This window comes from Corapipo altera, unplaced genomic scaffold, assembly GCF_003945725.1.
Source record: "Corapipo altera isolate COAL_440 unplaced genomic scaffold, ASM394572v1 61286, whole genome shotgun sequence".
NCBI lineage: Eukaryota > Metazoa > Chordata > Aves > Passeriformes > Pipridae > Corapipo > Corapipo altera.
In genome coordinates, this window is record NW_020884907.1 from 5,141,242 (window position 1) to 5,213,330 (window position 72,089).

General features: G+C 37.7%; 1 pseudogene; it reads right to left on the reverse strand.

The window, feature by feature from the left end:
• Positions 1 to 44,906: 44,906 nt before the first annotated feature.
• Positions 44,907 to 51,790, reverse strand: LOC113951561 (annotated as a pseudogene).
• Between the last annotated feature and the right edge of the window lie 20,299 nt (positions 51,791 to 72,089).

The window sequence follows — 72,089 nt, forward strand, 5'->3', positions numbered from 1 at the left end:
CAAGTTGGTAAAGAAATTCAGAATGTCCATAGGTTTTTGCAATTTGAAAAAATAGTCCTAAAGTCAGTAGAAGGTGGGAATAAAAGAAAAAAATTACTACCAAATCACCCTTGTGCTCATTCTCTTTTGATTCCCCTGAAATGACATTGTATTTCCCACTATGAACTGGAGTGCCTGGGAAGAGTTATGGGATGATAGGTGTACCTGTTGTAGCAATGCTAGAGAAAGGTTTTGCTGCAGAGGTCCTGCTCAGAAGAATCATTCAACAGGCTGTTGTGACTCCACAGAGTTTCTTTCTGAGCTATAAGAGATTCCCAGCTAGGAACTAACAATCCAGCTCTTTCCTTATTCCTATTTCATAACAACCTTAAGGTTTAAGCTTAAGAACTTTTTAAGCAGCCTTAGAATTTCCTTATAGTCCGAGAGATTTGGGAGGACCTTCCCCCCCTCAACACAAACAACAAACAAATAAACAAACAAATACCCCATACTAGATTTTTTATAGAAATTCAAACATATGTTGAGGTCCATCCAGCTGATGCTAAAATTTTACTGCCCTTTGTTACTCTTCTACAGCTAAAGAATGGCAGATCTGTGCTAGCAGTTAGCGTTCCTCTTTGGAAGAGCACTATCTTTTTTTTCTTCTTCTGCAAAAGCTGGACCCTTGTTAGCTATTCTTTCACCATGTGTATCTTTCTTGCTCCAGAAGCACGCTCCCTCAATCAGCTTCTCCACTGACAGAACAGCCTTGTTATGCAGACTCCAAGGCACTGTAGGAACTGTCATCATGAGAAGAGTAGATGAACCGAATAAAGTGGCACAAGCTCCATCATTCTTCTGCAATAAATTCCCTATGAAGCTAGTGAACCCTTTCACCCCTTCAGAAATGATCATTTGAAGAAGAGATTGCTTCTGAGTTGTCATCACCCAACTCCCCTGACCCCACCCTCACAATTTGCAAAGTCACTGTATGTTTAGCATAAGCTATAGTTTTAGGAAATTCCGAAATTCCAAGGCAGATTTGAATAACTTTTGATTTTGGATTGTAGATATTTAAAAGATGAAAAAATGTATGACTTGATTTTTAGAAAAACAAAAGACTGTCAGTTGTTGGATGATGAGAAAATTTATTGGTAATGTTTTTTACTGTTTAAATGTAGAATGACCCAACTGTGAGTAAGACAGTAGTGCTTTGTATTGTCACTTCGTAAGTGCTATTTGTTGTAAAAGTAAGTAACTACTCCAGACTTGAAATCTTGAAACACATAGTAATGCTTCAATTAGTTCACCCTGCATGAGTCATTACCCAGAGCTGTTATCAGCAATTCCTAGGAATCTTAAGACGAGTGTCTCTCTGGTTTTGCCTCAAGTGTTCTACTGAAATTACCTGTGCCCTGATAATTTTGATCAGGTACTGTTTTCTAAAATGCACTGCTGAGTACCTCAGCCTGTTTTTGCTCCCCAGTTTTACTGGCATTCCAGTATGATGATAAACTGTTTTCCTTTCTGCTTAAGATTTTCATCCTTCAATACGTTTTTAGACCATAGATTTGGCCTTCTAGTCTGTCATTACTAACAGACATTTATCCAACTATTTCCAAATGCATTACATTTTCTGAAAAAGATTGGCATAAATATTCTTTGCTGTAGCAAAATGTAAAGGAAGGAAACAGACTTAATTACCCAAACTAAATTGCTGGCTCAGGCTTCTGCTGTCTTATAGAAATTCAGAGGAAACACTTAAATTAAAATCAAATTACATTCTGTGTTCTTTTTTTTTTTCTTATGCTTCCTTGTTGTTTTGCTTGACAAATTCCTTTCTTTTTCTGCATACCTATCAGGATAAAAAATTTTCAAAAGATTTTTTTAAAAATAAATCTGATTTTGAATTATCTATGGCAAAGTTATCTAATGTTTTTTTCCACTGCCTGTTTTGTGTTTTTTTAAGTCTAGAGGATTTCAATATTTTGGACTGATACTTTCTGGTTAGGTCTCTTCTTCAAGCTGGTTACCTGAGGAGTTTGACATGAGAGAATGACAATCAAAATAGGGCCTTTAAAGAGAGGGAGTTGGAAATGTTAAGACATAGTACTTGAATCTTACTGCGTACTGGGCATTGTAGCTTTCTGTTTGTAAAGGACTTGCTCTTCATATCAGAAATATATTTTTCCTACTCCTATATTTTGCCAGGTTTGCAATCCTTTGGAAAAAAACTACTGTCAGCAGAAGGCACAGTAGAGAATTTTAGTGAGTTTTAGTGTATAGTATCTCAGAATTTTTCTCAGGCTTGAGCATGCTCTAAGTAAGGGAGTGATCAGAGTTTACTTTGCAGTTCCAAGTATGAGCTGTTCTACTCTTTGGTGGTGAACTAGCATCTTGAGTACAGTCCACATTTCAGGAACAAGTAGATCAGTCTGCATCTAGAGGACAGCAAAACTGAGGAAGCTGAAAAAATACAACTTGTCTACATTAGTATGGGGAAGACTAAAGCAATGTATTAGGATAGGACAACACAGATTTAAAATTAAGAAGGAAGGCTGAGGTTAGATATTAACTACATCTTACTAGCAGCATAGCAAAGCAAAGGCATCTGCTACTTAAGAAAACTGTAGAATCTCCACCACTGAAATTTTTTCCAGAATTGCAAAGAAAAGCATTGTTTTCATTGGTTGTTCCTGTCTTGAAGCAGATAATGGATTTAGAAGATTTCCTCCAGTCCTACACTTCTAAAACCATTATTGCAATCATAAATATTCAAAATTTTCCACTTTCCAACCTGCACATGATAAAGGTGATAAAAGCAGCAGACAAACTCTACAGTGATTATGAACTGGGGCTTGTCTTCATTGCAAAAATGAATGCAATTCACGCATTGTATAAATAAACATCTCTGAATTTCAAGGCAGTCTCTTCCCAGGGATAGAAGAATGGTTTCATGATGCAGAACAGCATTAGAGCAGTAGAAGGTGGTTTCTTAGCAGGGTAATTGCAGAAGAAGCTGAAAGGCTGCATACACAATGCCTTTTGCAATGTTGAAACTTGAGCTGCTTTATCCCTCTTACATTACCAGTTCAGGTATCAGCAGCACTTTAGTTTAAAGCCCATTTCACCAAATGACTATCAAGCTCCCTATTAAAGCACCATTTAAGTCAAGATGGTGCACCAAGGAGCTACTCTCAACATCTGCATGCACAGTTGTGTGGATTATAGTTACCAGACCATGCTAATGAGTCAGAAAGAAACTTGAGACAAGGCGTTAGGAGCTTTAGTTCACAGGAACATAGGAACTATAAGGTCCTCACCACCTGCATCAAAATTTGTTTACTCTTAGTGTAAACTGAGTGTTCCAGCAATAGTTCAATTTTGTCACAAAAATGATTCATATCTACACATGGCAGATGTAGTTTGGATCACCTGACAGAGTGCCAAGTGTGCAATGAACACAAGTTCTTGGTGGCAAACTATCTAATTCTACAAGAAACTGCTTAGTAATTACAGTGTCATGTCTGCACTTTCAATTTAGAGAGTCATCTTGAGAAACTTCTTCACATTACTGAAGTTAATGCTAAATATGCATTCTTGACACCCCACAAGCACTGGTGTTTAATGATTTTAATTATTGACAGTGGTTGACAAGTGAATAACTTTGTAGCTAAACTGTCTCTCGGTGCTCTGCTTTCTATATGTTCAGTGTAACAGCAGTCTTTTTGTAATACAGTTTTTGGTAGGCAGTAGCCAGTAATGAGCTGTTACTGCTATTACAGCCCCACATTTTTTTGTCTGTGTTTCCCATAATTTTGACTTAATCAGAAGAAATTATAGGTGAAAATAACTTTTTGATCTTAAAGTTGAGAAAAAGCACAGAAAAGAAATGAGTATCCACACGAAAAGAAAGTGGGACACAGGGAAATATGAGCAACTGTGTTGCTGTCTGCTTCTTGCAGTTTGCAACTTATTTTAATTCATAATATTCATAAGACCATTCAGAAGACTGGGAAAAGAACTACAAAATGATAGATCTCAGTGAGATATCATTTCTTAGACACAAATAGGTGCAAGTTTTGTAAACTAATTGTTAGCAAGCATGCAAGGCATAAAGAACACAAGATGAATGGTCTCAAGGAACCCTTACTTGGCCAGCAAATGATATAGAAAAGGCAATAGCAAAAGAAAAAGGCAGCAAATCTAAGTCATTAGTGTTTAAGCCTTAACTCCTTTTCCCATTCATGAGGCAGAAACTTATCAAGAAAATGGTGTTCATTTTGGTGTGGATTGAATTTCCACCATTGGACATTTCTGTTTCTGCTTTGCAAAGACAAAGATGCAGGGGAAACTTTTGTCTTTCAAATAAAGACAAAGGGATTTGGGTTTTCAGTCTTATACCATTCTGTCTAGTCAATATGACTTTGAGACCATCCAGCGTATCACCTTATCAGATTGCAGGGTCTGGGGAGAGAGACTAAATACTGTCTTAATCCAAACAGGAAGAACTTAGCACTTTGGTGCTAATGAAACAGGAAAAACATTTTTGGCTATATTGGCCATAAGAGATATAAATTGTTCTAAGTCTCTTATGATTTTGGTTGATGTCCACTGTAGAAGTAAGGCTAGAAGGCAGGCTGTGTGTCTATGGAGTAATAAAATAGTAGAGTTTGATAACATCACGGAAGGAAAGGAAGGAAACTGGTCAAATAAAATAACTAGAAGTTAGAAGGTTATGAACTATTCTTCTCTCACTGAAGTTATGAATGTTTGTATTGAGCACCTGTTGGTTATTTATATAGAAGTTACAGCTTTCTCCCATATTTTGTCACAGAAACTATAAAAGGATATGACAGGAGCATATTTTTCAGTCCTTATTAAAGTTAATTATAAAGACACATATGGTAAAATTGGTGGTGAGAGCTGAATTTACATCGTTAACTGGAGATTATCAAAACAAAAATGAAACTTGCTACTTCTTTTTATTTAAGTGGAAAGTGAAAAATCTGAACATTAACCCAGAAGTACTACTGTTATTTCACTGAACCACTGTATCTGGAATTACCCTGTAAATACAATTTCATCTGTCCTTCCTCAGATTTCTGGGAAATGTCCCCTGAACCAGCTGTCATGGGGTGAAGTCTATGCCATGGCAATGCTCAGAGGATTGAGACCTTGGCTTTTCCTTGCATACCTTTATCCAGCTAAAACAATCTGAAATATGCTGGAAAACCGAAGCAATAGAAGCATATTGTTAGGCAAATGCTGACAATTTTCCAGTCATATAATACATTCAGAGTGGAAGACTGGATAAATAAAAAGGCCCTGGTTGACAGAAGAAGGTCAAGCAGATTGTCCTGGAACTACATCATTTGCAAGGCCACTGGCAGTTTATGCCAACATATGCCAACATATACCGAGTAGTAAAATAGTTAAGACAGCAGGCCACGGTTGAGAGGAAAACCTCCATGGGCATCCAACACTGCGTCAAAAGCTAAGGGAGGTGGAAGTGGTTCATGCACAGGTTCTGAGTGGCCATCCAGAACCTGTCCTGCCAAGTGGTGGGAATGAGTGCCCAGACGGACAGGGCATGTGCATGTTTCAAGAGAGAAGTCTTAAAGCAGAAACTCCTATCTACCCACTATGTCCATCCTGATGAGTGAACAATTTTACATTATATGTCACTAAGAGAGTAGGTCAGTTCTTGTGACTATCCCACCTAAATTCATGTGACAACTGAGGAAACAGCTGCAGCAAGTTTAGAAGTTTCCCTTTTGTTCATTACAGTTTTTTAAGGGGAGATTCTTGAATCCTTAGAGAACAGGTAGGGTGGGAAACATGCCCCTGCCACAGCCACTCACTCTGATGTTCTGGTATCTTAATTTAAAATCGCTTTTTAGTTAGAAATACAAGTGGCTTTAATGCACTCTGGCATTTATAAGTTGGCAGAAGCATTTCCCAGGTATTCCCCAAAATCTTGAATTAAGTACATTTGACAAGAACTTTTCAATTTCCATTACTGTCAGGAATTGCCTGCATATGCATTTTTAAGTAAATATCTTCCCCAATATGGATCATACCACAGAGTATCAGAAGGACTATTTTATTGGCAAAACAGCTCAGAATGTTTTATTGAAACCTTTTTGCACTGAAACACTATCAAAATCCCATTTTTTTTTTTTTTTAAAATCACGTTTTATCAGAAATTTATTTCAAGCATTCTGAAGAATGTCTCTAAGGTAAATGGTACTGAAAAATTACTTTTCCATTTTCAAATGTATTTTGAAAGGACTGTTCTTTAAAAGAAGTCTTTTATAACCCCTAGAAACACTGCTGAAAAAGTACCTCACAAAAAAAAAGGTGGTTTTTTAATTAATAATCTCAAACCAGAATATTTTTTCTCCTGAATCTTCAGATTTTTTTCCATGAAGATAAAGAAAATAAAGATAAAGCAAAATTTTCTGACCAAATCTATTAATTTATTTGTGGGGTATTTGTAGCATAATCTTGCGAAGTACTTTAACTGATTATTTAAAGTTTTTAAGTTGGAACATGTCTTACCATCTGGTTAAAAAAAAAAAAAGAAAAGTAAAAACCCAACCAACTAAACAACAAGCAAACAACAAACAACAAAACCCCCAAAAATATCAGCACCAAAACAACCCCCTAAGTCCTACCTCTTTTAAAGTGACACTGAAGACCTCTTTGGAGGCAATGTAACACTTACTGTCTATCTAGATGTTCCAAACTGATTAAAAGCTCCCTCAGCCCTGAAAGACGTTTGCTGATATTTGAGGACTCTCTTTCAGTGAAAAACCATCCTCTGTGTCCTCTGTGCTTTCTACAGCTTGTCAATCTCAGGTGAAGATGAACATGTTAATTGACTGTCTTGTTAATTTATTAATGAGTAATGACAGAAAGAGTAGTGCTCAATGCTTATAAAATTTGTCTTTCAATGAAGAACTATCTGTGTTTTAAGGTAATACTTTTAACTACCTTTCATTACTAATTTAGTCATCATTGTGCATTACACTTAAAGATCAACAACAGCCAGCAAACTGCTACGTTATTATGGAGGCCAATGTATTGAGAGGAAAGAATTACATGTACCAGGCAACAGTTGGAGCTTTCGTCTGTATTGTGTTACAAGGAGAGGTGAAATTGCATTAGCATTTGAAAGTAGGATGCAGAATAATTATATTCAATTAACTAAGGACTCCTTGGGCAGCAGCCCAACAGAGAGCTACACATGACAAGACCAGGCAGAAAGGGAAGGAAGCAAACTGGTTTGAACTCTTTACTCCCTAAGTGCTAATAAATATGCTGTTAAATATGCAGTTACTGGGAATTAATGGTTGGTTTAATACCAGTAGAGGTGGCATTGTTTACTGCTTTATAACAGTTCTGTAAACCCCACTGAGGCACACAGGTGGTATTTGACTTTGCAAGAATATGCACATGCTAAATACCTGTTTCCATACTTCACATTCTACCTTACTTTGAAATGAAAGGAGTTTGCATTCATCAGCAGGTATTCATGCTTCTTTAAAGCTGCAGTAGTAGCAACAAAGCTTCTTATTCATGAGCTTATCCCACCACGAGCAGGACAGTCATGTGTTCTGGAGGACTTCACTACCTGGTATAAGCAAGAGCAAATGGTGTCAGCCTCTGAACTGAGCAATAAGCATGCACAATACAAGTGGACACACAGAAGTTAAGCAGCTGCTTTCAACGCCCTACCAGGAGGCACTCAAGCAAAACAGAGTATTTTCTTCAGAGTTGCTTTCTAACCTCTGCTTCTAAAAAAAGCAGAGTTTCTCCACCGATGCCATGACTTTCACTGGGGAACATGTGTATAAAGAGGCCTCCTCCAGAAGAAAACCCTAATGTGGCTTTTCTGCGAGAGAAGTCTGTGGATGCAGCTAGTCAAATGCCAGATGGGAGCATGTAACTTCTGTAGGATGACATCCTCGAAACATGATCTCTTGTTAAAAGTACTAGTATATCTTAAAATGCTTTGATTTTTGTGAAACTTAGCAACAGGTGTTGCAAAGACATATTCTCATGAAACATTTCCTCCTGTCTTATTGGTCTTCTTCCATATGCCTTCTATTTCAACTTGGTCATTTAAAAGGCAGTGTGTTTGATTTTTACCCAGTTGGCCAGCATAGTCTTTTAATTTTACCTGCAAGAATGATGTAGGTGTCCTTCCTAGAGTGTGTCCTTTGCTTGAATTCATTTATATTACTACTCCGTTTGTTTATCTCATGAGTGTAAACATATGGAGGGATGGCAATTAGCAGAGGTACTATAAATGTTACAGCTTTGGCAAAGGCACTTTGCACTTCTACTTCCTCCCTAGGTCTTATGTCTCAAGCAGCTTTTTGTATGCCCTAGTTTAGATGCCAAGGCTGATGGATAAAATTTCCTGCAAGAAGTTAATCCGCGCAGTCTTCTCCGTCTTTGGTTACCTCAGGAGATCAGTAGGGTTCCTGCAAAGATTTTTGCATGCTATCAGTTGTTACTATAAATTTAGTTGTAACCCAGATGAAGACTACTGGAAACCCAATGTCAAAACAATCTTCTATGAAAATGTTTAGTATTATCATAAATAATGTTTTAATCTGGAGTTTCGTCTCAGTCAATTACTTTCTGTGGCAGTGAATAGCTTGCAATATTTTCCTTTCATGAAAATATTAGGAAAAAAATGGAAAATTAGGCTTGTGTTCATTAATACTTTCTTATAAACTGCAGGCTTGGGGGTGTTCTCTCAAGATTGCTTTTCCTACATACATTAATGATTTATGCAACATACAAATAAGCAGTGACAGGAGAACTGGAGTAATGGTTTTGAAAGAAAGGACTGAGAGATGGGCAGCCAAGAATTGAATGATTTTTTTAATCAGACATTTGAATGCTTTGGTAGTTTCTCTTCTGTTTATCCCAAAGCTCTTACTGTCACTTCGGTGCAAAGATGGCTTTGGCAACATTTCAGCAATGTCCTCTCAATCCAGATATTGAAAACACCTCTTTGAAAATTCTGATGAATCCAGCAGAATCAAGGAGGAGAAAATCTGCATTCATTTTATACCTTGAAACACACGTAAGTGTAGTCAGTGCTGGAGGAAAACAGAGGTCCTTGAGTTTCCAGAAGGCTAATTCTTTAAACTTTAGGTATATTTAAGGCAGAAGGGAAAAACCTCAGAAAGATCTCTAGAAAATAAAGGAGAGAAGTACACCAGTGTCTTAAATATACCACATTAATCTCCACACCTTCTAGGACTTAGATCTAATAATTTGCATGGCAAAAATAGTTAAGTGTTATCTGGAATTGATTTTAAAATGTAGTCTAAGATATGTTAATGATACATTTATTAGTAGTATCCATGAAGCTTAGAAGGGAAAAGAATTTTGAAGAGGATTTTTACAGTGACTGATTTTTTTACTCTTTACTAATCTTTTCTCTTGGAGTTTCAATCAAGGTTGGGATTTTTTGGGATTTTTTTTTTTTCAAAATAATTACTCTGATGATCCAGAAGTCCATAGGAATATTCTATTTAGCTTCAGAGGACTTTTGAGAATGTTTAGTAAGAGTAAGAATTACTATCTCTTTAAGTAATGTAATATCACATGCTTCTATGATTTATTGAACTGTTTTCTCTGTTTGGCAAATTCTGTAGAACATTTCAGCTCTGAATTGCTGTTGCCATAGGGAATGAATCTTTTTTTTTAAGAAACAGAGACCTCTGATTATTCAAATGAGCTGCATTGCTAAGTTAGGCTGTCTGTTGTTCTCGCAGGATATCCAAAGTGACATCTTCCTTGGCTGCAAGTCAGGGATCTTATCTGGAAGGTACATGGCCAGGCAAGCACATTTTTTTCTGAGGCAACCCTTACAGAAACCAAGGGAAGTCTGCTACTGCTATGAATTATGGAGAAGAGAATTCACTCTTTTTCCTGTTTGGAAAGTTGTCCTTCTAAAATGGGAAATCTACTGATTTTAATCTCAAACACATTCTCCTCTATTTGGGAAAAATCAGTATTATAAACTTATCAAAATTTGTATAGATTTTAGGTAATAACACTAAAGTTAGGTAGGAAGGTATCACTGGAAGAATGGTACATAATCTTTTCCTGGAAGTTAGCTTCAAATGAATGGGAAAAATATGTTTCTGAAATCTCATATCTCAGAACAAACTTAGACCAAGGATTCTTTTGAAGTAAATTTTTGGTGTTTTTCTAGTCAGAGAGTTCCTTTTCTAGATCAGACCATGACAGTAACATTTACAAAATACACTTAATTTTTTAATAAATACTTTCCAAAGTCACATTTGTTTTGTCTTTCCAAAGTTCATTTTTCTTTTTATTTTTTAAAATCCCATTACTGATGAATAATATCTATAGATTAATACTCCCCTACCGTTCTCATCCATGAATGCATGTTTTACTCCCATATGAGCTAGTGCTATAAATCCCAAGAATAAGGGTTTGTCCTCCCCAGAAGATCCATGCTGTTCTCTCTCCTTTTATGGCTCCTTTTCATGGAAATTATGTCAGCCAAGTAAAGCAACCTAGAATCATGTCAGTGTGCACAGTGTGTCTGAAAGCTTTTTATAAATTAATCCTCTATAGTACATGTTTTCTCTATGCAGTATGTAAATGCTAAATAAATATTTTTGGGATATTTCTTCTTTTCAACAAATTCCTAATGTGCTGCAGACCTCTGTGAATAGCATTTTAAATATAAGAAATCCTGCAATTGTTGTTACCTTCTGTAGTTGTATGATTATATATTTCTCTGTGTGACATCTTAATTTGCACCAGTATTTGGCCTGTCTTTAACAAGCCCAAAAGAAAATGATTACATTTTTTCTTCCCTTAAGCTTCACAGGAGCAAGAGGTAATATCTAAACTTCATGCACATTACCCCAAGAATGTCTTTTTTTTTTCATTTTAACAGTGTCCTAAATCTTTTATATCTGGTTAGAGAGACTAAAATAAAGAACAGTGTGTGGTAGATGTAGTTTGTATTGATTAGAGTGCTCTCAGAAGAATCTCATGTATGACTGAGATGAAGGTAAGAATAAGAAGAGGTTAGAGTAGAAGAGAAGAATTTAATGAGTGTAACAATGCCTTTCCTAGTTGTTTCCAGAAGCAATATGGTCTCCTATCTGTTCTAGGAAAGGATCTTGCAAGATCAGCTTAGAATCTTCTCAAACAGGTGTGATGGTCCCAGGTTTTTGAAACCTGTGGAAAGCAGGGTAGTCTCAACTTTTTTTTTTTTTTCTTGCAATATTTGCAGTAGTTTTTTCTTGTTCTATGTAAATTCAATTTATGCAGCTCTTATACTGCACATGCAAACTAAGACATGCTTCTTCTTAAGGTCCCTAAGGTAGTTTAGAGGCTGAAGCAGGTATTCACTTCCTTCAATGGAATTTTTGCACCTGACTGTAGGCTTGGCATATTCTAACTAAGTAACTATCCTGAAAATTGAGTATCTAGATCAAAGGGGAAGTCAAAAGCACATATTTGGTGCAGATTAAGAGGGTTTTACATGTACAATATTCAACTTCAAAGCTAAATATAGCTGCACTGCAGGAACTTGTGTATTCATCAGTGCTGAGGTAAAATAAGAATAGATAGTGGTTATGTTATTATATGACTTTTAATAGGAATAGAGATTTGTAGGTGGAAATGATATCTTCAGTAGAAGAAATCCAATCTCATTCTCCTCTGAGAGATGACAGAGCAACCATTATATTTTCCATAAAGATGAAATGGTCTAATTGGTAAATATGACTGTGCTTTCCTCTGCCAGTTTTATGCTAAGTAAGTTCTACTGCTTTCATTAGTTCTGTACTGGTATAAAACTAGAGTAATATGGAGAAAAATAGAGACTATTTCCCCTGAATAACAACTAATTATACCACTATTTTTCATAGCAGAAATTTGAATTATGTAACATAGACAGTGTAAATAAAGTGGAGTAGTACTTTTAGCCAGTTTTGTCTTTACATGAGTCTTTAAATTTGGCCAAGAAATATGTCTGGGAAGCATGTACAGCAGTTGGTGAGTAACTGGAAAGGGGAAAATGAACACTGGAGTAGGACTACTGTAAACTTGCAGTTAGTTTTTGTCTCTTATGCTGCATAAGAAATATGTGCCTACTTGCTTTCATGGCTCTCTGCCCGTTTTAGCAAGCTACCAGTATTTCATCTATGCCTCATCCCCTTGCAATGAGCTATTTTTGTAAAGAGATCTTATCCACTGTGTCATACTCACCAATGTAGGAAACAATTTAGAGTTCAAACATGGAGTCATGAAATCCCTAAGATCTTCTACTATTCTATACCTACTTAAGCATCTAAATAGATTCTAATCTGAATTTTATTTTAAACATCAGTCTTTGGGGTCTCCTTCTAATTGCTAAGATACAAAACCAAAAGTGTTATTGAGTAATTGGACATTAGTCCACTTGAGTATGTCTGTTCTATTGTCTTTATGGGCACCAAGTTTAAATCAAAGCCATCCAGAGTTAGAGTGAGTTGTGGCTGTTCGATATCCCTTGTCTCTATAGCAAACTTGGAGGGCAGCGAATGAAGAGGAACACAGTACACAATAATGAGTAATTAGTAACTGGTGAAGGTGGGCAGTTCTCTCTGAGCCTGAAAGGTTTTCATCCCTGGGCTTGGATTGTTTGTTGCCATCAGCTATGTTTGAGGACTGCCATTGTCCCGCTGGACACTGCAGACAGGTCAAAGAGATCCGGGGAACTGAAAGTGTACCTTAGCCACTTGAAACAAATAGAGAGAATGGTCATTATGAGCCAGCTGTGGCAAAGAACTCATGAAATGCATGGACTAGTGAGTTATGTTCATCTCAAATGGAAAACACTTTTTAAAAGTTGCTTTGTTTCAAGGGGACAAAGCATTCTTTAGAATTCCTGTTTTTTTCTGATATTTTGCATAGTTCAATGAAAATTTCACATTATGAAGGTAGCGGAGAATTTTTAAAATGGCCTCAAGGATCAGAAGGGAAAAATATTCTAAAATGGACCTCTAGGAGTAAAAACTTCTGGTGTTTTTTTTGTTTGTTTCTTTCCTTCTTTCCCCAGGGTAAACGTATCTTGTGTACAATTTACTGTAATTATTTTCCCGGTAAAAAATACTAACCACATTCTGAAGATTTTAAATTGTGAATTAAGAGTCTCAGTGAATTATTTGTTTAATACAACATTGACTTTTAGTTGCAACTGTACTGTAAAGGACACAAAATAAGGAAAATTCTAGGCAACAACTTAGTCAGTTTGTGAGGACAGAAGGAAATGTAGTGCAGATAGGGTAGGAGTAAAGGGTTTGTTTTCATACGGAGTTCCATGACTTTTCATCAGAATATCATCCCATAGACATTACAGAGTCAAGACTTATCTTTTTGTCCAAGGTCAGGAAAGCAAGTAGTAAAGAAAACAAATAGCTAAAACACTTGCTACTGAACCCCTGTATATGTATGCTATTGATAGAGCCCATAAGGGTAGTTTTTCTTCATAAAATATACAATACATTTGCAATTACTATCAGATTAAAACAAAGCATCATAAGTTTATTTCTTTTCCCTATAACGCTGCTTTAGTAATTAGAAACAAAACTTTAGGACCATTGTATCAGGCATTGGAAAACTGTTTGGCCTCTTCTACCACAAAACAAAAGCTGTCAGTATTACCAACCTGCATTTTCAAAACAACTGCAGACACTTCACTATCATCTAGAAATAACTGCAAAACTCACACATGTATTGATTTGGGCAGGACAATATACAGGACAGCTAGAGCACAGCATGCAAGTTGTGAAAAGTGAACATGCAAGGACAACAGAGAATGCATTGCATTCCAGTTAACTCATTGTAAATTAGACTATCTCTGTGGCTTATTGGTCAGACCTTACTGATGCAATGACATGGCAGAATAAGAAATATAAGAGGTTGATTTGAAAGATAAATACCTGGTATTCATAACTTCCATTTTCATATTACAACAGATTTTTGTATTAGTTAATTGCTTTGGGGAAGTTGTCTGAAAGACTTTGGCTTCTGAGTTCACAGGTTGAAGTTTTGAGTTTTGATGTGCTTCATATATATATTTTCAAATTTGAGACCACTTTTGTGTGTGAGGAAGTACATTTTCCCTAATCCTCTGGAAAGGGCAGTTCTGACTTTAGATCTGGTAATGATATGTTCCTCCTCTGCCTTCTGTTTCACTGAAATGGATATTTACTGTATATACCACTTATCCTGGTAGCCTTCTAGAGTATACAGCACTGAAATCATCACTCAACAATTTCACACTGAACTGAAACGATTCTCATAACATTGTAACAGCAAACATTCAGAACATGATACTGTCAGTTTTGCATAAGTGTGACTCCATGGATTCTCCTGGAGATGTTCTCGGTCTAGCCTGGTATAACAAAAAGATGAGATTTTCTCCTTCTCTTATCTTTCATTGTTCAGTGAAAGCAAATATTTGGAGTTGAAGTGATTTCTATTAGATGGTATTTTGTAGAGCTGCTTGATCTCTGAGTTTTTCCAGAGCCTGCTTCTTATATAAAGCATAACAAAAAAAGCTGTATCACCTTCGTCTGATTTTCATGAGCAGAGGTATGCAATTACACACAGAATTATATGAAAAAGATGCACCTCTTCATTTTCTAAAATTTGCTTAATTTCTGGAAAGGAGTACCATATTTTCTCTTTCTCCTTTCTCTGACTGAGCTTAACAGTCTTACTAAATAACTCTTGCTACTGTCTGGCTGCTCTTTCCATCACTTTTTGTCCATTTCTGTCTGACTCCAATAGTCCAAAACCTGTGTTGTTTCCCCGTTGGAATAAATTCTTATCGAAATTTTCTGCCAATCAAAATTTTCACAAATATTCTTCTGCAGCCCAGTATCATCCCTTCATGTCTGATTCTCCTTCTTTTACTATTCTTATCCTTTTTCAGATCTTGTTATATGAACACCTACCACAGAGTTCTTAATAATTTTTTTTTTGTAAAAGTAAATGATTAAGCAAATAAGTAAGCAAATCTGTAACTGTTTGATATACTGTCCATAGCACAGGGGGTTGCAGCTAGATCATCTTTAAGGTCGCTTCCAACCCAAACCATTCAGTGATTCTATGATTGTCACTGATTTGCCCATTGTTTTCTATGAGAAGAAGGTGATTATTTTTAAAATTGATTTAATCTGTAGAGTTTATTAAGCATTAATAAAGTGAATAGAAAGGAATGTCCCTTACACATTTTTGTGTAGGTTATACTCAGGAGGCAATGCATGAGAAAATATGTGTTTATAGATAGAGGCTATTAGCTCCTCAGGAGCTATCATGCATCAGCAAATCCTGTGAACTCATCAGACTTTAAACAAATGCCAGGGACAGTCATGGCCAAAGTAGCTGGGGTGATACAGCACATCATGGCATCAGAAAAAAACCCTCTAAGAAGACAGAGCAGTGACAGTGGGGATGGTGTGAATGAAATGTTTTTGGCTTTCTCTTACAAATTACATACCTTTATCCTACATGAAAACACTGTTAGGTCACCTGAAAGCTGCTCTGATGGACTAAGCAACTACTTTTGACTACTTCATGTGCTTGAAATTTCACAAGACAAGAGATTAAAAGACCCCTTTTAAGAAAGGGGAGGACTGTGCACATCCCTCCTATGAAGGACAGCAGTAGATGTCATGGGACCCCTGCCCCTCAGGCTGTAAGGAGGCAGGCCAGTGCAGGAGGGTAACCTGGCACTGGTTGCTAAGGTGGTCTTGAACTATTCTGGTTCTTCTCATGTAATAACAGATTAAAAAAACCCCACATAATTTCAGATACTTCTTGCTCACGATAAATTCTGAAAGTGTAAAACAAGTGGGAAGTTATGTAGCGATCTCAGCTGTCAGAAGGGGTGCCAAGAGAGATAATCTTATGTACGTGCTGCAAGCCACAGGAAGATGTGGACCTATGGTTATTACACTGACCACCCACCCACCCCCCAACTGAAGCAATCCATTCCGTGTTTTACTTATACTTTGTAGTACTCCATTACAATAAATATTATTAAAACCACTAACTTCCTAACTGTCTTAGGATGTTCCTCAGATAAAGTTATCAGTCTTGGGAAGCACTGTACCCGTTATTAATATAATAGGTCTGACATGCCACTTGGCAAACAAACCATTATGCAATCTCTGAAGCTCTTATACAGCAGAGTCTCAAAGGGCTCTTCTTGGAGTTTTATGAAGGTCACAGAGCTTAAACACTTAGGGACACTGAACTGGGAAAGATTTCCTGCACTACTGACTTGGCTCAACCTCCTATTTTGGGCAATCAGGTCATACAAACTCTTGAAGGAAGTTAGCAAGCTCCTTATATATAAGTATTCAGACTCTCTCAAGCAGTGAGGAAATCACAACTAATGAGTCAATTTAGAGTAAAGAAATACACCAGTATCAAGTAGAGGCTTCTAAATATGATCGTATATTTGGAGTACATGGCGAATGTACTTGTAGCTTAGGTATGGAACTGTATGCATATTTTGGATTTACAGGAGTGTGACTGAACAGAAAAATCTCTGCTATTTTTGGGGTAGGCACAGAGTTTGTAAGTTTTTATTGATTATATTTATCTTCTTCCTTCTTTATACCTAACTTAACATTCTAAAGCACAACATTTGAAATTAAAGCTCAGAAAACCAATGCAGATCGAAAGAAAGTGCTTCAACAATATTAATATGCTAATGTTCTAAGCAACCCAGGTGAGTAAACCTTTCCCCTAATATTTTTGATCAATGCTAAAAAGGCCTTCTCAGTTCAAAAAACAATATATTATTTTTGCATTCCACTTGCAAAGAGAAATAAATAGATAAGAATCCCTTTCAGACTTTGGGGTTATAGAAGCTGATTCAAGCCTGTCATCCCATAGAAGCTCTGCAGATGAAGAGGCACTGTCAGGGCTGCATGATACTATATGTTTATACTGGAGACATAGTCTGGAGGTTTCTAGCAAGTGGATTACTGAGGTGAAATATAGAAATGTAGCAGCTCTTGTGGTTATAATTTTAATGAAATAATTACATATAAGAACAGTAAGATTTTTCAGTGTTCTTTCATTTTCAGTATCTTTGATCAATTTTATGAGTATCCAGGTTGAAGCCATTGAAAATTTTCCTATAATTTTTTATTAATTGACTGGTTTAATATTAGCCTGGCATTAGATCCCAGGTAGACATTAAGGCCCCCTTGTGTTGGGGACCACATTCTTTGCTCTGCCTTAGGGAAAAGTTGTCTGTAGTTTAAGGAGATAGAAGAATCTGTTATAAGAAAATAGTCTGTAATAGGAAACATAACATATAATATGTAATATTTAATATATATATAATAAACTGTAATAAGAATATTTGAGGTTCACTAGCAAAAAGGAGAAATGTGGTGGCAATGGAAAATTAAACCATGCACTCATACTGTGCCTTAACTGTTACACAACTAGAGAGCCCCAAATTGTTTGAATTTTAAGACTGCATAGACATACACAAAATTAACCTCAGCTGCTGTTCAGGCTGGCCTTCACTGTTTGAAACTTGGCTAGCATTGCTCAGAACTTGTAGCGTTTTTAGCTATAGAGCATGTTCTGCACTAATAAATCACAGGAACCTGCACTAGTAAATCCACCACATCCTGTCCTGTATTGCCTTTTCTTGGTAGTGGGAGTCTTCCTCTGCCCTTCTGATACCAACAGAACATATACCTACTTACTGATTTAGGCTTATTTTAAATAAAAATTCAACTTCTTCTTGATAAAGACAATCAAAATAACAACAAAATCAGTGCTCAGAATAAGTGAAGATGAAACAGTTATTGCAATGATTACAAAACCACCTGAAGCATTTCTCCAAATTTTCTGCTTTGGAGAAAATCTCTAGGAGGTATGAAACAGTCTATTTTCCAGCAGAAAGCAGAAGCACACATATTTTCTGAATTTCATTGATAGCTTCTGCATATATAAATGTAGGAGATTTTGCTTATTTCTAAATAGTTCATGTCACACTGTTCTGAAATGAAACTGTAAATTAGGGTGAGGTTAGATAATATAGATTAAGACTATTCCCCTCATATAGATTGAAAGGAGACAGAGATGAAGGCTTCTCAGTCTTGCATTCTTCCATCTTTATCCTTTGTCTGTTTAATCTTTTGGGTTCACCAGGAATTACATATTTTTTCATTCTAGTTTGTTCTATGTGAATCTCTACCTAAGTGTAATGTTCTCATATGTCCTTCTCTACCACTATGTATCAATCTCAATGCAGTTTTACAAAAAACTTGCTGTAGTATCAAGTAGTATCCAACTGATTCTGTGATATATTATTATAAGAACTTTGTTTACTGTTTCTTAAAGATGTGGTGGAACAGATTCATCCACTCTAAGGTATAAAAACAAAACAATATTCTAAAGAGAAGGATTCATGATATTATTCCATGATCATAGTCCTTAATATTATGAAAGTAATAGAGATCTGTTGCAAATTCATACCTGTTATTGAACATTGATATCACTGTACATCAAAGCAGTGTGTTCCAAATTTCATCAGGTTTTTGTTGGAACGGTGTAGCAGATCTACACATAGATCTGACTGTCACTTATTTTACATAATAAAAACATTTGAGTCTCGGTGCTTCTATATTGGGTTTTGTGCAAACTTGACTATGCTGTAGCACAATAGAGAAATCACCTGGAAAAAGATCAGCAATCCCCAAAGAGTATCATTGCCAGAGTTCTCATCTGGAACTCATTTGAAACATTAGGACACATATTTATGCACAGATTCCATTAATTTTACTTTAATACACAGACACTTTACAACACAATTTACCCAGACAGCAGAGCCAAGTGTCTAATTCAAAGAAAATAAAAAACAGTACTAATTTTGTGTGGAGAGAAGAATGAAACAAACTTAAACCAGAATTCCCATATTCTAGTGAAAGAGCACTGAGATATAAATTTAGACTATATCTGATAGATTGCTCTGGAAAAGAGATCCAAGCAAAGGAAATGCAGTATAAATATTCAAAGGAATTTTGATTACATGCCTTCAGTTTCAACAAGCCTGAAATAGAAGTTGATCTTCAAATCCCAGCCATCTACTAATGGTATATAATAATCCATTACAGCAGTTTTCAGTTCTAGTCCAATTTTCATATGGAAATTGTGACCTGAAATAAACTTTCTTATGGACTCCTCCCAGAGTCTAGGGTGGAAAATCCATGTAAAGTATTCATTGCTATAAAATGTTTCTTGATAATGTTTCAAAATGGTACATTCATGCATCATGGAATTTAAGATGCTTGTTATTTAATTTTTTTTAATGTATTTCAGTAAAGTTTTGATGTCCAACTATGTTATTCTCAAAGGCCATGATCTTCCCAAGATTCAGCTTTATATGGTGAGACTACTCCCCTGGAAACAGATTAGGATCTTTGGATGGATCTGAACTGCTACTACATAGAACCATTAAGCCTGAACTACAGGGTGTTAACAAGAAAAGGATTAGAAAACTGTCAAGTGTCCACATCTGTATCTGCAGTTAATTTTTGATTCACACTAAGAGCAATTTCTTATTTTATGGTGATCCACAGTTACTTTTGTGTCTCGGTTCACACAAATCACCACACCTTAAGCTTGTTTTAGTGCTTGCTGCCTGGGTTCTGCAAATCTCTCTTTTTCAAGGTCATTTTCATTTACACCCATGACCTAATCTCTTCCTTTTCAGTTAAATTCCATTACTGTATGTACTTACATCAGGGGGTTTGAGTTCTCAACACCTTTGACAGTCTTTCCTCCCATCAAGACAAACATTTTTCGGGTGCAGTAAGTCTTTGTGCTTCCGCCCACAGAATAGGACAAGAGGACAGAGTGCAGAACAGGATACTCCAAATGCCTAAATCAAACAAGATATATCTCTTAATAGTAGTAATACTGGTAATTTATCCAGTTGTAATTGATGGACCTTTAGTGGTAGCTGATGGAAAATGAAGCATTTCCAGAAGACAGCATTTCAACTATCCGGTGGACTTGCAGACAGAGACAAGACATCTAAAACAAGAACATTTTTGTTAGAGGACAGCATTCTGCTCTTTCTAACACACAATTTTATGCATAAGTTCTGTATCTTTTTCCTCAAAATTACTAATGTTCAGCCTTTTCATTTTTCAGGGACCAAATAAGTTATAAAGAAATGTAAGAGGGCTTAGCAAATGATGTTGCAAAACCAAACATAATCAGGAAGTCTGAATCATTTGATAATGGACAATTTGATGAGCCTGGATTAATAGAAGAAGTTTGCCCTAATAGATACTGATACGCTCTTAACAACAATAATCATATCCCGTCAGTACTACCATAATGCATTGGCTTTTCAGACTGGAGCCATAGAGCTGTAGAGCGGTGTCATGGTTTGAGATCCCCAAAATCTAATTCCCTAGTCCAAGCCCCCTTCCACATCTCAATATGAGCTGGGTTTTTCCAGACAAAACACGAGACTCAAAATGGGGGAAAGGGAATGTATTACAATGACTGTACAAATAAATACTACAATACATTATATACAATCTTAATTATCTCTACCATGGCATAAGTATTTACAGTGGATCAAATCTCTTCTCCCCTCCAAATAAAACTCCAGGAGGGAAGAAGGAAAGATCCTTTCCACTCTCAGAGCAACAGTTGCTCTAGGGCAGCAGTCATCCATCCTCTTCTCATGCATGCAGCAGCCATGACTGGATCTCTGCCAGCACAAACGAGGGGGTTATCCAAGCCCCCTCGGCCCCATCGTCTCCATGCAAGGGGTCTTCCGTGGTCTGTGTTTCCCAGGACAAAGGGGCGCTATCACCACGTCATATCACGAAGCTCAGGGGTCTTCGCGACAGTCCTTATCTTCAGGGCATTCAAATTCCCCTTTGCAGAGCTCCTGTGCTCTGCCTCAGGCTACCACCTTGGCAGCAGTGGCGAGGGGAGGGTGGCCAAGGTCACCCCCCTCTGCATTCCTCTCGGAGCTCTTCAGCTGCTTTCTGCAAGTGCTGTAGCACTCCAAGGCTCTTTCAAGGAGTCCATCATCCTCCTCCTTTCCAGGAGGGGTCTCAAAGGAGTCTGGGGTCTTTATTCAGTTCTTACCCCAACTCTGTCTCTCTGCTGCTATCTCTCTCTCGGCTCTCCTTCCAGGAGTTCTCTCTGCTGTGCTGCATGCCTTCGTTCCTGCTTGGTCTTATCTGTTGGCTCTTAGCCACAATCTCTGGACGCTGCTTCTGCTGCTGCTCTGTCTCTGCTCACTCACGGTGGAGAAAACTTCCTTAGCTTTCAGCCACAGGCACCTAGCCCAGCTTTATGCTGTTCCAGGTCCCTGCAGCTCCCCGCTGGGGGCTGGGGGGCCCCAGAGGCCCCAAGGGGCTCCAAACCCCCTTCCTCATGGCATTCACAACATGACTACCTTCCTTTACCAAAACTACAACAACTTCTCTTCCGTTCTGGTTGCGATATGTTTATATTTTGCAGAAGCACTCATTGGCTAAAACTTCAAAACTTCAGTGGTCACCACCCCCTGGGGTTTTACCATTTTATAACTACAGGGGGAAAAACTGTTTCCTCCCATGACAAGCGGTCTTTCAGCCAAATCTGTAAAGGAGGTCTTTTGAGACATTTAAATAAGACCACTATGGATCTTAAGTGTTTCACTGAGAGTGTTTTTAAATTGTCGGCTCTGATTTATATAATTTAAAGTTTACAATACACAGATATGCAGATAGTTCCAGTACTTATCAAAGTGTTGGATATAATTTTGAAAGCACTGAAAGCTTATGCTCCTGTGGATGTATCAACTCTCAAAGCACCAGGGCTCCGAAAATCTTAGATGTTAAATCAGAATGGCCAAGCAGATTTTACAATACATGTATATATATTGTGTCACCATTGTTTTAGTTGTTCCTTTTACATATAAAATATACAGACATGTGATGACTGGTTAATGAACAGTTAATTATCATTCCTGTGTATTAATGTTATGAATATACATGTTCACTGTTCACTTGACCATAGGTATGCACACAGTCTGAGAGATGGCAAGTCTACCAGCTATGGGTGCATTTTGAGAATGTTTTTAAGGTGCCTGGAAGACAAAGGTAGATCAGTGAAACCAAGAAAAGTTAAACATTCAACCTTAGGAAATAGTTGCTTCCTTAAGAATGAAAATCTCATTATATGCATAAAGAACTGAAGTCTCATTCCCTAAATACTACTCCTATTAAATTTGAAACTGCAATGAGTAAATCCTAGATTTCATAAACCCTCACATCTAGCATTGAAGTATAGGAGAGATTGTAACAGAAAGCATGATTTTCTTTGTTCACCAACATATGTGTGTGTATATATATATGATTCTAGCATGCCAAATTCCCATTTCTGATTAAAAAATCATACAGATTCAAGGATTGTGCAAAGAAATGCTATTATTGCTTCATGGCAAAGTGAATATCTGCCGCTTATTTCTTGTTGTAATTTAAATGATACTTATATTGTACTGAAATTATTCTGGTCTCTTTTGTATACTCGAGACATAAGAGGTGTTCAGTAATCCAGACAAAAAGTAACCATATATTGGAAAGAATATAGAGATACACACCCATACACACACACACTCACAACATGGCTACAAAAAGATTCTACTTGTGAAAGCACTTCAACTGTAATTCCAGAAAGAGGAGAAGTTGCACTGCATAATGGTGAAAAAATAATTAACAAATATTGTTATGCTGCACAGTAAAAGTCTACAGGAAAAACATTGATTACTACTATGCAAGTGTGCACTAAGGAATACCTACAGGTATCCATCTTAAATGAAATGTGATCATATCAATGTGCCTGTGCGTGTGTGTTGAGAGTCCTGCCTAGTATCATTCTTTTTTTCCCCCTCATTTTACTCATGTTACTCTTGCAGGTAAAGTACAAGCGGGAGTGACCTGGAATCTGTTCCTTCTTACTAGTCATGGACTGAACTGGTCCCTTACAAAATCAGTCAGCAACATATATGTAAAAACATATTAGTGTAACTTGAAGGCGACAGCCTGTATAAATGTACGTGTGCCAATCACCTGAACACCTTCTTTTGAGTCATGATATGTAACAGGAAAAAAGCCCAGCTTGACCTTTAGAACTGAGGTTGAATTTTCAAGACAGGTGGAAAGATGTTAACCAGTTGTTGTGAATTTTGCAAAGGCAATGTCAAGTACAGACAGTTGATGCATGTGGATTGGTATAACTTTCTGAGGGCCTCAGTGCAAAAGATTATTCTGCTGCTCATGTATTCTCATATTTGCTTTCTTCCTCTCAGTCTTTGCCCCTTTCCTCATCTAACGTTGATACCTAGCTAATATATAGCAAGTGAAATCCCATGGTGTCTGCTTATCACCGTTCCTTTTCTTCTTCGGCACTCATTTGGCAGAGAGTGCAGGTATCTTTAATGTTATTTATTACAATGTAGGAGAAAAGCCTGAGGACACTGGCAGTGTCTGAATCTTTCTTTGATCCACATATAGTATTTCAGTTAAACACAGGCTTGTTTTTAATTTTCCGCTAAACTTTCTGTCATAGCCTATTCTCGTTTTCCATCCTATGCTGGAACCTTCTAGGGAGATGTAATTTCATTATTATTATTTGTTTTTCAAACCCTTTTCAAGGACTTACTGTTGGTCATATAACAGTCCAACTCTTCTTTGGTATTACCCCTTTCACCTGCAATGCCAGACTAGGATAACCCTTGTGGGATTTTAAGACAGTTCTTCTGAAGATAGTCTTCCTTTGTCTTGTATGCCTTATTTGCTTTATTATTAAGTATACATTTTTACACTTAATAATATTAAAAAATGTTTCAGTTCCTTGCACTCAGTCTATGTGATCATGTACACTATTCTCTAGAAGTGAACTCACCTCTCGCTTTGAAGAAGATGCAACAAGCATTAAAGGATAGAAAAGGTAATAGTGGCAAAGAGTTGAAGTGAAATGTCAAAGGAAATTAATTATTTACAAAGAGACCAAAAGCTAGACAGCAAGAGCTAACATTATTCTCAAAAAAAGGAGACTTGTAGACAAATTCAAGTAGTTACAGAAGAAGGGAAAAGTGGTTTTTGTTTGGTTTAAAAAGACTTTACTGGATAAACTAAGTACTGAAAACAACAGTGTGTAAGAAATTATTTAAGCAACAGGAAAAACAGCTCACCAAGTAAATAAGCACTGTCACTCTTCAATAAAGACACATCAGAGTATAAATAGAAACTTGGTAGTGAAGATACACTAAATGACACTAACTCTCCCTGCTGCAACACCTATGGAAATATTTATGGAATTGCATGGGGGTTTTGAGCCATTTATTCAAATCACAGTGCCATCCTTGGATTCTACTAGGAGATGCTACCTTAATCGACATCCAGCATATTATGGAACTGTTTTGCAATAGTACATCACCCTTCTTCTTGAGAAGTTTTCAGGTATTATATAACCTGAGTTCTCTTTGTTTTCTTACCAGTGGTGGTTTATATTGACTGAAGATGAAGTTACATTGTCTTTAAAAGTGCTGCCTCATACTACCAGGTGAGATATTTGTAAGACATTTGTTACTTTCTTTTGATTCGGGCTGCAGAAACAGGGATGTGAAAAGCAATCTGTACATTTGCAATTGCTAGCTGGTTAACTAAACCGAGAGTATATAGCAACAGGTAGTATTTAAGCAATGTATTATTATGAAAAATGCCTTCAAATTTTTAAAAAATTATGTATAATTTTCCCATTTTTACATGACTCTTCACTTGCTTACACACAAAAAAAGGAAAAGGAGCTGAGAACTAAAACAAACAACAGCTCTCTCTGCAGGGCAGTCAATGATTTTTGTCTTATCTTAGAATATGCTGGCCCAAAAAAAACATTTCTATTAACAGTGAGAGTAAATTCACTTGATTACCTACTAGTAATCTCCTTGGAAAAATATATGTCTCCCAACAGAAGCACTTCAAGGCAAAAATAACCTAAAACATGAGCATATCTAGTTTTTCACTGAAATTTAACATTGACATAATATATAATTCATTTAGGTTTTTGTCTAGATAAAATTCTCTGCTGGCTCATCCAGTGCTGGCTGTTAACATATGAAAGTCTCTCATCTGAGAGATATTTTGTCATCTGATGAGTTGTGGTTTCCAAAAAGAGGTAACAGCTAAGTTTAGATCAAAAACTGTAGTTATTAAAAAACAAGTTTTTAGGTTCCAACCCTTCTTTGGGTTTGGAAAACAGTAAGTGCTTAGTTTCCTTTTGATATTTGCACTTTCTAGTTGGTAAAATGTGGTGTTCAATACATAGAAGATAGGATCTTCGAGAATAGTTCTTCCAAGGGTTCTTTTAATAAGTGCTTGTATCAAACTGTTGAGTGTTTTTTCATATTTGCTCTTTTCACAGTTTCATTTTGATTTAGATTGATATACTCGTGAAGTAAATTCTAGTTGCTTTTCTAAATATCAACAATTGAGAGACTTACAATAGTTATACAATTGTTACATATTACAGTAATACATTACTTATGCAATTACTCCAGCAATATTATTACCTTACTTATGTAATAAATGAAGCGATACCTTAATGCATAGCACCGAGCAAATACAAGTGTGCAGTTTATGACTTCTATACTACATTCATATGGTTTGAAATGCTTTTCGTCCATGTGCCTAGGAAGTGAGCTCAAGAAAGTAAGCTTTTGTATTCCAGAAGAGGTATAAAAATGAAATTCACCTCTTGGCTTGGAGGAAGCACACAACCTGTACATTGTGTAGGAATTCGCTGAGTATATTACATAAGCTCATGTGTTGGCTCCAAGAGGCAAATTTCATCTGCACCTAATGGTGCTTACACAGACTGCCCAATGACCCATTATTGACTCCACAAATATACAGTTGTTAATTGTTATTCTGTTAAAAAAGTACACAAAATTATTGATGTGGGCCATATTGTACTACAGTCCATTTCTTCCAATGATATGGAGTGGAGAACCAACCAGATTTAATGACAGTGAGATATGTTCTGCCATATAGTGGAAATATGGAGTTTTAACTTAAAAAACCCAGATCACTGGGTTAATTTTGATACTGCAAAATAAGAGTGTGGAATAAAGCAAACTATTGCCTCAAAGGATACTGTAATTCAGTCTGATTGCTGTAACTTGGAAAAATTTTCAGGTTTGAATTTTATTTGGTTTTCAGCTATCAATTAAAGGTGCTAACTACTTCAAGAATCTGAATGTGCTTCCTCCTGTTTTTTTGCATTAGAGACTCTTTCCTTGCTCATTATATATCCTGAGTGTACATCCAGTAATGTTAATGTTAAACAAAGTGACAGATAACACGATCATTTAACAACCCTGCTAAATCTAGGAAAATTCTGATTGAGAAGGAAACAAAGCAGAATTGACAAGAGCATAAAAAAGAAATGCAGGAAATTGCCAGTCAAAAGGAGTATTACAAAATATACTGAAGAAAACAGCAAACTCAGAACACGTTTGTGCTGAGAGAGAAATGTGAGATGCTTCTAACAGTGCTTTGATTTGAGCCACTTTCTGAACTAAACATTGTCCTAAAAATGAAAGTTAAGATGAGGAATGCAAGATGTGTGTGGTAGATCACAGAGAGACAGCCTGAAGCAACATCTAGAGGAAGAAGTCCTAAAAATTGTTATATGGAATATTAAAATACATGTTGTAGCTAGGTCTAGCACAATTGAAACCTCCTAGAAGCAATGTTTTTTCAAATTCTTAGGGGAAGATCTGGCTTGAGACATTTCAAAAGGCTCTGTGTCCAGAAGGCAAATGTTTAGCCTACTTTGTAGGCTGGGACCTCTTCAAATTTGATCAACAGAACTGAAGCACCCAGATGACTTAATCACTGGCAAGCTTTTGTGTAGCTCTCTTGTTCTGATGGAATTCCTCACAGACTAACATAGGACTCAGGTTGATAGTTTCTACGCTTTAGTTCTCATGCTTCAGATTTGGACTTCCCTCTCTGAATAATTACTTGAATATAACTGCAGGGTTTTTTGTAAAGATGAACTAATAGAAGGTTACTTTTCTGTTCAGCTGAAAAGAAAGGAGATCTATTCCTATGTAATTATGACTCAAGACAACACTGTACAATGATTTCTTGGTTAGTCTTTTTCTTTAAACCATTGATTAAACATTTCAGAACTAATGCAAGACAGAATTAGTGACATAATCTTTTTTATTTCTAGTTGTGAATTCAGTGTAGTTTTTAATTAATTGGAACTCTGTATGGCAAGGCTTCAGAGTTATTTCCGTGTTTACCAGTTAGCTTCAGAACTAGGATGTTGTTTCAAAATACCTAAACAACTACTGCAAACCCACCAAATCATCAGATTTACCTGATTGCTTACCTGTACTGCAGGGGAAGTCACTTTTCCTAACCAGTGAAATTACCTCATCAGGAAATTAATCTTTATGCTGAGTAAAAGTATAGACAAGCCTAAAAGCATGAGTGATTTCCACATTTTGAAGAATGAATCTCATGGATACTCACAACTCACACTACTGTCTGAATCTTACATCACAAAATTATTAATAGAAAAGAGTGAAGAATGGAGCTTTTCTGATTTTTCTTAAGATCTTGAGTTTCATTACAACTAAATGCCTTATGGAGCTGAGGAAAAAAAACCCCAGAGCAATTTAATTAGAGGTGTGATAAAAAAAGGATTTATTCTTTCGTCTCAGGCACAGAAGTTACAAAACGCGCGCGCCCCTCTGCCTCAGGTGTTACAGTTTTATAATACCGTTCAACCAACCTCAGTTTTTTTTCCACCCTCTGGCTTTTGCCCTGGTCCACCCCTGATCCGCCTCTGGGGAATTGGGGCTGGGGTCTTTTTTGAACTACCTACTTCATCCCCTCATCTTCCTCAGAGTACAGAGGGCACACAGTTACCCAGTTCTTGGCTGTACCCTGCGGTTTAGGCCAGAGTACAAGTGTTCTTTAAACAGAATCGGCCTATCTTGAAGAGAAGTCTAAATATTCTAATGGAATTTAGGGGTAATTGATATGGGGAGCATGGAATGGGATAAAAGGGTAGGGATATGTGTGTAGTTGCTTCTGGATCCCTTTCCCCACCCATGACGTGGGGCGGCCCAGTTCTAGTTCCATTTCCATCTGAAGAACCATTGCGACGCTTTGAAGGATGGGGAAAGGGAACTCCAGGGGTTTCTCAGGGGTCTTTTCAGGCCCTGAGCCTGGAGGGGAGAGGTGCTCCCCCGTCCCCCTCTGCACATGGCCCCATGGCCAGCAGGGAGACAGGACACCGGGCGTGGAGAGGAGGCAAGAGAGAATTTATTGTTGGGGATGTTACATTTATAGGGTTTAGGAGGATTCACAGAGTAACCAATTAGAAGTCTCAAGGGGCTTACAGGAACACCCAATCACAAGAAGAGGTTAACAAAGGCCAATGGGAAACACCTCAGGACACCTTCCCAGGACATTCCTGCATGGATAACATGGGGGTTATGCAGGACATTCCTGCATGGATAACATGGGAGGTGCTGGGAAGAAGAAGCATGTGTTTGCAAAGAGACCACCAAAAGCCATTTTAAGACATGTTTAAACAACAGTTTCCCCATATAATGCAGGTTTAGTGCTACAGTTGCTATGCTAAGGGTAAGGAAGGGGTAAGGGAATAAATGCTGCTTCTAAAATCTCTACACTTTCTACATTACTACTTATAAAACTTATAAAATTAGAAAAATAAAAAACCGAAAGGGACCGTAAGGCATCAAAATAATAATAGAAATGAGATAAAAATTACAGTCTGCTTTATGTTAATTATTTTTTCTCCACCATTTTGTTCAAGTGGCTGAATCTCTCTCCCATTTATTTAAAGTGAAACATGTTGAACAAAAATTTGTTTAAAAAGTTTTTTTTCCCTATAACTGTCTACATACACATTTTGTCCTCTGCTCGATGTCTGTGTGTGAGTGAACCTGGTTCCAAAAGAAAAAACATTTCAGTTGTCCAGCAGATTGGAAGACTTTTAGTTGTGTCGAATGGGTCTGTAAAGACTACTGATTGCATTAAAAAGGCTCAAAGTAACTAAAACCCTGTAAAAAGCAGATTACTGTTTATTTGCTTATAACACACCATAAAATATAAACTGTATGAGACTCCAAGTACTTCCCAATGACTGGGCTACAAGCAGTGATGCTCCTCTCTTACTGTAGTTTCTTAACAATATATGTCTTGTCAAAAGCTCTTCTTATTAATCATTATCTCTGTTAAAAATAAATTTTATTGGTAGACATATGATAATTAACATGACAGTATACATTACTAATGTTTCATTTTCTTATACAAGGTGTTACTCATTTTATAGTCTACCTGTCTTAAAAAAGGCCAAGCCTTTTCCTGTTTTGCTTCGGATTTCAGAAATTCAGTGACTAAATTGCAATCTGTATAGTCTCCTGATTCCTGTGTGAGAATTACTCATTAATTCCATCACAAGGCCATCTCTCTGATGCCAGTTACATTCACAAAATTAAAATGCCTGTTAGTCCAACTCAACGCATCTGCCAAATAATAAAAATATTAGCGTAGCATTGTGTGTCTGTCAGTCTGTTTTAACTTCTGTGCAATCAGGCATTTTCTTAAAAGGAAATTTTACACTATTAAATTGATTACTTGGCCGCTTTTTCTATTCAGATTGCCCAGTTCTGGTTAACTTCCATGCTGTTTTCCTTTGAAACTAATTGCTTTTTGCACAATGACAATACAAGAAACACAAACTGTGTAGGCAACATGAGGAACCATGATAGCTTGGAAAATGCTGTCAAAGTGCAGTTTTGGTGTGCCTCTGTGAAGATCAACTGAAGTTGATCTTCAACTTGAAGTAGGAAAGAAGAAGGTAAACTTTTAAAAGAAACAGAATTCATTATTACTACATGCAAACCTTTCAAGCAGCTTGAGAAATAAAATCTTAATGTCATTTTGTGATTGTAAACTAAGGGAAAATAAAGCAACTTTAGCATTTTAAAAACTAGTCTCTTTTTTGAACGTGTTGTCAGAAATTCTTTTTGACACAAGCCTTTATGTTTTCCTGGAAAACATGAGCTTCAATGAGCTGCTTTTTAGCCCAAGTTGTTGCTCTGTGTTGTCTGCATATCCTCAGCTATGTCTGTGCTCTGACACCAACATGATGATCCCTCTAGGCCTCACACAAAATGGTGCTTAGGCACCAAGGTGGTCTCTGACCACTGCTGTGTCTTGCTGCACCTTTTAATCCTTTATTTCAGGAATCCTTCTTTGGTGGGGGTTTTTTGTTGTGGGTTTGTGTGGGGGTTATTTTGTTTGTTTGGGGGGTTGTTTGTTTGTTTTTGTTTGTTGTTTGGTTTTGTGCATGTTGTGTTTTGGTTTTTTTGTGGTGGGGGTTTTTTGGCTTTGTTTTGGTTTGGTTTTGTATCCTGAGGATCAACCTCATGTTTACAAGTCGATAACACCACATTACACAGAAAGGTATTTGAGAAATAGTTAGGACAGGGCTTTAATGAAGCTTAGTTTTGCAGGTTTCGTTTTATCTTATGCTGTAACAGGTTTCTAGACCATGGGAAACAACAGACTCAGAGGTACAGAACTACAGCCAAGGTTTTTGGTCAGATTACAGTTGCACTGGGGATGAAAGGATCTAACGGACCCCAATACTGTGGAATTTCTTTCTGACTCATTTACAGTATTGCAGTAAGCTAACTCAGTTTCTCCTAAAAAATAGATTGAGTCTAAACTTGAACTCTGCAGCCCAACAGGTACCTATGAATACTTCTTTCACAGTAGTTTTCTTACATCAGTAAGATCCTAAAATCAGTCCTACTTTGAGGTTTAGTTTAGTAATCCCTCAATATAAAAAACCCAAACATAAGAAGGACATAAGTTCTGACATCTAGCCTTGATTTGGTATGCATGATTTCTTTAACCTTTTTAGATAACCACATCTCATTTTCTTTTCCTATTAAACCTTAACTATAATGAAATTCCAAAATCTGAAGCTTATTCCATTAGCACTTACCTGTCACGTCCCAGTATCACTTTAGCACAAAATTGGCACTAAAGTTTGACAAGCTCTATTTCTTATGGTTTCTAGGTCTTAATTGCATGTGCTTTGTATCAGAAATATGTATAACTGACTTAAATTACCTTTTTCCTGTTTTTTTTTTAGTCTCAAAATAGCAAGCAGAATGAATAAATATCCTTGTTAGAAAAGGTTCTTTAACAGATGATTTACAATTACAGTCTTTCTTTAAATACATATTAGAAAGCACCTAACACTGGAAGTTTTAAACTGTGCTGAAGAGAATTAATTTGTTTTAGAAACACAGTTTCAGGTAAATCTTTATAAACTGTTTTGTTAAAATATATGAAAAATTTTCATATGGAAAGTTTTGAATGCTCATCATAGCTTATTACAAAAAATCTGACTGAAAAGGTTTTTTATGTTCTCTAAATATTGGGTACATTAGGATACTAGAAACAATTTTAAAACTACTGATAACATCTTGCAATACTTTTAAAAACTTAGACTATCAGATGTAAGACTGGTAGGGCTTACTTTCTGGTCGAAGGCAACCTGACATACCCTTTCTCTCAATATATTCCTGTAGAAGAAACTTGACAATATTGCAAATCTTTATCCCCCTAGGTGTTTGCCTGCAATGAATTTTAAATGCAAAAAGTTTAAAAAAAAAATAAAAATTCAGACTTTTATATTTGTCTATGGCCACTCCTGAAAACAGGAGGCATAGCTACATGGATTTTTGATTTAGTAGTGTGGTTATTTCCAGATTTACATTAATGTGAATGAAGTAGCTAGAGATCTAATTGGTCAATATTATTCTAGCACATCACAGGTATTGTTTGTGGAAGGGTCTGAGTTGCAACAGTTCAAGAAATAGTCCAAAGAAAACAGGTCTTAGCCTGCAAAGAGTTTTCATAGGGAGGAGAACAATATCCACTAGAAGAGTGACTTGTCCCACCAGTTGACTCATGTATAAACTTAACACCATTCTTAGTCTAGAAAGAGGGGAACATGGAAAAGACTAAAGGAATATCCTGAGAAAGAAATATATGTATTGCATAATTAACTGTTCCTTTCTGAATGGGATGCAGCTGCAGGAATCATTAATCCTCTCTAATTCTCTGCCATTTCTGATGTTAAGAAGCGGTGGGAGTAGAACTAATGGAATCTGAGTATGGATATTAATTCTCCTTTTGTAATTTCCTGCTTAATTTGTTTTCAGTAGACTACTGTTGCATACAAAAGAGGAAAGGAGACTTCTACAAGACATAAAACAAACAAGGATGTTAAAAAAAAGGATTAAGTAGCTCATAAGAATGAAGAACTGCTAAAACAGCAGTAATTTTTGTCTCAAGTGAGAAATGTCTCAGATTTAGATCAACCCATGAAAAAGAAATTTCTTTCCTTCACATATGCCTTTGCTGGTTCCCAGAATTCCAGAAAACCATCTACAGAATTTTTCCTCCTTTTTATTCACCCTACTATTCTCCAATAAGCATAACAACCTTTATATCAACACATACTCCAAATCTTCCTTCTCAGTCAATTCGTAGTTCCCTCTAGGACTCAATAGGCTTATTCTACATTTGCCAAAATTCAAAAAGATACCATGAAATATCTTGGAGTGAGTAGTTCTGTGACCTTTCTTGTGAGTTTTTGTCCCAAATGACTATATATCCCCTGATTCATTTGTTGAATTATGTTTTAGTTAACCTTCTCCTAGGAGTCAGCTCTGATCTATCTAGTAGCTGAGAGTAGGTAATCAGGGGTTCAAGTGAGAGGAACAAGCCAAAGCAACATCTGACCAGTGATTTCTTGTCTTTTTACTATATCCGTAATCAGACAAGCAGGAGATACTGGATGCAATAAGGGGGGGTCATAAGGAGATACATGCACTCTGTAGAGGTCTTGAACTGCTACAAATAAGAGATACTGTAGATTTCAAGGTGAAGTGGACACCCTTCCAGGAGCTGAGACAGAAGACCTGTAGGGACACCAGCATTCTGAATTTCTCAGTCACATTCTATTCCTAGTGTTCCTGATTCCAGATTCCAGAAGTCAGAACCCCACCAGCAAGTCATTCCCTTGGATGCTGGCCCTTCAGACAAACTAACCAGAGTCTCGAAGTAGCTGTGTTTGAGCTAATTTCCTTGGCTAAAACCAGGGTTGCAGCTAAAGAATACAAGCATTTTTTGTGTAGATGCATTGGCTTTGTCAAATATATGTAACTGTTACTTAAAAAAATACATTTTTATAACAGAAATGGGGACTGAAATAACAGGGATCACAGGAGATTCACAGGTCCATATAACATCTAGCTCCCACCAGTCCCTTTTTTCCAGTTTCTTCTAACCAGTGGGTAAACAGACTCTCATCTGGTTCAACAGGTTGGCTGGGGGGCTATTCAATTACAAAGTGAATACTGTGGCGCGGCAGCAGTGGGGCTCGCTGCCAGAATGAGCATTAGTAGTCACAATGATGAGCAACGATGTGCTTTTTGCCTATGGGTAGATGATTCAAGGCAGAAGGTAGTGAATAGTACGTGTCATTCAGATCCCTCTTTGAGGGCAACAGGCAGGAGAATGGTCCCAGACTGGTTTTAATGGCAGGGAGTGAAGTTGAAGACCCCAGTGCAGTTGATGTCATTGATAACTCTGTCGATGAGTCCTACCCAATGGCCCTGTAGGGTTTGCAAGCCTGCAGGATGGTAACATTTGTTTGCACAACTTTTTTGGTGAGGGATGATCCTTACCTGGACATGACCCAGCAATGTGCACTCACAACCTAGAACACCAACTGCATCCTGGGCTGCATCAAAAGAAGCATGACCAGGAGGTCAGGGGAGATGATTCCGCCCCTCTTTTCTGCTGAGACCCCATCTGAGTTTTGCATCCAGTTCTGGGGGCCCCAAACCAAGAAAGACATAGACTTGTTGGAGTGGGTCCAGAGAAGGGCCATGAAGATGATCAGAAGGCTGGAGCACCCCTCCTATGAGAAAAGGCTGAGAGATCTGGAGTTGTTCAGTTGAGAGAAGACGAGGCTCTGGGGAGACCTCATCACAATCTTTCAATGCTTTAAGTGGGAGAGACATTTTTGCAAGGCCTGTAGCAGTAGAAAAAGTGGTAGTGGCTTTAAATTAAAAGATGGTAGACTCGGACTAGACATAAGGAAGGAATTTTTTACAATTAGGGTAGTGAAATGATGGCACAGGTTGTCCAGAGAGGAAGTGGATGTCCCATCCCTGGAATCATTCAAAGTAGGGTTGGATGGGGTTCTAAGTAACCTGATCTACTTGAAGATATTCCTGCTCACTGCAGGGGGGTTGGGCTAGATGACCTTTTAAGGTCCTTTCCTATGCAAACCATTCTGTAATTCTCTGATTCCATAATTCTATGCAAAGTTCTTAGAGCCGTATAGAAGTAGCCAGGGCTAAGATGACTTTGGAAGATTCAGAACTTCATCTTTATACAGAAAATGAACAATTATGAATAGTTCTGCATATTTCCAAAGCCTTGACAATTTCTCTTTTTCCCTTTGATTAGGTAAGCTGTGCAGAAGACACATGCTAAATGTCCTCAGTCAGCTATTCATGCCCCTTATCCACAAAGTTATTGACTGTGTTCACTGTACCTGTTCTCACAGACCCAGGTAAGTAGGAACTCTAGCCCAATTCTAAATGCAGAGCTCCTAAATGACACATATATCTATAATATTCTTACTCAACTGTTTTCCTCATTTGTTTTCTAACACACATGGCTGATATACTTTATACAAATAACAACTATTGTTTTTATGTCACATACTTATGCATATCAACTATATTTAGAAAGAAGAATCTACACAGGATATAGCTGGAGGGAGTCTACAAGGTAGCTAGTGGAAGACTTCTTACAAGAGCATGCAGTGACAGGATGATGAATGATTTCAAACAGAAAAACAGGATGTTTTGGTTCATTTTTAGGAAAAAATTCTTTACTGTGAGGGTGGTGAGGCACTGGAACAAATTTCCCAGAGAAGTTGTGGGTGTCCCATCCCTGGAAGTGTTAAAGGCCAGGTTTGATGGGGCTTTGAGCAACATGGTCTAGTGAAAAGTGTCCCTGTCCACAGCAGAGGGGTTGGACTATGTCCCTTCCAATATTCTATGATATATGTCATTCTATGACATATTTTGGGAATTTTTTAAATGTTGCTTGCATCACAGGAAACATTTAAATCACAGTTTTCAACAAGAAAGTAGATGTCAAATGTGTGTCAGGAAATCTGCAGTACATGAGAAAACTGTGGTTTAAACATGTTTCAAAATGGCTTTTCGTAGTCTCTTTGCTAACTCATGCTTTCTTCTTCCCGACACCCCCTGTGAAGGACTATTGTCTCCCATGCAGGAATGTCCTGGGAAGATGTCCTATGGTGTTCTCACTGGACCTTGTTAACCCCTTCCTGTGATTGGGTGTTCCTATAAGCCCCTTGAGACTTCTAATCGGTTACTCTGTGAGTCCTTCTAACCCTATAAATGTAACCCCCCCAACAATAAACTCCCTCTTGCCTCCTCTCCACGCCCGGTGTGCTGTCTCTGTGCCTGCCATGGAGCCACGTGGGTGGGAGGAGGGGAGAGGTGCTCTCCCCTCCAGGCTCAGGACTTGAAGAAACCCCTGGCGCTGGAGTCTCCCCCCCAGTCCACTCAAGCCGAGGGAAATGGTTCCTCAGATGGAAATGGAACTAGAACTGGACCGCCCCACACCATGGGGGGAAAGAGAACCAGACAAATGAACTGGAAGATTTGGAGAATGTTAACTTAGGGTTGCGGAAATGGAAAACCAGCACTGAAGAGGAGAAATTAATTGTGTCCTATAGCATGCAAGTTCTTTAATTCTGAGAAAGTAAGCTATAAAAGATTATTAGACGTGAAGACTGAATAAATTAAAACATGCAGGTAAACACTGAGATAAGAGTAGACACATCAGTCTACGATAGTCTATCGTATTTAATCTTTAGTTAGAGGTTTTGCTTGTGGAACAAGCCCAGAGCCATAGGTCCAAGGCATCTCATTAATTAGATTTTATGGGTGGGCATAATATACTGTAATATACTGTAACAGCTTAGACAAGATTCAGATAGGTAAGAAAGATATTGACAGGTCACAGAGATAAGAAGGACTTAAAGAAGTTTTTACTTTAAATAAACCAGAAGAATTATTTAAATAGCTATTTACTTCAGCACATTCCTCCTCATGTTTTGAAAATGTTCGATAGAATATACAATTTTATACCATGGACCCTAGATCCTGAACTGGTATCAACTCCTTGGGTAGTACTACAGCTTCTTTTCTTTGTGATTACTAGTCCCTTTGTTTGTGTTACATCAGTTTCCATCATATGGAAGAGTTGACACTTGACAGGTATTTATCTAACAACTAAAAGAAAATTTTTACTTTTATTTTATACTGATTAAAAAAACTCCATAATAACTCTACTCTTCCTTACTACTGTGTGCAGTTTCATGGACTGTATTGACACTGGTCCACCAAAACAGAAATTATGCTAGAAAGAAATATTTAGTATAAAATAAAAAAAGAACAAAGTTTAATTTGTTCTTAAAGTTCAGCTGAAACACAAACAACTTAATTAAATTGAAATCTCAAAGGTCTCAAAAAACATTTCCTATTAGTTTTTTTCACATTGTTTTGCAGACTGAGATCTGAACATTTAATTATTTTACCTGCCCTGACTTTTGTGTTTCCTCTTTCATTTCTCCCTGAAATGCAACTGCTTTTCTTCACTAGATAATTTTACAGAAAGCAGGTAAGTGTGCCCAACTGGATAATTCAGAAAAATCAAAATGTATGCTACTATGCTAGTAAATGAAGGGATGAAAAAAAAAACCAGTGAAAACCCCAAACCTAAAAAACGGACAAAACTCAAAAACAAATCAAGCAACCCCCCCAAAAAAATAAAAATAACAAATTTTTTCCAGCCTGGGACCTCCTTCAAACTATGAGCACTTATATATATTTTAAAGGCCCTCATCTGAAAACAAAAAAACAAAAACGCCACAAACAAAGAAAAACCCACCAAAAAAAAAACCCCAAACACAGCTGGGTTTAATAGTCAACGAGCATCAATGGAACAAATAGACTTAGCTGGACTACATAGTGAATAATTAGAAAGCTGAATGCAATGTTACAAGAAAAAAAAAAAATTGTCCTTAACACTGAGAAGTTTGAATTTGAGCAAGTTTAGCAATGAGCACAACTTCCAAAGTCTAAGTATTGCATGTTTCCTGTAACTAAAGAAGTACTTATCTTTATACAAAGTATTTTGGAAATTGTGGAATGACTTTTCTTATTCCTTTATCTACTTAGGAATATCAACCCATACTAATAACCATTAAACCTTGCCCTTTTCCTGCTATTGCACTCAGGAGAAGCTCAGCAGGAATATGTATTTTTTCAAATGTTCTTCTCTCTTTTATTTGTAAAAAAGAAAAGGGGAAATAAAGAAACTCTACAATAACTTTGTACCAATTGTAGCAATGCCAAAAATCTTTGTAATCTAAATTACTTTCTTCCGTGTGTGAAAACTGTTAATAGCGACTCCCTATAGCTAACAGCAGTCTAAGCATTGCAGCAGAATATAAAACAGTCCCATCTCTTTGGGGAATATGAATTCTTTTCTTTAGTCCACAAAGCTGGCATTACTGTACCTGTCACCCACTGCCTTCCACACACAGTATCTGAAAATGTTCCCATATGCAGAGCTGTCAAAATGGACTTACAGTAACCAATGGTGAATTATTTCTCTCTTAATGAAGAAAAAAATAAAAAACGTCTTACAAAACCCCAACCTGGGAACACAAAGAGCAAGCCCTGAATTACCTTGTACATGAGCTGTGTTTTCCCATGGTTCCACTTCAGCTGCTCCAGGGAACCATCTTCTGATGCCCGTGTCCATGCTCCTTCGGAGTACTCAGTGGCTGGGCAGGGAAATACGCTGACTTCTTCTGCATCCTTGTGTTTTCTGGGTTGTTCTAAGAAACCAAGTCTTAGCTATAGTTTGGACAGGTGATAAACTAACATAAAGACAACATGATGGTTAAATTTTCCTTCTTCTATTGATTACAACTTCACTACCCTCTGTTGAAAGGTGGGTGGAGTGGTAAAGGCTCCAAGTAAGTTAAAGTCAGTTTTAAAGACCTGTTGTCACCATGCTATGCAGTGAAGAAGTGTCAGGCCTAGTAAATTTTTTGAACACCTTCAACTACTTCTCAACCAGATATCCCATTAGATCACCCCCTAAGTAGCAGATGCAAAAGTAACAATCTGTTGGTTTTAGGAAAACGGTGAAAATAGCTTGAATTATGTTTATACACACACACATACATATCTATCTAGGTGAAGACTGTCTCAGCCGGGCTTCAGAATCTATCTTTTTATGGAAGGAAACTATCAGCTATGGCTTCTGAAATGCCTTTCCAGTATTTTTTGAGTAGATTTAATTTAATGCCTGGCAGTGTTTATAAAGTGAAATACTACTACTTTTGTGGCTTCATGTGGAGATTTTTTACCTGTTTCACAGTGGCCACAATCACTGACTATAATCCTCCTTTGGAGTTCCCTTTGGTTTTACTTTATGCATGAATCTAATCAACAAACTTACAAGTCTCACTAAGAAAGACTTCTTGCTGTGAAAACTGAGCTAAAAAGAACACCACCTATATTTATCACAGAATCACAAAATATGCTGGGCTGGAAGGGATCCGCAAGGTGAGTCCAACTCTCAGTCCTGCACAGGGTCACACCATGTGCCTGAGAGCATCATCCAAATGCTTCTTGAACTCTGTCAGGCTTGGTACTGTGACTGCTTCCATGGGGAGCCTGTTCCAGTACCCAACTACCCTCCGGGCAAAAAACCCTTTTAATATCCAACCTAAACCTCCCCTGACACAACTTCAGGCCATTCCCTTGGGTCCTGTCATTCTTCACCACAGAGAAGAGATCAGTGTCTTGTCCTCCTCCTCCCCTCACAAGGAAGTTGTGACTGCAATGAGTTCTCAGTCTTCTTTTCTCCAGGCTGAACAGACCAAGCAACCTCAGTCAGTCCTCACTCAGTTTCCCCTCAAGGCCCTTCACCATCTTTGCTGCCCACCTTTGGACACTCTCTAATATCTTAATATCTTTCTTATATTGCAGTGATCAAAATTGCGTACAATATTCAAGGGGAGGGCTTACCAGAACAGAAGAAATCATTATTGATAGTTTCTTTACTGTAAATTCAGCAAGAAAAATGGAGGTTAATATAAAAAACTGCAGTGTTATCATTCTCTAGGAAACAGAAACAAGCATGGTATATAACTTGATAGAATCTGATAGAACAGAGTCAGTAAATAATTTCTTTGTTGTTACTGAGTTTAAAGGTGGAGTTAATCACTTTACTAAGACAGTAAAAAAACATAAGCAATATGTTCATCTAATTTCATCTCCTGTTTTGCTTATGAAATATTTGTAAGTTGATCCTGGAATTCAACCATGTAGTTTTTTCTACGTAACTGGCATCATAAATTTAACATAACTTCTTATCTGGTGATTTAGTATGAGCACCTCAGAATTATCTACATTTTGTTACAGTACAGAATACTGTAACAGAATGCTGACTTCATTAAGATACTGAATATTCTTGAACAATTTGGAATATTTTTATTTCTTTTCCCTTGGTGAAATCTTTGACCTTTTTTTGCTTATTTAGTTGTTTTCTTCCATGTATCAGTAGAAATGAATTTTTCTCAGGTAAAGAAATCTCAAAGACATTTTGGAAGGGAGAATTTTTTTCTTTTATCTTTAGTAAGTTATAATAGGTAGATAGCCTTTCTTTGGTTGGGAGGTTGGAGATTATCAGTGGGGACAAGTAGGCTTGCAGATTATCAGTAGGAACAGCTATGTGAAACAAAAAATATCAGAAGAGAAGAATGCATCAACAAAGCTAATGAAGAAGTCCAAGGGATCTGTTATAATACTAGATGTTGTGATTATCCATGAAATTTCACGGTTAATTCACTCCCTGGCTCTGTTTTGAACCACTAAAATGGGGTCCATCATAGATATGTCTCTTCCAGAGGTGGCAAGTGGTAAAGCAGCATCAACACTAGCTCCAGGCCACTTGACACTTGGCTTTAACACAACTGAGCAGTGCTTGTCTCTTGTTTAGTGGTATAGACATAACAAGAGAGCTACCCAAAGTTAAGCATCCAGTGATCTTGATTTTCACCTAACCTCGCTGTTAGCTCCAAGCTTGTGCAAGCTTGTTCCTTCATCTTTTTTACAATACTTCAAGATGTATGGGTGAGAAGTGCTGTTCAAGCACTAAATGTTGACTAATTACTATTATTACAAACATTGCAAGGTTGGCTTGCTGGGGGTGTTCAGTGTGAGGGCCCTAATCACAGATAATGAGAGATCAGTGGGAAATTACATTGGTTCCTGCGGTGACACACTGCAGTACAGAAAATGCTTTATTTTTCCCCTCCTAAAAGACTAATTGCTCTGTGCTATTGTTTAACATCCTGCAATTGCAAGTACTTTCGCAGGAAAAGTAGTTGTTTTTTTGGATTGGCGTGTAAGTGTGCATTTAGAAAAGGCTTAATGTGAAACTGTGAACAACAAAGGAAAGTAGAAGGAAACCCAAAGGTGACATATGCCCCTCTTAGAGAGCCTGAGATTCCTATGCATAAATTAACATAATTAACATTAACCTGAGTTATATATATACAGTGAAAAGGCTAGTATCCCATCTACAGAATACAACCATGCAAACGTAGTGAATGACTATGCAGTGTGACATGTCAGTACCCTCCTGTGTATTGAACTGGAACTTAATTCCAGATGGCAAACAGTAAGAAAGTTTTAAATATGCCTTTGGATTTTATCAGGTTGCAATTCTGGGATTATCTGGAGAAAGATACAATAGAAAAAGAAAAGAGGCTTATAATGGACGTAGTTATATGCACACAGAAATAGTTTGCTACAGAATCATTTAATAAAATGAAGAATTGTGCTAAATGTGTTTATTATGATCATTTCCCCTACTTTTGTTATTGCTGCAGTCTGATGGGGAGCTGTGTGACTTCAGATAACATCTAGACAGTGACTTCAAGAGCAATAACTGAAGGTGAGACATTGCAGATATTAGGATAATTAGCACTGCTGCTCTGTGTCAACATATCTTAAAGCATGATAAACTGTCAATGTGAAGGTATTAGAACAAAATATTTTTTAAGCTTATGAACAAATTACACAAAAAAGGCTTATTTTAAAAAGTTCTTTTTGAGTTTGAAATGGCTAAGTGAAGAAATGTAAGTTCTCAGATGAAAGCATTACCAAGAAAAGTCTGAAGATTAATTACATATGCTGAAAATACAACCAAAAAACAGTAGAAGAGCTTATGCTGATGTTAAGGAGAAAATTGTTTCCTTAGAGCAAAGTACATACAGATTCTTTTGTGCCAAATGGGAAAAAAAAAATCTCAGTACTTGTCTTTTGTTACTGTGCTCACTTCCCTGTAATTTTATATACTGAATTTAATGTTGTTAGACCCTGTGCTCTTGTCATAGAGAAGTCTAATTGTGAATTAATGGGCATGCCTGTAAGCATTCTGCAGAATCGTATGTATTGAAATTCACAAATATGAATTCTCATTACTTTCAGTATGCTAGTTTGTAGGAAACTGTGTCTTACACTCCTACCAAATCTAACCTGCATATTCTAATATTCTATCCTATATTCAATACTGCTTACGAGTGATACCAGTGAGGCACTAGTTCTCAAAAATTGCACAGGTAATATTTCTATCCTCTGAAGTGGATATTAGTAAAACTGGGAATTTTTACATATAGAGAAAGACTGCAGAGCCAGGACAACAAACTTAGACTGATTTATCCTCCTGACAGCTGCGGTTAATTCATGAGAAGCACTTGTATCCACTGCAGCCATGGAGAGCAGTGGTGTCACCAGGATCAAGCCAGTCCACCTCTGGCCTTGTCACACAGGCAGTCCATCACTTTCTGTGGTAGAGTAGGGAACCTGCCTGAAATTCCAAGCAGTAGAGAAGTACCAGTCCAAAATCTGCTCTTTTTCTTGATCTTTTTTTTGTTCCTTGAATGACAGTTTCTGGATAGAAGATGAGGGCTAAAACACAGGCTATAGTACAGCTACATCTATTAACATAGCCCTTAAGTAGTGATCCTGATGTATCCTGAAAGAGAAACTCAGAAGTTTGTGACATCTGAGACACCTCAGAAACAAATTTAACAGTCTTTGCTGCATAAACAGGCAAATTGAAATGCTTACCAATATTTGACAATGGATTTTTTTGAGTAGGAGAGAAAGATACTGAAAATAACCCACCAGTCCCTTTCATTTCAGGAGAATGTCCTTGCACTGTGAAGAAAAAGTGATAGAAGCTTCCAAACATGTGTTGTAGGGACACATTTCAGATACATCACCTTAATTTCCCTCCCTCTACTGCATTTCCTTTTATTTAAAGTTTGATGGGAGGCTGAAGAGGAAGGATAGGAGATTGGCTAAGGAAACAAGGAGAAACCACATTTTAGGCCATTACAAATCTTTACTAAAGGAAATTGTTACATGATTGCTGAGACTGGATCTCTCATTCCAGCCATATGGACTAAATTTTTGTGTTATCCGAGACTTTGCTGCCCTTCAAGTTGTATTTTTCCCCCCAAGATTCATACACATCTTTACATTTCCATACTGAAACTAGCAACTCATGTGTTTCATTTCAGCTCCTTTTTTGTTCCTAAGAAAATAAAGTTTTTCACAAAAGCAACATCCAGTTTTCATTTGAAACTTGTGATTCTTTCCTCTTGATTTTTTTCTTTCGGTCATTGGACTGTTTCTACCAGGTTGTGCTGCCAATTTCAATCTTCACATCATGGTTTATTCCTCTTAAACATGGTTCACAGAGCCGTGGCTGGGTCTTCTGGCTGGGTTTTTGTCATTGGTTTATCATCGCTACAGGCTGCCATGACCATGTGCTTTGATTATAAAACTACTTGCTATTTGCCATGTGACTTCTCTAAACATGGTTTCTTGATATCATTTCACTTCAGAAATACATATTTACTTGCTGTGCACCCTGTTCTCTTATGTTACAAAGGGGAATTTTTGTACAACAGATGATTTACGCAATGCTTCACTGTACCTTTTCTCTTGCATTTTCCCCAAGTCTTCTATTATAGGTAATTGATGCGCTGAAACATGCATTTAGCCGTGGTATCTTAGACTTGGCATGAGGAATAAAAGAATTAATATTTATGATACTAAAAGAGCAACTCTGAACAGTGCATTCAAAAATTTAATTTGGCTCCATATGTTTACTAGGGAGTGGTCTACGGCTAGAGAGTTATGATCTGAAAATTTAATTTGGAGATGTTGCTAAGGGTATGTTTAATCTCTGTCTAACTGCAAAGCTGTCTCACATAAAAATTGCTTTGGTTTTATTAGGCAGATCATGACAACAGCTGAGGTCAGCAGAGGTAGCAACTGGATGTCTACAGCAAGACAGTGTGATCTAATTCCTTCCCACAGGAACAGTGGAAATACAGTCTGCAGGCCAATCATCTTGATTGGTGCAGGCTTTCTTCCAAGCACAAGTGAAATTTTGGAATACTAGGGGCTAGAGGCAAAGAAGGGAGATTAGAAGACAAAGAATCTTTGCACGAGATCGGGGAATTTTTCTATATGGGTTTTACAATTAAATGTTCCTCTGGACATGTAAAACTAATTTCGTCCTGAAATAGGCAGGTAAGTAGATAAAATGCGTTATGCAAACTCTTCCTTTTACTTTACTCCTATTATCCCCCCTTTTAAAGACATTTTGTCTGTGGATAATATTATGTCTGTAGCATAATATTCTTTCCCTTATATATAGGAGAGGCTTAAGGCAAAAAAAACATCTGTCCATGGCACAAAACCATGCTGATTGCTTTCATTAGAAGGTAGGATTATCAGAAAAGTAGAGCTACGCAAAGCAAAGCTCTACAGAGCTGTGTTAGAGGTGCACAGAAGCACTTTTCCTGCCAGTGTCAGAGGGTATCGAGCATATCAGAGCTAGTCTCCACTCATACTTAGTCAGATACAGACTTGGGCTGATGGGGGAAGTTTGACCAGTCTGGACACGAGAAGTGCTGAGAGCTGCCCAGCATTAGATATAAATGTGGCAGAGAAATATCTAGTTTAAACCCATAACCCTTGAAAAAAGGCAGAGGAGCTACCCATGGGCATGTGTGAGAGAAAATTTTACTGCTGCCAGCTCAGTGTGTGATGGGCATGGCCAGCCCTGTTTGGAAGCTGAATATCTCAGCTGGCTTACTGAGAAACAGAGTCTTTGTCACGGTCACAGTATATTAACATATATTTCATCATTAATGTAGCTACACAGCCTCTGCACAAGAGCTGGCTTCAACCTGGCCAGCCTGAATACAGGTGGAATAGAAAGTTCTCCACCCACACTTGACTGCTACTTGATCTATTCCTAAACAACTACATATAATAAGTGGAAGAGAAAGAAGACGGAAAGGAGGGAAGGGAAGTAGTGAAAATTAGAGTAAATATAAACAGCTTGCAAAACAGAAGTAGTAATCATAGCTCTCCAGTTTTTTAGTTTCCATTTTCTTTTGCTACAGATTACTTTAAACATTTTTCTAAAACAATTTGCATACAAACTCTAAATGGCTGGGCTACTACCATCTGGTGACTTGCATGAGAAATACAGCCTGGTTCTTTATGAAGTTACTTGGTGAAAATCATTCTTCTTGGAAATTAACTATTTCCCATCAGAAACAAGAAGAGTCACTGAGAAATTTTCTTGAGCCTTGGAGATGCATGTGGTCCTCAGACAGCGTCAAACCCACCACTCACAGTGCTGTCAGGCTCAGACTTGGTACTACTGGTAAAAAGAAGTTTTGTACTATGAAATTCGTGCTACCACAAAGTAGTAGGAAAACAACCCAGATCTGATCACTGATCATTTGGAAAAAGTTCACTTTCTTTCATCTGCCTCTCTGTAGCTGAATATGTTGACACACAGATAGCAGACCTATACTGGTTTACTACGTCACCTCTTAGCCTTGATTTCCATATGTCACAGAACAATCCAGCAATTCGTCAGTTATTTATATGTTAAAAAGTTTCATTACTTGCTAGCACACACATATTGTAAATAGAGATATCTCTGAGTATAGTTTAGACTATGTTGTTAATGACAACCCACATTTTCATTTGGGAGTTAACCCACATTTTCATTTGGGAGTTTAAGAATATGGGGATTTCAGAAGTCATTTTCTTAATTCCCTAGTTTCTTTCTAACACTATTTTTCCTGTACTGAGACCTCTGTCATAAGGGTTTTGTCTTTGAAGAAGTTCTTAAAAATGATACAGTTGTAGAGACCACTAGAGTAGGCCTCCTCACTTAAAGCTAAAAGGATGTCTTTCAGAGTGATTTGATTTTTCTTCTATATATATACACCATGATAGATATCTTACCTGTGTGAGCTGGATTTATGAAGCAGCAGTAGCCACTTGTGTTAAATACTGTTCTCTGTTTCCAGTGGAATAGCAAAAGAGTCCATAATCAGAAAACCAGCAGACTTATCCTCGCTTGTTGCTCCTTTTGTGTCAGTTACTTCTTCTACTCTGTTTTACTTCTTGCTAGCAGATGGGAAATCCTTGCACAGCAAGTAGAAGTGCTTCCTGAAGTTTTTCCTCCTTCCTTTTTCTCCAGCTGAGAGGAAGTGTTGCTACCAGGTAGACTCTCTACTTGTCACCTACTGTGGAACAGGAAATAACCATATGGACATTCATACATCAAACAGCAGGGAAGATTTCTGAAATGGTAGATTAGCGTGTAAGTACCAAATAAAGATATTATTAATTTTTTTTTACAAGTAATGCTCTTCTTACTGCTTCTGTCTCATTTCTGTCTTGAGGTTGTCTGTACAGAAATCCTTTAAAATAAGTATTTCAGATTCTGAGGCCTACACATAAAACTGAAACTTGATAGCCATCACTGCTAACATCACAGTTGCCTTCTGGCCAGCACACAGTGATAAACATGTAACAGGTAGACCAAAGGACTGCTGAAATCTTGCTCAAAACCACAGAATAGTTTGAGTTGGAAGAGACCCATAAGGATCGTTGAGTCCAACTCTGAAATAAATAGCCCATGCAGGGATTGAACCCACAACCATGGCAGCCTCAGCACCATGCTCTAACCTACTGGGCTAAACTCATAACACTGTATAATGTGTTGACATTGAAGACTTTGAGCTGTACCTAAGGAGAAGACATTTCTTTTCTGTGTTGAAGTTGTTAGATTCAAAGTACTTTGAGGCACTTTCCCCAGTTTTAGAGTTCTGCTTTTCATTTAACACTTTTAACAGATTAGAAAAATGGTGGCTGCCCAGGGAAGCCTGGAGGTAGTTAAAAACCCCACGCTTGGGGATATGACTCAGTGGTGGACTTGGCAGTGTTAGGTGTGTGGTTGGACTCAGTGATATTGTCATTTCCAACCTTAAGTGATTCTATAATTTTGTGATTCTATATTTTTATTTTTCTATCTCCATTTTCTTTGTAAATTGGTCAGGCTTCATCCCTAAGGTTAATCCAAAAAACTGAATATGTATATGTCTTCCTTTCCTTATAATCTCTGGCAGGAAACACTAAGCTGGGTTTCCTGACATCTGGATAAACTGTCAAGAACTATTATACTGCAGTTGTGTTATATGGAGTTGATAAGGAATTAATTGCAAGCACTAACAGTCCCATGGTATTCTGTTTCTTAATATTAAGAAAAGCCATGTCAGTGGAAACTGACGCTTTCATTGTTTTTTAATTCAACAATGCGGTTGAGTTTTATTGAAATTTCTTCAAAAAATGCTGGTCTGTGCAATCTACTGAAAAGCAACAAGAAAAGTCTGATTCAACATGATTGAACATCTGCCTGACAGAAGCATTCAGTTACTCCACCGACTGCAATTAAAGAGTTCAATTGTTTAAAGTTTAACACATTTTAAGTGCTTTTCTGAGTGGTACATATTTTAAACTGATGTCACTCAAATACCATGAACATAACAATAGCTCTAGACATCCTTATAATTAGACTTATTGAAACAAAGTACTTAAGTCTACAAATGCCTAGGCTATGCAATTTTCCACGCTGTGTTTCTGGTCTTCTTTCTTTCAGTACAATAAAATCAGAATGTCAGTATAAGATTTCCTCAGATTTCTCATGACACCTTTATAATGATTTTGCTTTGTTATATCCTCTTTCTGACTTTACAGTGTTTAGGTGCCATCTACTTATCTTTCTATAAAAAACTCCAAGGAATTTAATTAACTTATTTAAATGGGCTCATTATCTAGACTGAGAAAGGCCTCCTCATTGTTGCCAAAACCAGGCAATCACTTACACTTTACCCTCCAAGTTTTCATGCAGGGCATCCTACATCTGCAGAAAGAACCAGGGACTTCAGTCAGAATAATTCATTCATGCCACATGCTGCCTTTGCTCAGAATTGCAAATTTTGGCATGGGGTGCTTTGTTTTTGTTCTTTAATGTCAATTTTCCCCAGCTCACAAACCTCCAAATCTCAGGATGTCTGAAGGCATCCCTACCTGCATGATATTTAAATAAGAAAAGATGGAATAAATACGAGGTATGATTGATTCATGGAAAATTGTAATATTTTAAAAGTGTGTATACATATTCTAGGTGTGCCACAGTTATGTACACTTCTTGAGCTGAATAAAATGTTCAGCTAAATAAAATTCTCAGTAATTTTTTTGATTTGGAGTCCTACTCAAATTATAATCACATAGTTATGCAACAGCCCTGCAACGATGCTGTCAAAATGCTATTTATGAATATTAATTATTTTTTAGTAAACAAACAATTGTTTGGTTTCAGACAATTGCTTATTACAGCAACTCTTTTAATTTGCATGCAGTGATCATAGAATAACCTCACAGAATCTAGATCCAGTTACGAAAACGTGCTACCCTTCTCACCTACCCACGTAATTAATTTACTGTCACTTGTTACCTCTAGAGTGTGTTGGGGATAGCTGGAAACTGCAGAGATGAGCTCCAGAAACATCTGTCTATTTTTACTGTCTCCATTTACTTCAAACGGGTGGGTGTCTAGTCTTCTCTCACAAAACCCTGCTCACTGGAGGCCTCTGCAAAATTATGCAGGTGTGAAATGTGTGCAAGTGGAGAGGCAGGCTGAGATTTCCCAACCCATGGGAGGCACTGTAACAACTGGTTCCCGTTTGGGGCGTCCCCAGCCCAACTCCAAAGCTAAGATCTTCTCCTGAGTGCTGTCCTCTGCTTGGAAAGCTGCAAATGTTACAAACCTGATAGATGATGAAATTTGATGACTACATCACAGTAAATGAGATCAGGTGTCAGCCTTGATCACAGAATGTGATTGTTGGTGTCAGTTTGTATATTTTTTAAGTACCTTCACCATATCAACTTGCAATTTTACTTTTTCTGAAGTCTTCCTCACTGAAAAGAGAATCAGATGCTAAATCATCTGGAGAGAGAAAGAAGGGATTTTTTTTCTACTACTGAAAATAAAACCCAAAAGGTTAAAATTATGTGCAATTATGAAAATTAAGCTGTACATAGTATGTGTAAAAGTAATTAATTAAAGGACTGTATGTTGCTGTAGCAAGAAAAGCCCACAAGAATCAATTAGATGACAAACTGCCTTTCCATGAAGTGTCTGATACAAAATCTCCCGTTCTTCTCTTTTCTCACACATCATCTTAGCTCAGGGTGTATTTTCTGAGGGCAGCACACATTGAGTGGGCAATTTTCTCTTGAACTGAATGATGATTTAAAGGGTAATTTGCACACTGTAGAGTTGATTACATATTTTAAAAAAAAAAAAACAATCAGCAACTAACAGAAGTTAATAATGAAATAGATACAAACCAAGCTTTGGAAATTAAGAAAACAGCTCCATCAGGAAGTTAGTCATAGCCAGAGTCTGAAATGGAAGGAAAAATTTAAACATGAAAGGGTTCTAAAATGCAGCTGCTTTTTGGTGTAACTTGAAACACCTCCTACGAACTCACAGAAAGCTAAGTATCATAACGCAAATAATAATTTTGGTTTAAAAAAAACCCTGTTACTGAATTATTTTAAATCACGTGAAGGGAACCAGTCTTGAAATAACCTGATACTAACTGGAAAACTCTTCTGGTCTCTCCAAACTCACCTGCATCTGATGAGTAGAAACCACAAGTATTAGAGACAGAATTCTCCAGGTTTAAAAGTTTCTTTACAGAGTGTACTTAGCTAACAATAATTTATTCAGTTTGACCCAAATTACAGTAATTTGCACAGTTTGGTAGTTCAGTACATTGGAGCATGGTGTTAATAATGCCAAGGTGGTGGGCTCAATCCTGGCATGGGCCATTCACTTAAGCGTTGGACTCAGTGATTCTTCTGGGTCCCTTCCAGCTCAGAATATTCATTGACTCTGTGATTTAATGCATAGCCAAGATCAAAATGGAGTTTCTGTCCTGTCTTTACTTGGCAATAGCTTAACTTGCTGCTCATTGTTTGCTTTGGCTGCTCTTTGTCTGCTTTTATCTCCAGGACACTGTCTCTCTACTTCTGAGAAACATCCCCACATTTTTCTGGCTTCTTCCTGCACCTCCTGCTTTGATTTAGCTCGCTGAAGTAACTGAAGCTGTACCTGCAATTCTATGACACTCTTGCTCCTTGTGAATTGCTTGGTTCAGGTGATCGTTCTTTAACTTCAGTTCGTCATTCTGACTCTGAAAATCTTCCATGATGACCTGCAGTTCCTTCCCATCTTCATTCCACTTTCACTCTCAGAAGAACATTCCTCAGTTTCACTTCAGCCATGCAGCTAGTTACTTTCCATTTCAGCTATTTCTTTTCAAAGGTGGTCAATTTCTTCCTTCTCTGAGGCAACCTATCTCTGCAGAAACTGCTCCATAGCCAGCAGTTCTTCTTGTTCTATTAAAATCTCATCTTCCAGTGCAAGCAGAATACTTACAACTTCCTCATTCTCACTGATTTCTTCTTTAGAGACATCTTCCTTTGAAAGACTAGCAATTTATTGTGAAATCTTTGCTTAACACTCCTGTCTCTTAGCTTCTCTTAGCTTCCTCTTAAGAGCTGTTAAGATTCTTTGCACCTTGCAGAGTCTCTCTTCTTTGGACAAGTCTTTCACCCCTTACTGCAAATCTCTGTGTAAACAGTTCAGCAGAAACTCCTGTCAACTCATTTCTTCTTTGATGCTTTCTTATGTTTCTGGAAGTGCTGGCATTGTTGCCATATTTGACCAGTGAAGAGGTTTGGTTGCATGCTTTAGGGTCACATTCCCAAAGAATTCTTGAACATGTATAAAAAATACATACAGGACATGGTTACTTTTCTGAACAGTAAGGCTGAGCACTATAGAAATATTCTGGATGTTAATTTTTGTTTCCAGTTCCTTTGCAACAACATCATATGTATGCATAATTAGCTAAGACATTAGGAGATAGCTACATGCTGACAACTCTTTCAGCTGCCTCTGGCACTTTCTCAGCTTTTGTGCTTTATCCACAGGCGTCTTCAAGTCGGGCATAAGCTCTTTGGTAAGCACATTTTCAGGCAGCTGTCATAGGTACTGTTTTAGCAAGTTGGCTACTGTAGTGGACTTGTATTCTTCCAGTTTAGGAGATTCTTCTGTCTTAAGCTGCTTTTAGCTGAACAACTTTTGATTTTATTCATGAAACTCTATAGATGCCTTCACATTTCATGCCATACTTCTCTATGAAACCTATACATTATGGAAAACTGCTGGCTGGAGGGTGCCATTAAACACCATGGTCCTGTTTACCACATCAGATGAATGCCAAACACATATCTATGACTTGGAACATCCACTTGAGATATTTCTGTCTTTTGAATTAACTTTTTCTTTTTATTCTTCTCTGTCCACTGTTTTACGATGTCTGTTGCAGTTAAGTCTTTTGACTTCTTTTCTCTATATTTGTCTTCCTTATGCTTGTCTTCCTTGTGGTTTTCATCTTTGGGTTTCTCTTTTGTTTCAAAATTCTTTTCATTTTTTTTTTTTCAACAGCTGGGTTTCTAAAAGACATTTATTATCTCGCACTGCTTCAACTTTGAAGGACTTTCAGCATCATCACTGGAACTGTCCAGTGAAATCCTTATATTCTTTTTTCTTTCTTAAATTTTCCTTTTTTCTTCCCATGCTCCTTTTCATCATTAGATACTATATCTGGAGGGTCATGCAAGGTGTCATGAGGTGATAAAGGCTCACTGGTGCAGTACCATCCAGAGAATTTTGAAGGAATGATTTCTCCAGAACTGGGAGCATGAGCAAGACCCCCACTGTGTTCTACTTGACGATGTTCACTGCCAGTGGGAAGCAGGAAGCACTTGGTCATTCTGGTTCCCTGATATCAAAGTGAAATCTTCTACTGCCTGTCAATGACACTGTCAGGGACCTGCTCTCTGGGACAGCAGCTCCGCTTCAGCTTCACACACAAGGCCTCGCCTGGCTCCCCGTTCTGCCTCTGTTGTCAGGCTACAAAGATGGTGAAGGGCCCTGAGGGGAAACTGTGCAACGAGTGGCTGAGATCACCTGGTCTGTTCAGCCTGGAGAGGAGGAGGCTGAGGAGAGATTTCATTGCAGTCTTCAACATCCTTAGGAAGGGATGTGAAGGGGCAGGCACCGATCTCTTCCCTCTAGTGACCAGTGACAGGGCCCAAGGGAATGGCATGAAGCTGTAGCAGGGGAGGTTTAGACATTAGGAAAAAGTTTTTCACCCAGAGGCTGGTTGGGCACTGGAACAGGCTCCTCAACACCAAGCCTGACAGAGTTCAAGAAGCATTTAGATGGCACTCTCAAACACATGATGCGACTCTTGGGGTTGGTCCTAATGCAGGGCCAGGAGCTGGACTTTGATGATCCTTGTGGGGCCCTTCCAACTCTGTATTTCTGTGATTCTGTGAAAATTTCTGCCAATCTCACCTCCTTTTCTCTTTGCTATTCATACTGAGTGTAATAATCCCACTGAAAGTGTGGATCATACTTTCTAAATGTTCTGTAACAGCTTGAAGCCACCATCAGCTGAAAGGAGCTGAAAGGCAATTTACAATAATTTGGTGTAGCATTACGGAGCAAACCTTCTGTGTGTGCAGGCAGTAGAGACAGGTTCTGGATAGGTCTGACCATTCATTTAAAGCATCATATATCCTGCAACAAAATTTCTGAACACATTAATCATTGTTTCTGGCAAAATTTTTTTCAGACCCATTAAATGTTAGAAATTAACATTTTCCCATCAGCTCTCTAAATTCCCTACTTCTTCACAAAATACAGATTATGGTTTTACAAAACTATCTATAAAATTAAATTTTTGTTTACACAAATTGTTTGGTTGAATTGGGCACTCAGTACTCTACGTTGCCAAAAAGATGCAGGTTCACTTCTTATACCCAGCCTTCCAAATGAAATATGGGTCTATGCACAAAACAATCATTTAATTTTTACATTCTGAACACCATAGCATTCTTTCCCCCCTCCCTCTTTTTCCCTATACTATCATTATTTTACATGGTTAGATAATAACTCAATCTCAATTTTTGAATCTTAAAGTTAACCATCATCTTTTGGTGGAATATTATCATGGATGATGAATACGAAAAACCTATTTTACTTTGAAAATCGCTATAAATGTTCATTTATATTTTATATTTGAAATTAAGAGTAAGTAAAGATTGATTTTGAGGGAAAAGAATAGAAAAAGGAACTGCAGAAAGTGGCAAAAACAGTCAAAGCACCTATAATTTAAAACATAAAGTAGAGCAAGACAAACAATTTTTGTCTAAATCAGAAAGAAAATAGTATTCTGAGATATTTTATATGCCTGTTGGAGAACAGAAGATATGTATTGTGGAATCCTTTTCTCTCATAAACTTCCTTGAAAAATTATGTATTTCCCATATTACATCACTGATTTTATATTGACCATAAACACTCCTGCATACCTGGAAAACAAGACGCACATTTTTCATTTTAGTCTACCAATGGGTTCTATTTCCATCTGAGGAAAGCCAGTAAAGAACAAATATCTGCTTTCCATCACAATTCTTCAGCAATTCTTTATTCTTCAGCAATCTGACTGCACCTAAATCCTCTCGATATAAAGGAGCTGTTTTGGAGAAATAGATGGACATATGCTTTTGGTTATACAACTACTTCAATAGCAGTAAAAATGCCTGTAATTTACAGAGCCAAAGTGAAGATAAAATTTCTGAGATAGGTAGGTTTAAAAAAAACCAGGAGTTATACCATAGTCACAGATGTTAGTAGTAAATATTTAATTATGGAAAAAATATTTTCTGTTCTCTGCCTTTTATTAAATGACCTTACTCTAATAATAGTACCAAGCCAACTCTGAATAAACACTAGAAGAGAAAATTTTTAAAGAATTGAGGAAGATATTAGCAGATTGATACAATCGTTTTCCTGTTATATAGTGCTGCCATTACTTTGCAAAAGCAGCAGCCTAGATGAACAAGCTGTGCAATATGACTGTGCCCAGAGATTGAAATTGGTCCCCGGTAAAGTTCAAAATGATATGTAGGCCTGCGGGATCCCCAGACAACAGCCTCATTACTGAGCAACTAAGCTTAGCCAGCTGTAAGATAAATATAATATTATCTAGTATATCAGACTACATTTGATATTTGCTTAAGAACTCTATAAAAAGTAATTTAAACCTAAGGTTGTGTCACAGTGCTTCACAAATGTGAGATCTGAAACAAAATTTTCACTGGGAGCTATAGGCATAATGCTGGCTGCTACCAAGTTACTTCACCATTTCGAAGCCTTAAGAGAACTATTGCAAATTTTGTGGAGGCTGGAAGGCAAGAATCTCACAACACAGAACGTCCTTTCTAGTAGGAGACATGACCTCAGTAACATTCATAAGAATAGATTTAAACTGGACTAAAGTGTAGGTGTTATGACATAAACATTGCTGTCCTTATTTCTGCCTTTTTTCAGATAATCTCCAAGGTATAAAATACGGACAATTCTTTGGATCAAAAATTATGATAAAGTCTTGCTAAAGAATCCATTATAAAAAAAAACCAAACCAAAGTCTGGCAACTAGACATTGATAATGTTTAGGTTGTTAAATGCCAGATTTTTCAGCTTAAACTCATTTCTATTTTTAATCTAATCTAGTGGCTTCATGTTTATTGCAGTTCCACTTCTTTTATAAATATTATACAAGAATACTGCTAATACTGCTAATACTAATAAATATTGCATTTGGCTACAGCAATAAATGCATCTCAGTGCACTAAATTACTCTCTATTGGGATATTTCCAATTTGATGATTCTTACTAACTAATGTTAATGAAATGGCTAGATGGTATCCAGTGCAGAAGAGGCCTTGGCAAAAATGACAGACTGAAGTAGTGTACCCTTCATCATATAATTACGTTGTTAAATTTAAAAACAAAACTCAAAGAACTAACTAAGTTAATTATGATATTTGCAAAATTCTGAAGTTCTATGAGCCTCTTGGATTCTTTGCTATGGGGTCACCACAAAAACTCAGCTCTGTTGTTTTTCTTTGTTCATCATGTTTTCTCCTAGTAAGTTGTATGAAATGAATCTGCCTCTAGTTGCTAAACACAAATTTTAGCAATTGTGAAGTGCACAGAATAGTCGTCTGTATGAAGATAACATATAATGAGTATATATGTAGGCATTAATGCATGAGATTTCGCAAAGAATTATGTATAAGTTAGCAATACATTTTTTTGCTATGTATCATTGTACTGTTAGGGTTTGGGTTTTTTAACTTCTCAGTCCTCTGTCATCCAAATCTGGCATGTAAACCCCATAAATGTCACCAGAGAACTGCACTCAGACCAGCAGTGTGGTCTGTGCAAGGTAGGTGTTCTGTGAATCTAAACATTTCCTTCAATAGTGTTTTGCTTCTGTATCACCATCTGTAATTTACAGAAGTTCTAACCTTTCCCAGAGTGGTCTGGGAGTAGCAGTCCTTTACTTTATACTGAATTTTTGGATGCCTTTGGTTGCAGAAAGAGTTTATAAAGGTACTTCTATCCGTTGAATGAAATGCCTATGGAAATAATATAAGAGTCATGATAGAGACGATATATAAAATACTGATGAGCTAATAGTCATATTATTATTTTTCCAACAGTAAACAAGAACAATCTTTAATTTCTAAATACTTTTCATAGCTAAACAGAAGTACCTGCAGAAAGGCTTTGACCTGACAATCGTTGTTCTCATTGTACTTCTGTAAGAACTAGTATCTGACACATCCAAGAAATGATTGTGCCCTGACATTTGAGTACAGTCTGAGCTTCAAGCTATGCCTCTGAAATCCTGAGTTTTCTTTAAGCGACATCTTAGTTGTATGACTTATCACTACACACATATTAGAGCTGGTATTTATTCTATATATTGTTGTTTAGTTGTGCAATGTGTAAGCATTTATATGTACTTTCTCTACAATATTGCCATCTTTCTTTGGAAAGAGAACACAGAAGTCTCACAGTTTCTCTATGTGTAAAAGTAGGGCTTTGAAATTTACTGGCTAATGTGCACTGCCTATTTTTGTTAACTAATTGAAATGTATTACAATAAATAAAAAAAATCAGAGAGTCCAGAGACGGAAATTGCCTAATAATATTAGAAAATACCTTTTGCATCTATACCTGTGAAATACCTGCCTCTGCACAGTTTGTTATCTAGTATTCTAGGGGTTTTTTTCAGTTGGTTGATTGGTTGGTTAGTTGGTTAGTTTTGTGGGGGATTTTTGGTTTTGTTTTTGTTTTGTTTCTGAAGATCTACCATTTTTCTTGGGACCATGTTCCACATGCAAGGTAGGGAATTGTTGTGAGCTCTCCTTTGTATGTCTCATACCCATATTCCTTTTTCATCTGAGCTACTATTTTGTAACTGCATTCCTCTATACTGTTCTAATTTCATGTCAATTTTTGCAGGCTAAGCAATTCTCAGATAAGTAGATTTGAAGAATAACTGGCAACTTTACCCATGAGATAGTGAAAAAAGTATATCTTTAAAATTCCTTAGGGCAGAAGTTCTTTTTTTCATCTATGGTTTTCAGTGGCAAGTATGGTAGAATCTAATCCACATCTGAGGTCCTATATAGTGATGCAGTGCAAATTAAAAATTATTTAATAAAAGTAGCAGTGAGTAAGAACAACTTGCAAAGTGAATAGGTGTGTTACATAAGGTAGAAATTTTCCACCAAAGTGTTTTTTTCATTGCTCTGAGGAAGTCTGATCAGAGAATCACAGAATATGTTGAGATGGAAGGGAACCACAAGGATCATCAAAGCCAAGCTCCTAGCCCTGCACAGGGCCATCCCAAAGAGTCACACCATGTGCCTGAGAGTATTGTCCAAAGGTTTCTTGAGCTCTGGCAGGCTTTAGGCCATGATCATTTCCCTGGGGAGTCTGTTCCAGCACCCAACTACCCTCTGGGTGAAGAACCTGTTTATAATATCTGAGCTAAAACTATCTTGACACAACTTCAGGCCATTCCCTTGGGTCCTGTCACTGGTCACCACAGAGAAGCCATCAGTGCCTGCCCCTCCTCTTCCCCTCATGAGGAAGTTGTAGACTGCAATGAGATTTTCCCTCAGTCTCCTCCAGGCTGAACACATCAAGTGACCTCACCTGTTCCTCATGCAGCTTCCCCTCAAGGCCTTTCACCTCCTTCATTGCCCTTTGGATGCTCTCTAATAGCTTAATATCTTTCTTAAATTGTGGTGCCCAAAAAACAGTCACAATATTCAAGGTGAGGCCACCCCAGTGCAGAGCAGAGCAGGACAATCCCCTCCCTTGACCAGCTGCGATGCTTTGCCTGATGCCCCCTAGGATGCAGTTGGTCCTCCTGACTGCCAGGGCACTGCTGACTCATGTTCAACTTGCCATCAGCCAGGACCCCCCAGGTCCTTTTCCATGGCACTGCTTTCCAGCCTCTCATTCCCCAGTCTATCTGTACATCCAGGGTTGCTCCATCCCAGGTGTAGAGTCCAGCACTTTCTCCTCTTTTACTTCATATGGTTGGTGATTGCCCAGTCCTCTTAATTTGTTGAGGTCTCTCTGCAGGGCTTCCCTACCTTCAAGGGAGTCAACAGCTCCTCCCAGTTTTGTATCATCTTCAGACTTGCTTATTATCCCCTCCAATTCTGCATCCAAGCCATTTATGACGGTGTTGAAGAGCGCAGGGCCCAAAATAGAGCCCTGTGGAACCCCACTAGTGACAGGTCACCAGTCTGATGTCACCCCACTCACTATCACCCTCTGTGCTTGACCCGTGAGCCAATTTCTCACCCAGCCCATGATGTGTTTATCCAGCTGTGTGCTGGACAGTTTGTACAGAAGGATCCTGTGAGAGACAGTATTGAAAGCTTTACTGAAATACAAAAAGATTACATCAGATGGCTTCCCTTGATCATTTAGGTGGGTGACCTTGTCATAAAAGGAAATCAGTGAGTGGTACTCAACCTACAGTATGCGTAGCAGGATTATAGCAGAGGCTTTGCATGTGTTGGTGTTATTATCCTGAGTGTTCAGCTGCAGTGCACAGAAGCCTACTCAGTGATGTTTGATTGGTGAAGCACAAAAATAGGCATGGAGAATTACCAAAGTTCCAAATTCTTACTTACAAAACCTGTAACTCAAAGTTAACAGATATACTTTGACTCAGCAGTGACTCAACTGAATGATTCCTTTGAAGCAATAATGAACACATAGATTTAACATTTATGATACACATATTAAAAAAAAATGAAAACACAACCATATCTTGTGGATAAATGTATTGCATTCTATCATTTGTGGATAAGATCAAATATTATTACTATTTGATCCCTCAGAAAAGTTATAGACCATAATTCTTTTGTAGTTGTTCTCGCTATTCACACCCAGAAAAGCATGTAGTTATGCAATAGCAGCTAACTATTCATATTGCAAAGTAGATTTACTGCAAAATTTCTACAGTAATTGCAGTGTAACTGTGGTTGGACAGAATCAAATGCTAAATTATAAGATAAAACATATGAATAATCTGTCCCTCTATGTATCTTCTTAGGAGCTTATAGCATGAGAATTCAAATGATACCTGAGCACTTACAAAAGGTGAAATATCACAAAGGTAAAAAGGTAAAATATCTCAAAAAACCAGTGGAAATGCACCAGAGGCATCCATAACCAGGAGGACTCAGACTAATTTCAGGCATGATTTCTTAATCATATAAAGAGGATCTTTTACCTGTCAAATCTGTCCTTTCCAATCATAATGTACTTGAGACCAAAATGAGTCAGGCACAAGAAGCCTCTTCCACAATACTGGCCTAAGAAAAAGGCTATCTGGTGCAAGAAAGAGAAAGCTCAAATCCTCTGACAGTGCTGACCAGCATTACTTGAGAGGTGACCAGTCTAATGTTCACTCATGTCATCTGATGACCTAGAGTATTAGATATGTGTACAATATGATTTGCTAGAATTGTAGCAGCTACAGGCAAAGAGAATTCCTTTCTTTTAAGAGAAATAAAGTGGTATGTATCTTTGTCAAGTTTCTGCCCTTTGTTTAATGGGATTGCAGGTCTGGTTTAGGTACCCTGCACAATGCAAAGCAGATGTTACATCTCCCTTTCAGCTCAGGTCTGACTTGCTGCAGATACTGCTGCTCTGCCCCTTCTTGGCAGCACAGTCTCCATCAGCAGGCTGGGAATCCAACTGATGCCAACAGCAGGTTCCAGTGTCCCCTAGAAAGGAAGGCTTAAGTTTTGCAATTATACCGAAAGGGCCTGAGGAGAGGAACATCGACCTGTTTTGTGACAGAAAGAAGTTATTAGGGTGTCTAGGATGAGAAAGAGAGATAGAGAAATAAATGGAAAAAGATGAAAGTCAGATGTCTTGCAGTCACTACATGTAGAATAATTCACTTCCTTCAGGTGAAAAATAGTGATGTGAGACTTAGGGCATCCAAAATCCAATGAACAAGTGAATCAATGAACAAGTGAAACACTGTAAACCTTATCTCCCTCAAAGAAACTGTCTACATCTGAAAGCTCTGTCCTTTTAACTTCCCTCAACTGAGTTTTTTAAAGCAAATGACCAGTGGTTCTATGAAGAACAGTAGGATATGTCCCCATGACAGAATTATAACCTTTTAAATAAGATTCATTCATGAATACCTTGAAGCCTTTCTCCTTTGGGAACAAATAGAGCAAAATCAGAGTATGATGTCCTGCAGATATTGGCTGTCTAATGGAAACCATTCAGTAACATCATCAGGGACGGTATTGCACAGACTGCAGGCTCTTTCTCACTTCTCATTCAGACAAGGAGAATGCTACACACTCACACTGCAGCGTATCTCTGGCACGGCAGAGAGGAGCACCATACCTCTCTGCTGCCAGCTATGACTTGGCAGGATACAGGCATACATTAAAGTGCTTCCTCTCATCAAGTGCATACCTCAGGTGAAATTACATTTTTTAATAATATAAAAAGATAGTCTTTGAAAAGGAAGACTTTGAGAATATCTGGCTCATTCATTATTTCTTCTCCCCCCTCAATGATAAATGAAGGATGTCAGGGCTTTTTCTGCACTAAGTAGTTTTTAATGTTCAGGTGATGTTTAAAGAAAGCTTTTATTTTTAAGATAGCACTTTTGGACAATCATGTATTTTCTTTAAAACTGAATCTGACTATCATCCACAATATTGGTTTTTTAAATTTGCTGAACATACAGTAACAGGAATAATATAAAGATTTTTTTTAATTATAATGAATTAGAGTGTTCTTAAAGTTATTTTAGAAATTAATTCGGAGTACAAATTGTGCATTTGCATTTCACTTTCTGCATGTACAATACAATCTTTGAATTTATTTGCAGTGTCAGATCCGTGTTTGTTTTTCAGGGAATTTAGAATATACGTTCTTGTCAGCTTCTACATAGATGCTTTTACATTTTGAATACCTATAAGATTACCAGAACTACATACATCACCTGATGTACTCTGCTCTGATAAATGGGGTGCCAAGAAATTTTTCCAATTTATCTTACTTCATCTTATCCTATCTTATCTATGTATTTATCTATCAATACCTATATATGGACTCTCTCACTGCTATCTTAATGGCAAGAATATTCTTTGGTAAGAGGGATTGATGGTCAAGCACCTATGAATTCTAGTAATTGCTTGCAATCAGAAGAGGCTGAAAGGGCCATTTGAGCTGCATTTGAGTGAAAACAATGCTGAATATGCTCTAACTGTTCACAGACTTTGCTTTGTTCCTTATCCCATACCTGTGAGGTAAAACTGGGGTAAATGCAAGGATTAGTCTGTGACATCAATTTTCAGCAATGCGTGAATATCTAGAATCCTATAAAAGTACAAACACATTTCTGTTCAAGTGAATGGCTAGAAATTATAATTAATGATATTTATTTTACCTCTATAAATGAAAAGCACATTTTTACAGTTAGAGATATAGATTTGTTCAGTATAGCTGTATCACACTGAAGTCTTCTGTATGAGGAGCTGATCTCATACCCTTCTGTTATTTTACTTCTAGGCCTCTACTATGATGCTGGGGGAGGGGGACAGAAAGATTTTTTCCTTCCTTATGGAAATGATGGAAATTTGAGCTTCAGAAGCTTACCTGGGTTATGTCTATTTAAAATAATTCTGAACTACAGGCAGTTGTGGTTAATGGATCTACTCAATACTACAAGCAACTCATTAAATATGATTAACCTACACAGCTCTCAGGTTGTCAGTGCCTAAATTAAATACTTCTGAAACATTCAGGAAATTTTTGGGTTTTTTCCTCAGGTGCGAAAAAGAAATTTATTCTCAGTCTAAAATAGCTTTATAATGTTCTCTTGGTGTATTGAATTATTGTTTGCATCCTAAGAAGCAAAATTCTGACAGATGAGAACTTGATTTACAGTCATACCTTTTGAAAATAAAGTAGTAGAGAAAATGGTGCCTTTAATCCCCCCTTTATTTCAGGTTTAGAAGATTTTAAATACCTAATTTATCAATTTTAATTGTCTGAGTTGGAGGTTATGGTTTACTCCAGGAATAAAAACATAAATGAAGATTTTTTTAAAAATATATTTTTCTAACCTGGTAGAGAATAGAATAAAGACTTTTTGCTTTTCCTAGCTACTAACCATGTAGGGTAGATAGGATAATATGTGTTGTAGGGACAGGAGAGGCTTAATGTCTGTCTGCAGAAAAAATTCTTTTAAGAGGACGCTTGACAATTGAGGCTTCTTGAGTTCCCATATCTGTCCTTCAATCTGCTATAAGAAGACTGTGTGACTTAAGTTTAGAAAATTTGGCTTTAAGGTGACTTGATTTCTTTTCACTAAGAACTCTTAAAGAAATTCTCCTTTTCCTTACATTTATTTTAGTCTAGACATTTCTGAAACCTGTTTAAATCACCTACTAACTTGTTTTACTCCCTTCTGATTTGTAATAAGAAAACTAAGTATAACTAAACACAGAATGTTATAAAATGAAGCTATTCCTTCACTGTTCTTCAACAACCATGAAAGAGAAATGACCATTCTGAAGAGAAAATTTGATGAACATGTACTTGATTTGGTTCTTCAACTGTTTAGTTTATTTAATATTTTTCCAGTTTATTATAGCTATTTGACCATTAAGATCTTCAAGTATTTTTAAAGAGTATCTAGAATTCTTGTAATAATCTTGGGATAAAACCCCCAAACCAATGAATTTTCATTGCAGAGGCTTGCAATGCAAGTTGGTTAGGAGTCAGAAAATGGCTGAGGTTGTCAGGAACCTTTGGAAGTTTTCTGGTCCTGACTTCTGCTTAAGCAGGACCACCGAGACCCAGTTGCCCAGGACCAAGTCCTGACTTTTGAGCATCTGCAAAGATAGAGACTTCTCAACCTCCCTGAGCAACCTGTGCCAGTGCTCAGCCACTGTCATAGTAAAAAATTTTTCCTGATATTCAAAGGGAACCTCATGGTTTCTTGTTTGTACTTATTGCCTCTGGTCCTGTCACTAGACAACATTGGAAAGAGCCTGTCTCTGTCTTTTTTGCACCATTCTTGCAGGTATGTATATACATTGATGAGATCCCCCGAGCCTTCTTTTCTCCAGGCTGAACATTCACAGCAGTTTCAACCTTTCTTCCTAGGGCATATGCTCCTGTCCCTTCATCATCTTGGTGACCCTTCACTGGAATGTCTCCAGTGTCTCCATGGTTGTCTAATGATGATGATCCCAGCAGATACCAGAGTGCTCCTCACCAGGGCTGAGCAGAGGGGCAAGATCATCTCACTGGACCCACTGGCAATGCTCCCTCTAGTGCTGCCAGGATACCATTTACCTTCTTTGCAGCAAGGCCACACTGCTCACTCATGTTCAACTTCATGTCCACCAGGATGCCCAGGTCTTTTTCTGGGATTAATTCTCCTCATGTGCAGGACTTCACACTTCTCCTGTCAGCTAATTTGTCCAGCTTGTTGAGATCTCTCTTAAATCTGACTTGCTCTGCTAACAGTTCAGGTCTTGCTAAGGTCTGTTTGAATTCCTGTTTAGAGTAACTATATCCTGGTAGTTGACTTACTTCTAAAGTCATTCATGTATGCTACTACATTTTAGTGGATCTTCAAAGGAGAATTAAAAACGCAAAAGGACTAAGAGATCGCTTTAAATACAGTGAGTTCATATCAAGAGTGTTGAACTTGCTCCAAAAGGAGGAATACAAGCAGTCATTGAAGTGCATATACTGACCAGTGTTTTAAAAAATGTAAAAGCCTGCTCTTTCTTCTCTATTCCTTCCTCTGTTCAGCACATATTTAAACTTTTTTTCTTAGGGGGGTGTCCATTTGACATCCTGCTAAATTATGTCAAACTGGTATCTTTTAACTATAGAAAGCTTGTGATATTATTTCTAGTATTTAGAAGTCATACCACTCAATCGTTACAACAATTATCTCATGTAATCTATATACAGGTTGGAAGCTGTGGGGCTTCTTATCTGAATGCAGAGACTACTGGATCAGGAACAAACAGTGTCCATAAACAATCATCTGAACAACTTGAGGGACTGTGGTTGCAGGTATGACCCTGTGGTCCAAGTGTCCTGTACTGCTGTGCAGTGCCAGCCTGTGCCCCACAGTCTGCTGAGATAAGCTCACCACAAGACACACAGCACAGTTGGCAGGCTTTCCTTTAAATAATAACCATGGCTATGTACTAGAAATTGTTCTTAAATGCTGTAAACACAAGATTTTTGGGTTTTCTTTCCAAAAATAGCCATAGATATGATATAGTCTTGCAGGAAGAGAAAATGAAGAACCTATACCGTGAATGTCTATCAAGTACGAAGATAAGCATTCAGGGCAGATTGCTAAAATGCTCCTGACACAAAGGTTTTCAGCATGGAAGTGGCATACTTATTTTCTCAGTAGAAAATACCTCAGAAACATAATGCTGAAAGATTACTAATGGCAGCTAGTCTGCTGTGGAAAATGCATGTGAAATATATGTTTTACTACCATGCTTGCAAGACAAGTCCTGTTGGCTACCCAGGAGGGTCTGACACACACATTGACTCCTAGGATAACCATCTCCCCTCCCAGTCTTTTCTTTAAAAATGTTCAGGGCATTGTTCCCGGCTTTAACTGGGGTTTAATTGATATTACACTATTTATTTTCTTTCTATAATACAAAACTAAAGCTTCAAATTCACTTATTTACTTCAGGATGTTAGATTTTTTTAAAAATTGTTGGTCGTCCGGCTGTTTTGTCATGTTACTTAGAATAAAAAATATAATAACGGTTGAATTTTCCTCTAATGACTTCCTCCTGTAATAAGGATTTCCTTGAATTCCCTAGTGACATGAAGCACAACAAACCAGCAACAGGACACTGGTTATGTAGCAACAGGTTTGCTAAACCTATTCATTTTTCCAGCTTGTTGAGTAGCCTGTGGAGCATACCAAGGACTAGGTCCTTGAAAAAAGACCAAAAGATCACAGCAACTTCAGGAAAAAACTGTAGAAGTAGGTTATTTTATTACACTGTCAGTACAAAGTTTTTTTTACAAAGTGTATAAGTAGTGCTCTGTGCAACCTAATTTTAAATGCCCAAGCACAGGATCCCACATTCCTGTTTTAGTGCCATGTGACTTGTGATATGCACACCACTGCTTTTCACTCTTGTGGTCCAATGCTTCACTGTACAAAAAAAAATAACAAACAAGGGAAACTTCCCCCATTCAATCATATGTAGGAGCATGCTAATTTTTACATAGATCACTTTGTTCTAGAAGTCAGCTACAGTTTTATCAGTTTCTCAAAATTAGTAATTGTAACAAGGTGTGTCCTGAGGAAGAGGTACAGTAGTGAATGATGCAGGCTGTGGTTTGGGCCATCCTTTCAGAGACGCTGGAGCCTTGGAGCAGCACAGGACTCTGCTCCATCCTGGATCTTGGATCCTGTGCAGTTTCCAGACCTCTTCTGAGGTTTCTATATGTGCCTTTCCACAGGTTCTCTACTCCAAGCAGCTGGATGCTAATCTTGGTCCTCAGCTCCAGCCCAGCTCATCCCAGACTTGAGCTCTGCCTTGCTGCTGCCACTGGAGAGGCCCAGTCATTTTACTCTTCTTACACTGCAGACAACTGCTATGAAGGTACAGGAAGAAGCAGGTTGTTTTGTGGACAACTTCATCATTTCTAGTCAGAAAGGAAAGCAAGAGAAGGAGGTGAAAGGTGTTAGCCATATATGGGTGTTTGATACACAGGACTATCTGAATGTGAGAAGTAGGATGAAAACTCAAATGCTGAGGAAGATGCTGACAGTAGCTATATTTATGAGAAGGAGGAGTCTGCATGAATAAGAAAGGATATGGAGGAGGAGAGAGCAGAAGAATAGATGACTCAGGCCTAAACATGTGATTTAATCTGTGGAACAAGAGGGACAAGGCTTGTGTGTTTCCTCCTTTTTGCCTCTCTCTCTGAGCACCCACTGCTAAAGTCCCCACTGCAGCAACTGCTGCAGAAATGACAGTGCAGAACTGAAACCTGGATGCTTCTTAGTATTCCTTAAAAAGGAATTGAAGGAAGGGGGTAGAGAAATGTACTTTTTTAGTAGTGTGGCTCCTACACCCTGCCTCAATATCAATATTATCAGACATACATATTTCTGGGCCTGCAATTCTTATTTTCTGTTAGGTCAACTTCCCCCAAAGTTCTTTTTAAACCCATGATTTTAGTTTTCCTTCTTAATTGCTCCACTTTGCCTCTATTTCCCTACAAGGGAATATCCTAGAAATAAATGTTTTATTTTGCATATTACCATAGTAAAGCTGCTTAGACAGAATTTGTCTCTGTGTAGAAACTGAAACTATACTACTCATTAGTCTTGCATATGCATGCATTGGCAATTTACCTTTGCTGCCATAATAAATCTTTTAGCTTCTTTAGTACTCAGGTTCTCTGATTTTTCAACTTCTTCCTGAATCTTAACAACAAAAGTGTTCTTGTTATGAATAGCAAGCAAAATAATTTCATGCCTGTACTCCTTTTAAATTGAATCATAGAATCATAGAATAGATTGGGTTGGAAAAGACCTCCAAGATCATCAAGTCCAACCTCTGATCCAACACCAGTTACTATATCATGGCACTAAGGGCCACATCCAACCTCTTTTTAAAAACCTCCAGGGATGGTGAATCCACCACCTCTCTGGGTAGGCCGTTCCAATGCCTGATAACCCTCTCTGAAAAGAATTTCTTCCTAACATCTAACCTAAACCTCCCCTGGCAGAGCTTGAGCCCATGTCCCCTTGTCCTGTTGTTGGTTGCCTGGGAGAAGAGACCAATCCCCACCTGGCTATAACCTCCCTTCAGGTAGTTGAAGAGAGTGATGAGGTCACCTCTAAGCCTTCTCTTCTCCAGACTAAACAACCCCAGCTCCCTCAGCCTCTCCCCATAGGACTTATGCTCCAGTCCCTTCACCAGCCTCGTTGCTCTTCTCTGGACCTGCTCCAGCACCTCAATATCCTTCCTGAACTGAGGGGCCCAGAGCTGAACACAATACTCAAGGTGTGGCCTCACCAATGCAGAGTACAGGGGAAGGATCACTTCCCTGCTCCTGCTGGCCACACTGTTCTTGATGCAGGCCAGGATGCCATTGGCCTTCTTGGCCACCTGGGCACACTGCTGGCTCATGTTCAGCCTCCTGTCAATCAGCACTCCCAGGTCCCTTTCTGCCTGGCTACTTTTCAGCCACTCTGTCCCCAGCCTGTAGCGCTGCAGGGGGTTGTTGTGGCCAAAGTGCAGGACCCGGCACTTGGCCTTGTTTAACTTCATTCCATTGACATTGTAACATTTCTTCTTCTTCTTCCCTTCTTTCTTTGGTGTAAGCTTGTTAAGTCTTTCAGAAATAGCTAGAAGTAGCATTACTATTTTGAAATTCAGAATTTTCTGATTTTTCCAGCTTTTCCAGATTTGTGATTTGGCTAAATACATTAAAAAAATTATACAAACATATGAACATTTACTTCATTGAGCACATGTCTCTAGAAATTCCAGTAGTCTTTATATGAGAATGACTGCCCTACTGATTTTAAAAAGTAAATAAAATGCCTTTATGTCTCATCCTCCTTTGTACTTCTTGTTCCTATGTGGTGAAGACCTCCTAACCCAGTAATTTTTGTGCATTCTACTTTTCTTAGATGTTTGTATGCTCTCAGAGTTTAATATTCTTTTGATGTAGCAAAAGGTAAGTATCCTGAAGATCTTCAAACATACTCATGAGCATTTTGTATTGCTATGGATTTAAGCAAACCCTTAAAAAAATCTCCTCCTACAGTAATACCAACAATTTGATTTTTTTTTTTTGTTGCATCAGGGATCTGTTTTACTACAGTGTTGTGAGGAAAAGGGCTGTAATTGCTGGGAAAGAATCATGCTGTGTTCTATGTGAGCACTTTGAACTGTAAGACAACTTTTTCCTGAGATTTGTGAAATCCATGACACAAAGTGGTGGCATGAATAGGGTGGAAAGAATCATATATGTATAAAAGTATGACCTTAAAGTAATCAGTTCAACCAGGTAACATACCAGGGCAGAGAAAACCATTTTACATCACATATGAAACATCACACTCCTGAAACAGCATATTTAAAATTAAGTAAAATTTAAGTTAGCCTGTTATTCAACTAGACAATGTCAGAGATAGGAGTTTGTTGGCGTATGGGGCAGAAGAGAAGCCAGGCAAAGAAGAAAGTGACTGGGCATCAGCTTGAGGAACTCTCATTTCCAGCTGGCTGCAGCTTATGGCCTCTGAGGCAAGTGTTCAATGGGAAGGGAAGGACAAGGCCCTGCAAGAACACATAGGAGCAGTTTGCACAAGTGAAGATCTGAATGAGAGTTGAAGACCCTAAGGGCTACAAGAGTAGGTACCAGTATACCTATAAAATAAGCAGCATGGTCTGTGGGAACATCTGGCTCTTTCTGTATGTCCCTTGCACCTTTGAAGATGTGAATGGAAAAAGGAATATATTTTCATTTTGGGTTGGCATATTTCTGATATGTTCATTTTATTTTTATGGCAAACATCAAGATGGCATTTCTCAAATCTTCCTACAATCCCTGTATGACTGTTGTGCCATGAGGATGAACTGTGCACTTTCAGCACTTAAGTGCTGGGTCCTAAATTTATGGTGAGCTTAAAAGAACTTCACTTCTCATGTGGACAAAAACACTATTTTGGTACAAGACCAAAAAAATGAAAAAGGAAGAATGTCTTTTGCTCTACAGAGTTCTGCCTCGCGCATCTAGCTCCTGCCTTCCTGAAGGGAGAGGTAAGAAAGGTAACTTGCTTTACTTCATGTTCATTGCAGGATCAAATGCTATTATATCATAGCCATTTCTCCCAAAATAATGCCCAATAATTTTAATAAATTACTGAATAAACAAAAATAAAATCTGGCTCATAGAACTATTCAAGAGAAGAATTTACCTAATTGAGTTATTATTGTGATAAAAAGCTGAATAGAAGTCATAGAGCTGTAATCAATTCTGTACTGAATTCTTTTTAAAAAGCTGCTTAGTACCCCTTTCTGCAGCCCTTTGCTCTTTCTTCAAACACTGACTAGTCTTGAAGCTACTGGGTACTCTAGAAGATAAGATCAATGGTAGTGGTGACTTGCTTACTATGGAATGAAGAATATCCCTGTAAAGGGTGCTAATAAAATATTAGAGAACAGCAAAAAAACATTTAAGCATTGTGAGTAAATTGCTAGAAGAATTAAATGAACACTTACAACTGAAGAGACCTACTTAATGATGAATTATGCTGTGGGATTTGAATGGTGCTCATTGTGAGGATATAGCATTGTAAAAACAAAAGACATTTCAGATACATGAGACTAATATTTGCTTTCATGGTATCAGGAGTTACAATATGCTAAGGCAAAGGCAAATTCTCGTCAGAGAACTGTCACAAATCAATCTGTGTGATGCAGGAGAAATCCAGGAATCTAGTGTCCACTATGAACAAAATTAACTGGGGAGCATGTGTTTTTCTTGTCTCTAGATGACTGTCAGTTTTAATGCAAAAATATTTGGTTACCTCACCTCCCTAAATAGGAAGAATTAACTTCACAAACTCTACTACTGCTATGGTAAGTAGTGCAAAATTCTAATTTACTGAGAACTTGTAATAAAAAGAGACAACCTTCCCTAAGACTCCTGGAACATAGATTAAAAAGGGCAACAGAAGGACACAGTCTAAAAGCTGAAAATAGCTAAAATAAAACCAGAAACACTGGTTAACTCTGGGGTAGACGATGAGATTGACAAGGCTAGGATATTGTCAAAGCTGAGGATGGTAAGGAAGTTGGCAGGATTATGCCCACATCAGCCCATATACAGACCCATCACATCCCAACAAACAGAGCAGCTTAGGGCTGGAACAGTAATCGGGGTGGCCAAGGGGTATGTGGCCACTACAGCAGCTTCACTGATGAGAAAAGTTCAGGGGCAGCCAGGAAGCCAAGACAACATGTCAGAGATGACAAAGGGTTGCCTGAGCTGACATGCAGGTCCCAAGCCAGGGAGGGAGAGGTGATCAGCAAGTCATCACACAGCTCACTCTTCTTTCTTTCTGGGAAAACACAGCTGTGTTCCCAGCAGTTTCACTCGAGGCTGTACCTTTGCAGAGCTGGCCTTGAATACAGGCAGCTAAACACTTGTGGCAGAAGGGGACAGCATGTGAGACATTGACTTTTAAAATGCTAGGACATGGAGCTGTTGTCAATTTTCCTTAAGTACAGATAACACAGTCTTGTGTTAAATAATGTTAATGCAGAAGACCCAAGAGAAAAGAACTGCTATAGTTACAAAACCAAAAGCCGTAGAAAGATATTTAATGAAGATGATGGAATTGTTTATGTCCCAATAGCTTTGTATGTGCTATACATGGAACAGAATTTACTCAGGAATGTACGGTTCGCTGTCTTATAAACATTTTTTCTGTTTTCAGCTCCTGCTTCCACAATCATAAAACAGGATCGACACAGTACCAAGTCACTCTTTGATGAAAATCTGACCTGAAACACACATGTCATGTGATCACACTTCTGTAGAACTTGCCAAATGATGTGGCAAAGAAAACAGAAAAGTCAAAATCTTGTCTTTCTTTTATTAGCTAGCACAAAACTAGGTTGAAGCTTGCTTAAGCAAAACTGATCTTTTTGTGAGAATGTGTTCTCCCCAAGATGGTTTATACCACAACAGGGCTACACTATATGTCTGCAATGTCTTTGGACCCAACACTGTGAGTTCAAGAGCTAAAGGCACTGTGTTTCTTGCACTGCTATCCATGGATTCAATGCCACCAGAATCACACCTAGGTCTTCTCACTCAAACCTAATATTTACACATTAACTTTACCCTGCCTTGAAAGAGATAGTTATTCTTGTGCAAATGTCAAATGTATTTGAAAAGAGGTAGAATTTTTTTCTTTCATGGGATTAGATAGTGGTCTGCCTCTAGTTCATTAGTGTGAATTTGTTGTTAAAGACTGCATTGCTCTCATTCTTCATTTTTATTTTAAAATATTATCTGAATTGTGTAAGATTTCAACACTCTTTTAAACCCTTAATCCAAAAGGATGATCCAGGATGATTTCCTGCTGTAATCCATTAACCTAACACAACCTGTGGTCTCTGCAATGATGACTGCATCTCAGTGTAAAAAATACCTTGTATTTGAGCTATTCTTACATTTTATGTAGGCTGAAAGCAGTGTAGCATGCAATACTAAAGATATCTTTCAGAGGAAAGCTGTGCTCATAATCTAAGTAGCCTTCAAGAACAGCAGAAGCCCAGGTCCAGAGAAAACTTGGTAACGTTCATACCTCAGAAGGTATGGAACAGGAAATAGCCTGAAATGCTGAGTTCTTCTATGTAGGCATTTATGTTTCAAAGCCTAATTCTGGATATATGCAGTCTAGTATGAGAAAAGATGAAGGTTTCAACATCAAGTCACCTCAGTTTTAACATCTGGGAGGGCTATGAGCAATTCTAAACAACTTTTCTGCACAGACTAGAAACTGAACTGGGAAAAGATCAGTGCTAATTTCTGCAAAGGGTGAATCTGTACCAGACAGTGCATACCAAGAAGCTGTGTATGTAGAAGTGTATGATAAGGACCCAAGATTTGAGGTTGTTTCCTGCTAAGTTCATGAAACTCAGAATGGGGCTTGCTTTTACCAAGTGTTAAGGACAAATGACCTCTTTGAGGCATAAGCCTGTGCATTTCTGCAAAGAAACCCAAAAACCTGAAATGAATTCTCTGAGCATACACAGAGTCAGGTCTTTGTGCTCCTACAGTGGCTTTCTGCCACTGGTTTGCTGTTGTATTGAATTCAGTGCCCATATGCTATTTCTTCTACCAGTGTCAGGTGTTGAAGTACAGAGGCAGATTTATTCTTGCACAGCCAGGTAATTGGAGGTAAACAGAAGTAGAAATAAAGCCACCCTTATGTGCTGATGAGTAGGAAGAAAGTAAGAAGGTCCTTACTGTCAAAGTTATGAAGAAAATTGCCTTGGTTGAAATATAGGTAAAGTTCCTCAAACTAACAGAATTTTGAATGCTTCCTTGTATAGTGTGATAATAGGTGTTATCTGTACCTTCCCATTTTGCTTGTAACTGCATGGAGGACTGCAGACAGACAGATCACAAAATACCAAGTGAAAATCATCAGCTAACCATTATTTTACTTCCTTTATCGACTGAGTCTCTTCAAGCCTTCCTTCTTCCTAGTCTTTCTTATCTTTTTGGTAATGTCAAGAAGAGATGAAACACTCTAGTAGCACAACCAGAAAAGAAAACTAATGTGGAATCATACTGATGCACCTCAGACTTCTGGCACTTTCAGAACTGCATTATCTTTACTCATTCTATCCCACGACTTTAATAATCAAATGTTCAATTCTCAAAAAATAAATGTTAAGGGCATGAAAAATGTATTTGGTAACTTTTTGAATTAAATAGTGGAGACAAATGGTGCCTAAGTAATTTCCTGTTGCAGGTTTTTTCATGTCCTGGAAAATAAAAAGTTCTCCGTTCTTAGTAGTAAAGTTTACCACCATATCAGAAAATTGCTCTTCTTCCCTTTTTCCTGTTCCTTGTCTCCTCAGGAATTTTGTTCTCAAAAGGCTTCTGATAGAAATTACTAGTAGTATATTATAATTACAAAGGAAAAGAATAGTG